General features: G+C 36.6%; 2 protein-coding genes across 2 annotated transcripts; both read left to right on the top strand.

Moving 5' to 3' along the window:
- The first annotated feature begins 1,464 nt into the window (after positions 1-1,464).
- Positions 1,465-2,302, top strand: LOC142628673 (MLP-like protein 43). Its single transcript, XM_075802720.1, has 3 exons — positions 1,465-1,645; positions 2,038-2,093; positions 2,159-2,302. Exons 1-3 carry the CDS (start codon positions 1,465-1,467, stop codon positions 2,300-2,302), a joined length of 381 nt encoding a protein of 126 aa, XP_075658835.1.
- A 31,469-nt stretch (positions 2,303-33,771) lies between these two features.
- On the top strand, positions 33,772-38,227 carry LOC142628298 (MLP-like protein 328). The gene is made up of 2 exons (XM_075802394.1): positions 33,772-34,016; positions 37,708-38,227. The coding sequence occupies exons 1-2, from the start codon at positions 33,833-33,835 to the stop codon at positions 37,971-37,973; spliced, it is 450 nt and encodes a 149-aa protein (XP_075658509.1). The 5' UTR covers positions 33,772-33,832; the 3' UTR covers positions 37,974-38,227.
- Positions 38,228-72,089: the final 33,862 nt, after the last annotated feature.

Raw genomic sequence — 72,089 nt, 5'->3', positions numbered from 1 at the left:
TCTCAACTAAACCATAGAGTTTTTCTCTCTAAAACAATAAAACGATTGCAATTGGAATTTGAGAATTTTCTTCTCCACGTGACACTCATGTGAGTAAGAAGTTAGTCCATTTAACGGTTGATTAAACAAAAGTAGCACTTTGGCACACGTGTAAAGTTTAAAAATTAAATTAGCTAAAATGAAAGTTTACTTAGTGTAAACGTCACCTTTTAATTGATCCACACACATATGGATGGAACTCCTACATCATTGACAATAACTTCTTGCCTTTTGAAGCAGAGAAAATAAAGTCCATTCCTCTAGGACTGATCAATCAACCTGTCATCCAATATTGGCCGGAGAGTAGAGATGGGTCCTATTCAGTAAGCACGGGGTATAAGTGGCTGTGTGCTGAAGATAATAAAGAAGTGGCTTCAACCTCAAACTCAAAAATGACTCACGCCTTGTTTAAATGCTCTGCCAACGAGAGAAAACTAAATGCAGCGACAAATTATAGCAGAAAGCTCATGTCAACAATGCAAAAGTCAGTCTGAATCTGTCCTCCATGCCCTCTGGGATTGTGCCTCTATCCAATAGGTATGGGAATCAGATTTTGGATGGGTTATCGCCAAAAAACTTCAACGAGATCCTTCCAAAACTTGGCAAAATTGATCACTCAAAAGCCACGCCAATTAGAGCTCTTCATCACCATTGCTTGGTTCCTATGGTCTAGGCGGAATAAACTCAGGCTAAAAGAGGAAGCTCTCCCTCTAAACCATGTGGTTTTGGAAGCAAAGAGATACTTGATTCTACCTCAGCAACCGGTCAACACACTCCCAAAGAAACAATCACAAGCAAATGAAACAAAGTGGAAGCCTCCAGATTTCAATAGTTTCAAAACAAATTTTGATGGAGCCATGTTCTCAGGCAGGGGAGAGGCAGGCTTGGGGGTGGTAATACGTAACCATGAAGGAGAAATCATCGCGGCTCTCTCTGAAAAAAATCCCACAACCCCCTTCAGTTATCTGTTTGGAGCTATTAGTAGCAAGACGTGCTGCCATTTTTGTCCACGAAGTAGGTCTCCATGAGTTCATTTTGGAAGGAGACTTGGAAATTGTCATCAAATCCCTCCAAAAAGGGGATATGTTTCAATCTGCTTATGGTCATCTCTTTAGAGATACTATGTTCTATGTCAATTCCTTGAGATCCTATAGTTTTTCCTATACCTATAGGAAAGGAAATTCTGTAGCTGATGCTTTAGCAAAAAAAGCTAGATTTAGTTCTGATTTAACTATCTAGATGGAGTCTGTTCCACCAGATATTAACAAATTTGTATTGACAGATATGCCTCTTTCTTGATTTAATAAGACATTTCAGACTGGATTCTCAAAAAAAAAAAAAAAAAAAAAGTTTCCTCCATCGACCACTAGGCACCAATACTGTATCTCCTAATTGAAAACTAGGTTTGATTCCGAGAGTTTAGACATGGCTGCTTTAATGGGTAAGCTGGAGGCTGAGGTAGATTACAATTCCTCAGCCGACAAGTTCTACAACATCAGCAGCCAATCTTACCACATTGCGAATGCCTCTGATACAGTGCGTGAAGCTGAAGTACATGACGATTGGGAAACTACAGGCTCAGTCAGGATATGGAAATTCACTGTTGGTAAGGCAATATCATTCTGGTGTTCTTAAACTAATTAAGTTCTGGCAAAATGTGTTCACTTAGTCTTTGCTCGAGGTTTTGATAATGCCCATTACTTGAACTTAATTATCTTATTATAAACATAGATTTTTTAAATAAAAATACAAATAATATTTTTTTGAATAATAATTCCATAGTTATAAAAAGTAAATCATTGACATCTCCGTTAAAAACGTCAAAAGATGTCTGTTAAACTATAAATCTCTTAACCTTATCATAAATAAATGTAAAATAAAAGAACAAGTTGGATACCATAAAACGCGATTTTTGTAGTTGATATATATATGTTTCCTAGTTTCATGAACATGGAACCCTGACTGATGGCTACCTCTTGTTTTCATTTGAACCTACAGATGGAAATGTCGAGAATTTCAAGGATAAGGTAGAAATAGATGACGAAAACAAGATGGTAACTCTTAGTGCTCTGGAAGGACATTGCCTGGTCTTTACAAAAGCTATAAGGCTAACTTTCAGGTTCTGCCAAAGAGTGAGGGTGGCTCCGTGAAAGTGACTCTGGAATATGAGAAACTCAACGAAAATGTCCCGCCTCCTACTAAGTACCTTGATTTGATTGTTAATATTATCAACGATATTGATGCCCACGACCTCAAGGCTTAAAGTGGACTACACTTCTTTCGCATAATAAGAGAGTTCGGTAGCGATAGTGTTGGTTGCCAAATATATGAATAGTTTCTAATTTCAATAAAAGAGTGATGCCCAAGCTTACTATATAATTTATGATGGTGTTTGTTGCCAAGTATCTAAATAGTAAAGAGGTATATCATGTATTTGATACATGGTGTTTTCTTGAATAGTATGTTACTTTAATAAATAAGTGAAGTTTGTACATTTTTAAACCCCTTAAAATACAAGTTGTTTAACCTAGTTATATAGCAAAGTGATTACTTAGATAAATTATTCAAATCTAGGTCAACACAAGTAAATCATATCAAGTAAACAATGCGGAAAATAAAGAACACAACAATATGATAATCTAGGAAAACCAAACCGGTAAAAAATCTAGGGAGGATTTAACTTAGTTATCCTGAAGATAAAACAAGATCCACTATAAAAGAATTAAAGTTTTACAATAGCAACTTAGACCGCTAACATCCTATTGCTACCTCAAGTAGAAAACTTACTACCACGACCACGTGACAGCTCCGAGTCCATGGACTACCATTTTTTTTTTCTAGATCCACAACATCCACAAGTATACCACTTGTTTTTCTTTAAACTCTTTATGCAACAACTGAAATAATTACCAAGCTCTTGACATCAATCTCGATCTTGGCAACCCTAAATATGTATGAAGGCAAACACCTCTAGATCTTACAAGAGATTCACACATACAGCATAAACAACAAACCTAAAACGTGACTAGGGTTTTTTTATTTATATGAGATATAAAACATAAAACCCTACACGTCAGACGAGATTGGGCTAAGTTGGAAAATTCTGCAAAAAAACATTCTGCACGAGTTTCGATCGATCGAGTCTAATTTTTGATCGATTGAGCCTTGCAAAAATTGAACTGTAATTCCCTACAATCACTCAATTCCAATTTTACATAAACACACACTTTGAGCAGCCTAAATCTAGACTATAAGTTTTGATAATGGTTTTCCAACATATAAATATTTGTTAAGGACATATTTTATGTAGTTGGCTAATTCTTTGACAAAACGCACTTTACTTGTATTTGGATAGATCTAGGATGTGTTTAATACTCAAAGAACATGTTGTTCAAGTTTAGTATTAAATCCATGAAGATTGAACCAAGAAACAAGTGAAGAAAATGTGTTTACTAAAGCTGGACACCTGTTGGACAGCTGCTCGACAGCTGCTCGACCGATAGCTATCTATCGAGGTTTAATGAGGCTCGACAGATACTATCTATCGAGGTTACGGAAATCAGAATTTTTAGATCTGATTTTTGGGCCAGGCTTTTGTATTTGTGTAAGGTTTCTTTTCTCACAACCCTAGGCATATATAGGGCATATTTTAGAGGCCGTCACATAAGAGAATACAAGGAGAACATATGCAAAAGGTGACCTAAGCCTTATTCACTAAAAAAGAAGCTATTGTGTCTTTGCGCCTTAGGATTTTGTAATCAAGTGCTTCTTGATCTTCATTGTTGATGAAGTGAATAACTTTGCAACCAACATCTTCTTTTCTAGTTGGTGATTGAAGTCGCATACTGGGATCCGCGCAATTAATTAGTCACGTACTAGGATTCGTGCATCAAATGGTGAAGTTCATATATTGAAGAGTTCAGAGGTTCTGAAGCGGTAGAAGGTTTTTGCTGTGAGTTCATCTACGGGGATTGTAGAGTCTAGGGACAAAGGTTTTGTACTAGATTTGAAATTTCTCTTTACTATAATGGATTGCTTTTCGGGAAGGTTTCCCCCTAGGTTTTTTACTGTGAAACTGGTTGATTTCATTGGTTTTCCTAGGTCATTATATCTTGTTTTATTTATTTTTCCGTTGCACTTAGTTTTGACATGATGTTGATGTTTATTTGTTTTAACAAGTTTTATGCATAATAAATCTAATTAACAACTTGGGTTTAAAACTTGTTAATTCTATTAATCGGGGTCTAAATTTCCCAACAATATTGAAGTTTTAATACATTAGTTCCTAATTTCATAAAACTTAACAATGTTAAACTCACTATATAATTTATGATATAACTATTTTATAACATGATATGTTACCCATTATAAAGAATAATTCCCTTTTTTCTAATCTTTTGAATAATGATAAAAAATAATTCAAATACTCATTTATTATTTTATTGAGGTGACACCTAATTAGTTTGTAAAATTTATTTATTAAAATTGGTAGCAGTTCTAAGATTTTTTTATATATAGTAAGTGTATGTTTGTTTAGACCCCTTAAAATAGGTTGCTTAACCTAATATATTAATCAAGTGATTACTTAGACTAATTAATCAGATCTAGGTTAAACACAGATAAATCATATCATGCAAAGATGTGCAAAAGTAAATAACACCGCCATATGATGACCCAGGAAAACCAAAGAAACTAATCATTTCAAGGTAAAAATCTAGAGAAGATTTGACCTAACTATCCTCAAGGTAAACCAAATCCACTATAAGAAAATTGAAGTTTTTACAAAAGATTTAACCCTAAATCTTACCTCCAGTAGTAATTTACTGATACGACCACGTGCAAGTTCCAAATCCACGGACTCCTTCTCTTCTTGGATTTAGAGCAACACAAACCACCTTGCTTGCGACTTTGAGATCCCACTCAAAGGTTTCAAATCACCTTCAGTTGTTGATCTTGATGCAGTAACTATGTTTTACCAATGCTTGATTGTAGTTTGGCTCCGGTAGATTCTTGTGTAGTTAGAAGGTACAAAACCTCTCAAATTTCACAAAGAGTAACACACAAGTCTTCTTCAGCATGCTCAAAATGTGGCTAGGGTTTTTCTTTTATATGTAGAGAAGTTTAAGTGAAACCTTAAAAGCTTTTGCGGGCTTTGGGCTTGTTTAAAAATTCTGCAGAAACTATGCCTATAATTTTCGATTAGTCGAGCCTAATTTTCGATCGGTCGAGAAAGGCAGAACTTCACTTTTCTTTTCTACAATTAGCTGGACTTCAAAACTTGAAATAACCTGATTATTGCCTAAACACCTAGACTAGACATGTTTTGTTCTCGGTTTGCCAACACAATACAATAATGATTCTAAATATTTAATTCTAAATCTTTAGTACCTAACAATCTCCCCCTTTAGCAATCCATGACAAAACGCACATACAACATGTAATGCTTAAATCAAAAACTAGCTCAAATACAAATTATTGCCCTAATACAATTCTTACACAACTACTAACTATTAGTTGCTAGTATAGACAGCAGTTGTAGAAAGAATTAACCTATAGTTTCCTGAAACACTGAAAACAAATCATAAATGCATGTGTAGAAAATACAGTATAACACTCTAAATCAAAATTTGAACTTTAAATTCACAAAGCATATAAATAGATAGTGAACACATCAATATGAATAACCTTATAATCATCAACTATCATAATCAATAACCATATCACATCAATGTTTGTGAAGCAAAGACATACACAACAACGATAAATATAGACAAATAAACATAAAACCAAAAAAAAAAAAAAATCCAAATACGTAAAAAAAAAATATACATCAAAAACATCAAAACTCCTCCTTAATACAATAAGCCTACTCCCCCTATGTACAAAAAGTCCTAAACTCTACTCTCCCTTTTTGTTAAGTATTGCCAAAGGCAAAATCAGTCCTCAAAGGGTGGAAGAGGTGGAAAAGAACTCCTGTAGTCTATAATCAACTCTCAATAAGGCAACCTCCATCAACAACTCATCAAGAGGCTGTCCATGAGCAGCCTAAGTAGTCATGATGGATTGAATCATAGCACAGAGTGAAAGCAGAGGAGCAACTGTAGAATCAACATCCTCAGCATCACCAGCAAGATCCGAAGCTGCAGTCAGATCCACGAAAGTCTCCTCAGTAGTAGGCATAGAACCAGAGGTAGTAGTAGCAGCATCTTCTCGTGGTCTCTTGGAAGTCCCAATGCTTTGCTCAGTACCCTTCATCTATGCTTGTCTCTGTCTAATATGCACTAACTCTAGGGGAGGAAAAACTGACAAATCTAAGAACCTCAAAATCCTAAAAATGAACATAGGAAAGAATAACTTATGACTCTTACTCTTACTCCTATAGATATCAATAATGGTTTGTATAAACATGGACAGAAAACACATAGAACCATAAGTAATAAAAGCATAAAGAAAAGCACATCGCTTAATGGGAACAGTATGAGTATGTGAAATGGAATAGATGTTATGACATGTGATCCTTAAGCTCAGTGAACTCAAAAGAATTGATTCTTGGTTCGGAACCCCAAGAAACAGGACGACCACAAAAAAGAGACATCATATCATCAACTGCAGGAAACTCGGTGTATGGATATGTGAGTTTACGAACTAAAGACACTCCTAAAGCCTCAAAAATAGTTTGTTTAGTGATGCTAAACTCCTGAACACGGTTCTAGAAAGTCAAATAATGACCATCTGTAACCTCAGAATAGATAGAGAGATTAGAATAAAACTCTCAAATCAAGGCTGCCGAAGGAGGATCAGACACCTCACACAAGGAAACTCAATTCCTAGACACGAAGTTCCTACAAATAGAAGGATCTAGCTCACTCAACACTATCTCCCTCTCACCCCAAATAGACCTATGCTTAGTCAAGGTCTCATATGTTTCCTCACACTTAGCTAACAGAAACTGATCTCTATCACCTAAGGCTAAACCTGAAGAGGAAGACCCAGGGTTCCTATTGGCTCTAGCTTTGAATTTCCTACCAACCTTAGGAGCCATGAATAAGAATCAGAAACAAGGAAAACAAGAAAAACCAAGGGCAAACTGCAAAAGAAAGATTAGAGACAAGATAACACGCAATTTGAAAAAAAAAAACTATATGATGCATGATCTAATGCTCTTAAACAGTTTAAATCCATCACAATTTATAAAATTGACAAAGGAAGTTTAAGAATTTTAGAAAATCCCCAATTTTGAAAAACCTAATTCTCAAAAATCCTTAGTTTGACCAATTGAACAACACAACAAGTACAAAACAAGTTATAATTATTCAATCTATAAATATAAAAAGCCAATTTTTCCCAATTTCACAAAATCCCCAATTTCTTAAGAATTAAGAACCCTAATTTTGAAATTTTCAATTAAATACAAATTTTTTGAAATTAAAGTATGTGAAACATGTTTAAATGATGCATGAACAAAAACCCATGGTTTAGAATTGATCAAAAACCCCAAAATTTGAAATATGCGAAAATCCCTAAAAATTTCATGAAAAATGCATGTAATCATTTAAAAAGATGAAAAAGAAAGGATAAAAGAGTCTTACCTTAAGTGTATGAAGAAAACCTTTGAATCCTTGACCACAAAAATAATAAAAAATTTGAGAAGAAGGATCGAGAGAGGAATCAAAGAGATAGACAAAAAGCTCTTTTGAAAAAGTCAGATCTGATTCCTATATGTTTTTAAAATTCAAAATCCGATTAGTCGAGAGGAATCAAGTAGGAATCAAAATACACATGAAAACAGGCTCAACTAATTGAAAGGAATCAAGTAGGAATCGAAGGAACCCAAGAATTTATAAATAAAAAGCTATTTTTCTCCTTCCCATTTCGATCGGTCGAATTTCAAAGAGAGAAATTTTGAAAAATTCTGGAAATAATTCCTGCAGAATAATTTGAAAATTTGTTTTCATGATATGGCATGAATGTTCATGACTTTAAATGATCTTTACAATCAAATTTTTCAAAGACAAAAAAAAAAAAAAAAAAGAACCTTAACTTTTTGAAATTTCCTATCTCTTTTCTTCTCTCACACCTAAAAAAAATGCATTAAACACTTAAAGAAGTTTAATTTTGGTAGGCCACGAAACATAACACACAATCACATGTACCAAATTTAACAAAGTTTTGCTTGTGTTGTGTGCAACTAGCAAGTGCATGAGATACTCACAAGGTGATATGTAAACAGGGAATAAACATACTTTCTATATTATTCATCACATAAGTTTGAAACTGACTATCATCTAAAGAGTTGCATTATATAACTTCTACATCTCCTAGAAAACACGATTGCAACCATGCAATTTAATTCTTCTTTTTTTTTTTTTTTTTTTTTTTTTTTTTTTTTTCTTTTAAAGCATATTTTTCTTAGTTTTTCATTTTTCTTTTTGCTTCTTTTAACTAATGTACAATAACACCTTTAAGAATTTTGCTATACAAGCGCTACACCTTATCGAGTACAGCTTTTATGATTTGCACACGGATGTTCATGATTGGCGAGTAACAGTGGTGAGATGGTTATTTATGTCTTTCTCCTAGGATTTTGTAGTCCTTACTATCAAAAGTATGTAACTTCAAAATCAAGAGCATGTGTTTAAAAACCATGAACAACTCACACAATATAAGCACTACATGGCACAAACTAGCAAAGTGCAGAAAAATAAAGCTTATCAAAGTTAAACAAGGTACACAGTCATGAAATGCAAATTTCATAGGCCAACCTCAATTACACATCTTGAAGATGTATAATACAAAAAACCCTTTTTTTCTGATTTTCTTTTTTTTTTTTAAAAAAAAAAACTAAAAAACATGAAACAAAAAAAAAAAAAAAAAAAAAATCCTAGAATGCAATGTATGAATGTTATGCAAATGCAATCCTAAAAAAACAGTTTTGGTCACAAGAAATAGAAAGAATTAGCACAGGGGCCATGTCATACAAACTCACTGAGATTGAGTCTTTCGCATCCAGCCCCTTTTAGATGCAAACTTGGAGTTGGGATTTGTCCTAATTTTAGCTCCAGTATTGGTATAAAGGTTAACAACCTTCACCAACTCATGAATAAATGCAACAGGATCTTGTGCTTTTGGCACAGTCACTTTTTTTTTGTTGGGGAGATTGCTTTAAAGCTTGCAACTTAAAGCAATTTGGTTTAGTATGCCCAGCTCTACCACAAAAGTGACAAAACCACTGAGGTTTGTGGTTTTTCTTGCTTCCAGAATGATTAGAATTTTTTGTTTCAGACTCACTTAGATCTACCCTAGTTCTTCTAGAAGCAGGAGCTACTTCCTTAGGAGCCTTAGCATCAGAAAGAGTATGACGAACAACAGAAGATGTTGTAGCATGTACAAACTTAGGAGGATTCACTACAGTAGTAGATCCATTCTCAACAAACCCTAGACCTGTCTTATCAGAAACAGACTTTTGAACAAGCAACATCTCATCTATTTTAGAGGTAAAAGTTCTATCTATTTGTTCTCTAGCAACAAATAATTCTAATTCTAAACTTTTAACATTTTCAAGCAAAGACATGTTCTCAATCTTAATAGAGTTTAAGAGTTCATTAGCATCAAACAACTTTAACAAAAAAAAATTTCCTTTATTGTTTAAGAGTGTTTATCTTTTTCAACCTTGATTCAACACTCATAGCATCTTTAGCTACTATCTTGCAAAGCTTGCTATAAGCTTCCTGCAAATCTGCATTCTTAGAAAGTTCCCCATCAAAAGGTTTCTCATCAGCAGTTTCAATTTCACTTACTACAGCAGTAGTAGTGAAAGCCATGAAGTTTTCTTCTTGATCATTTTCAGACTCATGATTAGAAACTTCATCATCACTCAAAGTAACAGTCATAACCTTAACTTTTGATCTTAAGAAAGTTGGACACTCAGATTTCATATGACCGTAACCCTGACACCCATAACACTGTTGTTCTAAAGAATTATTTGAAGATTGACCTACTTTTTATTTTTATTTTTCAGCATTATTGTTTTTGACAGAGTCATTCTTCTTCACATTTTTAGGGTATGTTTAGTAACTATTTTTTCCCCTTATTTTCCGTTTTTAAAATTAATTTTCTACTTTTGAGACTAAAAACTCAATTTGGCAACCCAAAATGGACAGAAAATAAAAACTATTCTCAAAACTTAATTTGTGAAGGAAACTGAAAACATGCAAAATGCTGTTTTCAGTTTATAATTTTCAAGAGTTTATGAAAACACATATTTAATTGAATGAATTTGTCCCTTTTAATGAGTTAGCATTAGAGTTTAAATCCTAGTAACAATATATTTTAGTATTTTCTACTTTTTTTCTTCAAAAAACTATCTTTTTAATTTTAACTAACCAAACATGTTTTTGATTTCGAAAATACAAGAAAAATGTTTTTTCTTTTTACTCCCAAAAACAAGTTTTTGAAAATATAAATTAAAGATTGTTACCAAACATAACCTTAGTATCAACATTGTTTCTATTTCTTGCCCTCCTATTATTATTTCTCAGAAAATTTCTAAAGTTCTTAGTAAGATAAGCAATCTCAGTAGATGAGAGTTTATCATCAAATCCACAATCATCAACAGATTTTAAAGCCATAGATTTGGATTTATTAGTCTTCAGTAAATCAGATTCATAGGACTAAAGAGATCCTACAAGTTCATCTACAGGGATAAAGTCAACATCTTTACTTTCAGTTATGGCAGTCACTTTAGATCTAAAATCTTCAGTCAAAGATCTAAAAATTTTCCTAGCAATTTTAGGTTGATCATAAACTTCACTTAAATTAAAAGTAGATTTGAAAATATCATTCAACTTAGCATAGAATTCATCAAAAGATTCATCATCAGGCATTCTAATACTTTCAAATCTAGATGTCAACTACTGCCTTAGTGCCCTCATGCACTGTTTGCAAGATATTCCATGCAGTGTGAGCAATCTCCACATTTAAGATTCTCTTAAATTCTTTGATAGAAACAACATTGAATATCGCATTCATAACCTTGCTATTGAAGCTTGCTTCTTCCTTTTGGGCAGTAGTCCATTCACCAATAGTAGTAGTTGGTCTTTTCCAACCATTCTCAACAAACAACCACACTCTCTCATCAATGGATTTCAAGAAGGCTTTCATCTTTACTTTCCAATAAGCATAATTATTTCCATCAAAGTGTGGGGGGATTACTAGAGAGTGACCGTATTCCATGACAGCAGGGGTCGAGGATCAACTCTAGGTTGAGAACCTATAATTAAGAGCTAACCTATTCTGATACCACTTGTATGTTTGTTTAAACCTCTTAAAACAGATTGTTTTACCTAATATATTAATCAAGTGATTACTTAGATTAATTATTCAGATATAGGTTAAACACAAATAAATCATATCATGCAAGATGCAAAAAAGTAAATAACACCACGACATGATGACCTAGGAAAATCAAAGAAACTAACCGTTTCAAGGTAAAAACTTGGAGAGGATTTGACCTAACTATCCTCAAGGTAAACCAAATCCACTATAAGAGAATTGAAGGTTTTACAAAATATTTAACCCAATATCTAATGCTACCTCCAGTAGTAACTTACTGACACGATCACGTGCAAACTTCGAATCCACGGACTCTTTTTCTTCTTGAATTTACGGTAACACAAGCCGCCTTGCTTGTGACTTTGAGACCCCACTCAAAGGTTTCAGATCACTTTCAGTTTTTGATCTTGATGCAACAATTATGTTCTACCAATACTTGATTGTAGTTTTGGCTCTAGTAGATTCTTGTATAGCTAAAAGGTATAAAACCTCTCTAATCTCACAAAGAGTAACACATAAGTCTTCTTCAGCACGCTCAAAACGTGGCTAGGGTTTTTCTTTTATATGTAGAGAAGTTTAAGTGAAAATCTAAATGTTTTCGTGGGCTTTGGGCCTGTTTAAAAATTCTGCAGAAACTGTGCCTGCGATTTTCAATCGGTCGAGCCTAATTTTCGATCAGTCAAGAAAGGTAGAACTTCACTTTTCTTTTCTGTAATTAGCTGGACTTCAAAACTTGAAACAACCTTATTTAAGCATTGTCTAAACACCTAGACTAGACATGTTTTATTCTCAATTTGCCAACACAATACAATAATGATTCTAAATATTTAATTCTAAATCTTTAAAACCTAACAATAAGATTTACTTATTTAGTCTATTTTACAACTTTAACCACTCATTTATCGAAGCTTTCTATCTTAATTAAAGATGATAAATGAGTGGTTAAATTCGTATCGAAATCATCATTATCATTTTGATACATCTGTTGCTGCCGTAGATTTTTAATTGCAAGTGCTTAAGACGTAAATTGGGTGGATGGACAATGGAACTCTACACGCTTAGTTCAACTTAAGTTTCAAATGATGTCTAACAATTAGGTATGACATATGCAGTGTTGTTAATAAATATTAGGCGAAAGTAATTTTTTTGTCCCTGCATTTTTGGGTCACTTTGGTCTTTACATTTTGATATTAGTAAATTTGGTTCTTACTATTTTCAACTTATAGTCAATTTGATCCATACATTCTAGTAACGAATATACTGGTACATGTTATTTTCAATTTGCAGTTAATTTGGTGTTTGTCATTTTCAATTTTGTAGTCATTTTGGGTCTAAATCTGGATTTGTTTTAGTTACTGAGTTGACATGTGCGTGTCTACCAGAGTTGGGCTTTGGTAAATTTGATTTGTGTTTTTGTGTCTGGTTGCCAAGAAAGTGCAAAAGAAGCTGTCAATTGATGGTAGAGACCAAATTGACTGCTACCAAAATATAAAAATTAAATTAATTATGACCCCAAAATATAATGACCAAAGTAGTATTCTCTTAATTTCATCAAGCAAGAGAAAAAATAATTGTGATTTTATTTGAAGCATTTTGAATGCATGATATTGGCAATCATCCAAAGTAATAAATTTTCTTAATTTCTAATCAATTTATGGTTAAGGTTAGTAGAAATGAAAAATTCATATGCACACCACTGTGCACCTTTAGCACAATGGTCACTTTATAAGTATAAGTGTTTATGGGGTATGGCGGGCAAAAACCGGGATTCAAGTTTTCAGAATGGAATATATACACTTAGATTAGACTAGCGTAGAATTTCTACTTTGTTTAAAAGAAAAAAAAAATCAACATATGCACACCATTGTAAGTGCACAATTGCACCTGAACCCAAGAACAGCTATGGGCTCAGGCCCAATGAGCCTTCAACAATATAAATTTCTAGAGTGTGGGCTTGAAACCCAGGTTAGAAGTATTGAGGATTTGATAACAATTCCAAAGCTAAAAACATTTATTAACAACAAACAATTATTGCAAATAAACCTCCTCGGACGTAAGCCGAGAACTCCTTTTCTATTATTTCTCTTTTCTTTCTTTTTTCCGTTCCAAAAAGAAAATCCCCCTCTATTGTTCTAAGTTCCCCTTTAAATACCTCTCTTTCTGATACTTTGTCCACGTGTTGTTCTCACCCCCTTCCCCCTAGATATTTTTCTCCTTAGTGCCTCTGGATAGTGACCAGAAGTTTCCTTTCCACTGTTCAGGGGTCACTTCCCCATTAATGCGGCCAGGGAGGTAGGTGAAGAGTCTTTAATGTGGAAGTGGCAGCCTTTATCTTTGGTATTTCTCAAATATCGGTGCTTCTAGGACATTCAAGGATTCACCCCTTTTAACCATTGGTCTTCACCGAGTCATCCCTTAACCTTTATAATGAAGTCCCTGGTTCTCCCATACCCGTCCGAGGAGCAAATCACCCTTCGGATGATCCTCGGATCCTCGGCGTATGGGCCGACCCGTAGTACTAACAAAATCTTAACCCAAGAGCAGGTCGGCCCTCCTTAGCATGGCCCAAAGGCCTATATACCCACCGGGGTTGTTTCACTCCCCACAATAGCCCCTCAAAACTCTAATTTTCAACATCCGAGGAGAAAAATAGGGTTTTGATCCGATGAGAACTAACTCTGCATACTTTGTGAATGATTGCACGTGTGGAAACCGTTTCGCGTTCCAAAAGACGCCACTTGGCGGTTTTATTTTCAAAAACGCGCGCATTTATTACTATAAGTTACACCTTGTCCCCCACGTTCAACGGTGAGATGGGCATCCAACGGTCCTCGTTATTTCACGAAAATTTGGGCGGGACAAATATAATTTCGAGGCCGCTTTCCGCAAACCGTGACGCTTCGGGAACCTGCGCCTTCATTTAATTCATCAGGGACTAATCCCATCAAAACATCAGTAAACATACTTTACCCGCAGAAAACCGTGGAAATTTGCACAACTTGAGATTCGTAAGTTTTTTATTTTTCTTTTCTTAACCTTTTCTCCTCGGATCTTGTCCTCGGCTATCCTTGTAGACATTTTCCCTTTTAGAGTTTAGTCTTTCGTCCCTCTCTGATGGGAAAATTTAAGTGTCTAGTTGATACCGCCGCTGGAATGGAAGGCTTCAGAGCCAAGTATCACATTCCCGACGATGTAGGTTTAAAATATTGCCCGGCGGAAGCCGTGGCCGGCTCTAGAAAGGCCAGAGAGGTTATCATCCCAATGGTAGCCTTTGTAGAGGGTGGGATGACCCTCCCAATGAAGCCTGTAACTAGGGAGTACCTCCGCAACCACCGGTTGTGTCCCGATCAGTGCACCTCAAACGTTTTTAGAGTTTTGGGTAGCGTCGATGCTCTAAACGAGCAAATGGGTCTAAACCTCACCTGGCACGATGTCGTCTTTTCCGTACGAGTGCCATAAACTCACCAATGTAGGTTACTACATTAAATCCCGCTCCGAGCGTCGTTAGGCTAATCTCCCGTACGCCCAAATCCAACAAAGGCATGAAGGATGACTACCCGATCATCTCACGGGAACCGGCACGACGGCCTCCAGCTTGCCCGATTGAGTGGGGAGATCCGGGGTGCGACACCTTCGGATTAACCTCCCCACCGCACAACTTCCTCTAACCCTCACACAAAAGCGGAGTCCCATGTATTCATGTTTATTTAAGTTTATTATATGTTGTGTGAATCTGACCATGTTCGTTTGCTTTGATGTTTTTCTTTGCAGATAAGCAACACGTGCGCCCACGCTTGAGCCACTGCAACGTTGCAGATCTAAACCGAGTACTGCGCTCCGAGGTGTTTGTCAGCGAGGACCTACAACTCAGGACTGCTCATCTGATTCTGGGGTACGATCCCATTTCTTCGGACTTCCAGGAGATAGAAAACGCCATAGTCGCGGGTGACCAAAGGCGAAAGAGGATAAACGTAGCCCGGCCCCACTTTTTGGACGATCACGATCTCCCTGACGCACCTCACACCGTTTTGTACACACAGCCCATAGCGGCGATCCCCCTCACCGTGCACTCTCAGGGCATTGCTGTCCTAGAGGAGCGAGTGTCCTCTTCAAACACTTTGGACAAGGAGATAAAACATTTCCAGCTCGAGGACTCTCCACGACCTCGCGGAAACCCATTTGTTATCCTCTCCGATGAGGAGGAAGAAGAAGCCGAGGCCTCTGGGATCGCGGGTCTAGTGATAGCGCGTCTAGAAGACAGTTCAATCGAAGAAGAAATGGACAAGCTTAAGGATCTCATGACCGATAGAGGTGCCCGAGTGGCAAAGAAAGGAGCAAAAGGGGCCCAAGCTCCCCCTGCTTTGCCATCACCCCCTCCGTCAGCCGAGACAAAACCTCCCACAGATGATTCTAAGAAGAAGAGAAAGGTGGACGCCGAGGGGGCTGGTGGGGAGAAAGCAAAGAAACTAAAACAGCAACCGCCGCTGGCCCAACAACAGAAGCCGGACAAAGGCAAAGGGCGCGCCCGCTCAGTTGAGAGTGGGGAGATCAGGGAAGTGGCCGAGGTACGACGAGCACCACCACCTGGTCTCCCGACTTGAGGCCGGACGACGCCCTATTCCCTGCCCTCCGGCATCGGGGCGGTCCAACAAGGCCACGCCCACCATCTAGCCGAGGTGTTGGAGCGTCCTCTTCGTTGCCCAAGGATATGGAATCCTTGGAGAAGATGGAGCCGGCCAACAGCTGTTCCTCTCAGCGAAAAGGGGTTTAGCTGCGGTAAGTTCCACCTCGCACTTATGTTACGTATTTATTTATAAACACTTTACCGCATTGACCCTCTAACATTTTTGCAGTCCATCCAAGAGGTTTTTGCGGCCGAGAAGTTCGTGGAGGATTCTCGAAAGAGCGCTGGGATGGAGCGGGGAGTTAAGACAAGAGGCGAAAGGTCTCCTCGGACCAGCCCCGGCGCAGAGAGAGCTCACTTTACTGCTGGCCGACCTGAAAAAAGAGAGAGACGGCGATAAGGCCAGCTTGAAGACGATGGGGAGTCAAGTAGAGGGGCAGCATAAGCTCCTCCGTCAAAAGGATGACGAGCTTGCCCAAGTCCAACAGGCACGCTCCGACTTGGAAAAGGAGCTTACACGGGCGAAAGAGGAAGCTCACGCCCACAAGCATGCCCTAGAGGCCGCGAAGAAGACCAGTTATCAGGAGGGGGTTATCAAAACGCAAGAGGAGCTGACAGAGGCTTTTGCGGCCTTGTGCCGTGAGTACTGTCAGCAGGTCTGGGGGGAGGCCATGAATGCAGCAGGGGTTCCTCAAGTTTCCGAACTGAGGAAGCCCGAGAACATTTGGCTTCCCCTAGACATACAGGAAATTGAAGACCCTCCTGTTCCTGACTCTCCTGCTCTTCCTCCTGTGGTGCAAGAGCTTGCTCCTACTCCTGAGAACTGAAGGTTCCCATAAAGAGAAGGACAAGTGTGACGGTGCCGAAAAGTAGGAAGTCCCCGGCGTGAGCCCCTCATTCCTTCAACGAGACAAAGGGAAATGTGCCTTGTCGACCTTTGAATTGGAATTGAAGAGTACCGAGGCCCAGACTGGCAGCAGCTCCCTTCAAGACCCCCTTCCCTAGTTTAGGGCCTAGTCTAGGAAGTTTTTTGTACTCCCCTTCCTTGTATATAATTAATGAAAAACATTTTTATTCGGCTTTCAATATTGTTGCCTTTGTTTTGCTTTATTCTTCTTGTGTTTGCCACGAAAGTTCACAATAACAAATAGTTGACAGGGAAAACAGAATAAATATGACTCCACCATGCAAACCATTAGGACTTCTAAATTGCCACATAACCTTAGATATTAAATAATGTCACAGTGTAGATAACTCACATAACCTTAGATGTTAAACCTTTGTAGCCTGACGTATTACTTTCAGTAGGGCGTAAGGTCCAAAGACCATTCCTCACAAGAATCGATTTGTCACTCAAAAATGAAGAACTTAAGATCCAAATTAACGAATGGAGAGATAATAATTTCCCTATAACATGTGATAAGAGTAAGAACAGTGATACAATTTGCGGTCCGAGGACTGTACTTAGACAAGTTCCTGTTTGATTCTTAACAGTTGTAACTTCAAACGTGAATTTTCCCAAAGTAGGAGGTCCGAGGACCCGGCATAACTAAGGTTCTGTTTAACAAATGAAAAGATATCAATTTCCACAAGGTTTGTGGTCAGAGAACTACACTTAACCAAGTTTCCGTTTGATTCTTAAGAGTAGTAACTTCAAATGTTAATTTTCCCAAAGTAGGAGGTCCGAGGACCCGGCATAACTAAGGTTCTGTTTAACAAATGAAAAGATATCAATTTCCACAAAGTTTGTGGTCTGAGGACTACACTTAACCAAGTTTCTGTTTGATTCTTAAGAGTAGTAACTTCAAATGTTAATTTTCCCAAAGTAGGAGGTCCGAGGACCCGGCATAACTAAGGTTCTGTTTAACAAATGAAAAGATATCAATTTCCACAAGGTTTGTGGTCCGAGGACTACACTTAACCAAGTTTCTGTTTGATTCTTAAGAGTAGTAACTTCAAATGTTAATTTTCCCAAAGTAGGAGGTCCGAGGACCCGGCATAACTAAGGTTCTGTTTAACAAATGAAAAGATATCAATTTCCACAAGGTTTGTGGTCCGAGGACTACACTTAACCAAGTTTCTGTTTGATTCTTATGGATAGTAGTTGGAAACTCTTGCGATATTTACAACTTTGAACTGATTACAAACAAAAACACACTTTATTAATAATAATACCTTCGCAGGTTATTTACATTCCATGGGCGTGGTACAATTCTTTCATCTAGATCAGCTAGCCGATACGACCCTATACCTGCTACTGAAACAATTCGATAGGGGCCTTCCCAGTTTGGTCCGAGCTTACCCCAAGCTGGGTTCCTTGAAGTGCCCACAACCTTTCTTAATACAAGATCCCCAGGCGCTAGTGGCCTTAGCTTCACGTGGACATCATATCCCCGTTTAAGTTTTTGTTGATAATAAGCCATCTGGACCATGGCTGCCTCGCGTCGTTCTTCAAGTAAGTCAAGATCTTTCTCCAGGAGTCCATCGTTGCTATGGGGGTTAAAAGAACTCGTCTTCAGGGTGGGAAAGCCAAATTCTAAGGGTATCACCGCCTCGGCTCCATAAGTCATAGAGAATGGTGTTTCTCTAGTGGACCTACGCGGTGTGGTCCGATACGTCCACAGGACATGTGGGAGTTCTTCCACCCATCTGCCTTTCGCGTCGTCTAACCTTTTCTTCAGCCCACTGACTATGACCTTGTTAACGGCCTCGGCTTGTCCATTTCCCTGAGGATAAGCTGGGGTGGAATATCTCGTTTATGATGCTCATATCACCGCAATACTTCCTAAAAGCTTTGCTGTCAAATTGAACACCATTGTCTGATATAAGTGTATGTGGTATTCCAAATCTAGTGACGATGTTCTTCCACACAAACTTCTTGGAATCAACGTCTCTAATGTTTGCCAGGGGCTCCGCCTCGACCCATTTAGTAAAGTAATCCGTTCCTACAAGCAGCCATCTTTTGTTACTGTTTGCCCTCGGAAATGGCCCAACTATGTCCAATCCCCACCGTGGGAAGGGCTGCGGATCGGAAAGGGGTTAAGAACTCCTCCAGTTGATGAATGTTAGGAGCGAACCTCCGGCATTGATCACATTTCCTAGTGTAGTCTTGAGCCTCCTTGCATATTGGGCCACCAATAACCCCGAGTCGAGCTAGCGTGGCGAAGGATCTTCCCCCAGTGTGGCTGCCACAAATCCCTTCATGCAGTTCTTCCAAAAGCCCTTCCGTTAAGTCAGGGTGCACACATAACAAGTACGGTCCTGAAAAGGAGCGTTTATACAATTTCTGATCCTCGGACAACCAGAAGCGTGGTGCCTTTCGACGTATCTTATCAGCTTCAGATTTGTCCTCGGGAAGGATGCCATTCTTAAGAAAAGACACGACCGGGTCTATCCAACTAGGCCCAGGCCTTATCAGATGAATGCGAGGCGCGTTGACAACGGTAAGAGTGGGTTCTAGCAAATCCTCGACGAGGATAACCCTGGGCACGCCTTGAGCTGAAGACGTTGCCAGCGTGGCTAAGGAGTCTGCATGGGTATTTTCGCTTCGAGAGATGTGAGCTAAGATGAAGGAATCAAATTCAGTTTGCTGACGCTTGACCTGGGCCAAATATTCCTGCATCCGCGGATCTCTAGCCTCCATGGTCCCCGTGACCTGGCCGACCACCAACTGAGAGTCCGAGAACACGTGGATTTCCTTGCCACCCATCCTGCGTACCATTTTCATGCCCAATAAGACTGCTTCATACTCGGCTTCATTATTAGTAGCTAAGAATGCCAATCTCAGAGATTTTTCGAAGACAATTCCCTCAGGGGACATCAAGACGAGCCCAACACCTGACCCTTTTTGATTAGCTGCCCCGTCCACATACACTTTCCAAGTCGGAGGAACTGTAGCTGTGATCACACCAACTGATTTCTCATCAGCACGCGCCTCTTTCAGAGTTTCTTCCAGCAATGGTTCGGTAAACTGAGAGTCCGAGAACACGTGGATTTCCTTGCCACCCATCCTGCGTACCATTTTCATGCCCAATAAGACTGCTTCATACTCGGCTTCATTATTAGTAGCCAAGAATGCCAATCTTAGAGATTTTTCGAAGACAATTCCCTCAGGGGACATCAAGACGAGCCCAACACCTGACCCTTTTTGATTAGCTGCCCCGTCCACATACACTTTCCAAGTCGGAGGAACTGTAGTTGTGATCACACCAACTGATTTCTCATCAGCACGCGCCTCTTTCAGAGTTTCTTCCAGCAATGGTTCGGTAAACTGAGAGTCCGAGAACACGTGGATTTCCTTGCCACCCATCACACGTACCATTTTCATGCCCAATAAGATGCTTCATACTCGGCTTCATTATTAGTAGCCAAGAATGCCAATCTTAGAGATTTTTCGAAGACAATTCCCTCAGGGGACATCAAGACGAGCCCAACACCTGACCCTTTTTGATTAGCTGCCCCGTCCACATACACTTTCCAAGTCGGAGGAACTGTAGCTGTGATCACACCAACTGATTTCTCATCAGCACGCGCCTCTTTCAGAGTTTCTTCCAGCAATGGTTCGGTAAACTCTGCCACTAAGTCAGCGAGAACCTGGCCCTTCACAGAGGTGCGAGGCTTGTATTTAACGTCAAAAGCCCCCAGGATGGTCCCCCACTTTGCTACCCTGCCCGAGTAATCAGCGCTACGTAGCACTGCCTTGAGAGGCAATTGGGTAAGAACCACCATAGTATGGGACTGAAAATAATGAGGAAGCTTTCGTGTAGCATGAACTACAGCTAGAAGCACTTTCTCCAAGGGTAGATAACGCATATCGGCATCATTTAAAGACTTACTAACGTAATATACCGGTCTTTGCACACCGTTATCATCCCTTATGAGGACAAGGTTGACCGCGTGGACGGCCACGGCCAAATAAGCGGACAAAATCTCATGTGCCTCCGGGCGAGAGAGAATGGGTGGCCGAGAGAGATATCGCTTAAGCTGTTGGAAAGCTAACTCGCAGTTCTCGGTCCATTGAAACCCTTTCCACTTGTTCAACAACTGAAAGAAAGGACGACATCGGTCAGCTGACCGAGATATAAATCTGTTCAAGGCGGCAATCATTCCGGTTAATTTCTGGATTTCTTTTGGGTTCCGAGGAGGCTGCAAGTCCTGAATAGCCTTAACCTGTGCTGGGTTTACCTCTATGCCTCTATGAGTGATCATGTACCCCAAAAAATTTCTAGACCCAACGCCGAAAGAGCATTTTGAGGCATTAAGGCGCAGCTTGTACTTTCTTAACACCTGAAAGGTGTCAGCCAAGTCTCTCACGTGTGAGGGTATTGTTTTGCTCTTAACCACCATATCATCCACATATACTTCAACGGTCTTTGCTGTTCGAACATTCTAGTCATCATCCTTTGGTAGGTAGCCCCAGCATTCTTCAAACCAAATGGCATGACCTTATAATGATAATTCCCCGTCGGAGTAATGAAGGCAATCTTCTCTTGATCCTCCAATGCCAAGGGAATCTGGTGGTAACCCTGGAAGGCGTCCAAAAAACTCATCCGAGGATGTCCGACAGTGGCATCCACCAGTTGATCAATACGCGGCATTGGGAACGAATCTTGGGACAGGCCTTGTTCGCATTAGTAAAGTCCACACATACCCTCCACGTTCCATTCTTCTTTTTAACAACAACTGTATGGGCCACGACCACTCGGGGTAGAAAACTTTTGATAGCCCCGGCCTTTCTTGAGTTTAAGCACCTCTTCCTTCACGGCCTCGAATGTTCTGCGGAAAGAACGCCGAGGTGGCTGCCTTCTCGGAACAATAGCTGGGTTGACATTTAAATGATGACAAATGAAGCTCGGATCGACGCTTGGAGCTTCGTAAGGATCCCACGCAAAAACATCAATATTGTCCTTCATAAATTCTAACAATTCGATCTTCTCTTGGTGTGGCAAAAGTATGCCGACTTGGAAGAACCTCTCTGGGTAATCGGCTACTGGAAACTTCTCTAACTCCTCACAATGTGTCTCCTCTCCTGTCACCATTCCAGATGCATTAGGAGCTGTTAACTGCTATAAGTCTTTGGTTATTAAAGCCGAAGACTCGGCTTCTGTCTGATGCAGTACTGCAGCCGATATGCACTGCCTGGCCACCGATTGGTTGCCGAGGATTTCCTCAACACATTACCCCGAGGGGAATTTAACTTTAACATGCAAGGTAGAGGAGACAGCCCCCAGAGCGTGCAGCCAAGGTTTGGCAAGGATGGCCGTGTATGGAGAGTACACATAAACGACAATGAAATTCACTTCCACCGTTTCTGATCCGGATTGAACGGGCAAACGGATCTATCCCCTCGGCACAACAGCTCTCCCTTCGAAGCTTATAAGTGGCGAGTCATAGGGAGTAAGATCTTCCAGCTTCAGTCTTAACCCTGTAAATAGATCAGGGTACATGATATCTGCACCGCTGCCCTGATCTATCATCACCCTCTTCACATCATAATTCCCTATCCTAAGAGTGACCACAAGAGCATCATCATGAGGCTGAATGGTACCAGCCTTATCCTCCTCGGAGAATCCCAAGATGGGCAAAATGGCCTTCAATCTCTTTGGCCTGCAGCCTGCCTCCTCGGCCTGAGAATGGGAAACTGCCATCACCCTGGTGGGAGCCGAACCGGTCCTGCCAGGTGCAGCAAAAATAACATTAATTGTTCCTAAAGCCGGCCGAGATGAATTATTCCTCTGATTGTTTGAGCCAGATTGACTGCCCGGCCCGCTAGGTTGGCACAAGTGTTGCTTCAGTTTTCCTTCACTGACAAGCTGCTCGAAGTGGCTCCAAAGGGTCCGACAATTCTCGGTAGTGTGGCCCACATCCTGATGGTATTGGCAGAAAAGGTTCTGATTCCTCTTCGCAGGGTCTCTTGCCATCTTACCAGGCCATTTGAAGAAGGGTTCCTTATGAACTTTCTCCAGCAGCTGATGTACTGGTTCTCGGAACACAGTGTTCACGGCCGGAGGTGCTGCCGAGCCGGACTGCCCAACGTAATCTCTCCTCGGCCTGTTATTGTGGTACTTGTCCGACCTGAAATCCCTTTTCTCCTGCGGGATAACCTTCTCCTTACCCTTTCGTTGCTGTTGATCTTCCTCCACTCTCTTGTACTCGTCAATACGGTCCATAAGGCGACGTACACTGCGGACGGGCTTTTTAGTCAAAGACTTTCTCAGGTCGTGATCAGTAGGAAGGCCTACCTTAAAGGTATTAAGCGCCACCTCATCAAAGTCGCCATCTATGTCATTAAACATCTCCCAGTAACGGTCGGAGTATGCTTTCAACGTCTCCCCTTCCCTTATGGTCATGGATAACAGAGAGTCCAATGGCCGAGGTACTCTGCTACACGTAATGAACCGCGAAATGAATGCTCTAGTAAGCTCCCCAAACGAACCTATAGACCCCGATTTAAGGCCGTTGAATCACCTCATAGCAACAGGTCCCAGGCTAGAGGGGAAAACTTTACACATCAGGGTCTCGTTGTGAGAGTGCACCGCCATCCTCTGGTTAAAGTGACTCACGTGCTCCATCGGATCAGTCCGGCCATTGTAAATGGTAAAAGTGGGCTGGATAAACCTCCTAGGAAGCCTTCCTTTCTCAATCCTTCGTGTAAACAGAGATTTGGAGAGTTGGTGCAACGCCCTACTCATAGCATCGTTGCCTAAGCCCCTAGAATGAAGCTTCTTACGTCCGCGAGTTGGCTGGTCGTCCTCCTCACCGGAGGACGTTGCACTGGTGGGGGAGCGCGACCTTGAGCTGTAGCCACCTCCCCTATCCTCCTCTGAGGAATGATTAGATGAGGACGGTGAAAACCTACGTTTAGCACGGCGTAACTTTCTCTTCAAACGATTGATTTCCTTCTGCATGGATTTAGAACCCTCCTCGTGGGTGGTGCCACCCCCACCATGAGTATGGCTAGCGCCTGGGTATTCTGTATGGACACTTCCCTCACGATCCCTTCGACGTTCAAGACGTTCGAAATGATCTTCCAGTCGTGATCCCTGTGATTCTGCATGGTGAGAACCTAAGCCTGCCATCCTATCCCCACTTCTTCTAGACTAGGTTTCCCACAGACGGCGCCAATTGTAAGTGCACAATTGCACCTGAACCCAAGAACAGCTATGGGCTCAGGCCCAATGAGCCTTCAACAATATAAATTTCTAGAGTGTGGGCTTGAAACCCAGGTTAGAAGTATTGAGGATTTGATAACAATTCCAAAGCTAAAAACATTTATTAACAACAAACAATTATTGCAAATAAACCTCCTCGGACGTAAGCCGAGAACTCCTTTTCTATTATTTCTCTTTTCTTTCTTTTTTCCGTTCCAAAAAGAAGATCCCCCTCTATTGTTCTAAGTTCCCCTTTAAATATCTCTCTTTCTGATACTTTGTCCACGTGTTGTTTTCACCCCCTTCCCCCTAGATATTTTTCTCCTTAGTGCCTATGGATAGTGACTAGAAGTTTCCTTTCCACTGTTCAGGGGTCACTTCCCCATTAATGCGGCTAGGGAGGTAGGTGCAGAGTCTTTAATGTGGAAGTGGCAGCCTTTATCTTTGGTATTTCTCAAATATTGGTGCTTCTAGGACATTCAAGGATTCACCCCTTTTAACCATTGGTCTTCACCGAGTCGTCCCTTAACCTTTATAATGAAGTCCCTGGTTCTCCCATACCCGTCCGAGGAGCAAATCACCCTTCGGATGATCCTCGGATCCTCGGCGTATGGGCCGACCCGTAGTACTAACAAAATCTTAACCCAGGAGCAGGTCGGCCCTCCTTAGCATGGCCCAAAGGCCCATATACCCACCGGGGTCATTTCACTCCCCACAACCATCTTATTGATATATTAATTTGTCTTGTTTTGACTCTTCTAGTGTCCACAACAACTAGTGACTATTCTACTGTCCACATGATCAATTTATGATCAATTAGTTAGCAGACAGACGAGTTTATCACAAATAATTTTGGTTGTCTATATTGAAATGGAAATTGCTAAAAATTTCAACTTTAATTTGATACTTGATGAATATAGTTTTCTTAAAGAGCATTAGTCATAGTTAGCACCGGCTTGATATAGTTGGGGGTCTAAGGCAATAATTTTAAGTGGGGCTTTCATTTTTAAATATCAATTACATAAATTAGTTTAATGCTAACAAAACCAACGATAGTTTGATGAATTAAAAAAACTAATTTCGTGAATTAATACTAACAAAACTAAATTTAGGCTAAAATGCAGAATTGACCCTCTAACTTTCTTCAAATTTCATTTCAATCATCTAAGTTTGGTTTCATTCATTTCAATCCTCTAAGTTTCAGATTTATTCAATTATGGCATTTCTGTTAACTTTTATTAAAAGTTTTTGGAAAAAAAAATCTGGAAAATATTTTTCAATCATTAATTGAATTTTTTTAATTTCAAAATTTTGAAGAAAAATTTATAAAATTGAAAAATTAACCACAACATATGGCAAAAGTTTATATAAAAGCCTTAATTGAATAAACTTAAAAGTTAGAGGACTGAAATGAACAAAAACAAAGTTAGAGAACTAAAATGAAATTTGAAAAAACTTAGAGGGTCAATTTTGCATTTTACCCCTAAATTTAATTCCATATAGAGAACCAAATATCATGGTTCAAGAATAAAAGTTAAGAAAAACAATTATTATTTGTTTTAGAAAGGAGGTTTACTTTAACTTAGATTAGGTGGTGAATCATAATAAATTGTGATATTGGTGATAAGAAAGAGATAGAGATTATTTGGTGTGTGGTTATGTGAAAGAATAGGTGGGTAATGTTGACAATCTATTATGTAGAATAGTAGCTAATAAAAATTAAAGCATAGAAACAATTTTTTTCTCCAAAAAGTTTATGATTTTCCATTGAGTTTATTTTTTGTTGATATAATATTTTGAAGACCTTCATGGAAGTACCCAACCTATTCATTTTTATTTTTTAAACAAGTTCCTATTATACAATCTTGAAAAATGCTAGGAGTAATGATATGGACACAACAAAAGGCTACAATAATTGCATAACATTCCTAAATAATTAGCATGCCATGTCATTAAAAAAATGTTAATTTGGACCTATATGTGAGCAGGCATGCTAATTTGGGAATGTTGTGAGATTGTTGTTGTTTTTAGCTATGTCCCTAACAAAATCATTATTCAAATGTTGTGAGATTTTTTTTAAAATAAATACTTGTAATAACAATACTCTACAAATTTGGGTCTTTTTATAATGAGATTGGGCCTCTATTTTTTTATATTTTTTATAAAGGGTAAAATCATTTAAAAATTAGAGGTCCTAGGCCTAGGCTTTGAATGGCAACTAACTATAGTTTTAAATAAAGATATTTAGCTTTTATAATATTATTTTTTTAATAAATATCTAGAACCTAAATGGTACTTTATTAGAGATAAGTTAAAAACATCAATTTTTTTTTTGGTCAATTTTGTCATAATTTTTTTTTTTTGCACTGAACCAAATTTCTTATTTCAAAATGGTTTTTTGAACTCCATTTAAAAAACCATTTTGAAAGTGATGGCTCATTAACGTTGAGATTTGAGCAATTTATGTATGATTTTGTTTTGAGAAAAAAAAATTAAATATATAAATAATGATGTCAAGAAACCTATAACTTAACTAGTTGATACTTTTTAATATTCTCATAAAATTTAAGATTCAAATTATCATTCTCTTGTTGTAATAAAATTTTTGGGGAGAAAAAAAACTATACAAATAATAAAGGATCTTACACATTGTCACATCGGATTACTTTTGGATCATGTTAAGTAGCCAAAATGAATTCCCTCAAACTAATTAACGCTAATTTTTAGAACACCTCCCAATTCTTATTTGAGGTAGGAGTCCTTCCCTTCCAATATCATCAAGGGTAATAATTAGAGTCACGGGGTAGTGCAAAAAATTGAGTGTGTATAATTTGTGTGTGCAAAATAGAGGATAAAAAAGTGGTTGGGAGATGGATTAATGGGACCTATGGGCATGAAAGTTGAAAAGTTCCATTGTCGGAATTTTCTTATGTCACTTGACTTTAATCTTGCATTTATAGTAATAATTGTTTTTCAATTGTCTTGAAGGTTGATTCATGTGCATCCATGAATCGCTCTTTGTTTTGCAAGTTGCTTCTTGAAAGTTGTATCATAACCTAAACGTTGTCGCTCTGTCCGATGTAATCATTTGGTAGGCCATGAAAGGTTTTTTCTTGATTATTTTGCTCCCACACCAATATATCTACCCGCTTTATTTTGTAGGAGATTTCAGATGAAGTGTTCTCTTTTTCTCTGTATTCAATCTAAGGTAGAAGTTCATGACTCTTACTTTGTTCAAAAAAGAAATAGTGCCAACAAACCTAATTTATCTTCATTACAAAAGATAACTACTGCACTTAGAATGCTTGCGTATGGAGTATTTGGTGATTTGATAGATGAATATGTGCGAATTGGAGAAACTATTGCATTAGAAAGTTTGAAAAAATTTGTTACTGCGGTAATTAATGTTTTCTCTGAGGAATACTTGAGAAAGTCAAACAATGAAGACATTGCTAAACTGTTAGCTCATGGCGAACGCTGAGGTTTTCTAAGTATGTTAGGTTCAATTGATTGCATACATTGGAAGTGGAATAATTGTCCATCTACATGCAAAGGTCAATATTGTGGTCATATTTGTGAGCCTACTATTATTTTAGAGGCAGTAGCATCATATGATCTTTGGATATGGCATGCATTTTTTGGGTTACTTGGGTCAAATAATGATATTAATGTGTTAGAGCGGTCTCATATATTTAATGAACTTGCTAAACGACGTGCTTCTGCAGTACATTACTCAATCAATGGTCATGACTACACAATAAGATATTACCTTGCTGATGGCATATATCCAAAGTGGGCAACATTTGTGAAAACAATCCCAGCTCCACAAGGACCTAAGTGAAAATTATTTGCAGCTGCCCAAGAGGCGCATAGGAAGGATGTTGAGCGTGCAATTGTCCGTGGACTTGCACGATTTTTCCATCTTGAAACACTCCAAAAGATCATGAAAGTGTGCATGATTTTCCATAACATGATTGTTGAAGATGAGTGGGATGATAATGAAGTGGTAGACTTGGATTATGAACAAATTGATGGAGTGGATAATCCTCCCATGCAAGTGTTACGTGAACAAAGTGATGGATTTATGTCATAAATTGAGAGGTATGGATGCATTAGAGATAGAGAAATTCATTTTCAACTCCAGGCGGACCTCATTGAACATTTATGGCAATTGCAAGGCGAGTCATAGGAGCTTCCTTTTTTATATGTTGAGAAGTATAAGTCATAGGAACTTGTGTGAGTGTGTAAGTTTTATTGTAATTTGGTTTGAGTTATGTATGTGAGTGATCTATGGACTACATTGTTTCAGCTATAATATGTGTTCTATTTTATATGTTTTCTTATAAAGTTCCTCAATTTCATAATTTGGTTTGAGCTTTGTATATATATAATTTGGGGTTAAAACAAACTATTATTGTTACTCTAGTTTCTTATTTGCTATCATGATGATTGAGAAATTGTTTTAGAAAAAAAAATGTATAAGTATAATTTGGGGTTAAAAAAATCATTTGTTAATTATTTGCTATCATGTGGCGGCCGCGGTGGAAGAGTCGGTGGCGGCGGCGGCGGCGGCGGCGGCAGCAGTGATGGTGTTGACTGTGGAAGAGTTGGTGGCAGCCGCGATGGTGGTAGCAGTAGTGGCGGCAGTAGCGATTGCGTTGGCGGTGGAAGAGTCGGTGGTTGCAGCAGTAGTGGCAGCAGTAGCGGTTACAGGTGGTTGTGATTGTTGTTTATTGTAGTGGATATATTATTTTATTGTAGTAAATATATTATTTTATTGTGATGTTTATATTATTTTATTATGTTAAAAGCTAAAATAGATCCACTGTTGTAGCATGTGGGTAAATAAAATAGATAAAATAATTTTTGTGGTGCTAAATAGCTAAATTTTTAACTCCTCTACTGTGAATACTCTAACCAATAAGAGAATACACAAAACATAAAAAGATTGCTAATTATTGTGCATGGCAGTGGACGAGAGCCAAAAAGAGAGAATCTGTATCACGTAGGGAACTGTGTCACTTTTTTTTTATTCAATAGTTTTTAAAAATGGATGATAATGTATGCTTATTCATTAACAAATTCATTTAAAAAACTTAAAGTGTGGTTAATGAAAATCTTTTTCATTATTAAGCTTGGTTGGTTAATATTGAGTTAGGTTTAAGTATTAATGGGCTTGTTTAAATAAAGCTGACAAGGCTGAGTATTACGAACTTAGAATGGTAAGCTATTTTTTTTTTTTTTTGGTTCTAGTTGTACCATGACTTCTGTAGCATTCGTCATAATGTCTCACATGCTTGTTTTTTAGAGTGTTCATAGGGAGCTGAAATTATGGTCTCTCTCAACAATCCCCTCTCACGATGGCAGTTCTGCAATTCAAACTAATGACATTATCTCTGATACCACTTATTGAACCATGAGTTATGCCACTTTACTTGAAAATCAATTGAAAATAAAGAAGACATTTATTTATTTATTTATTTATTTTTTTTCATTTATGGCAATGTCGCAGGCATAGGCAGAGCTAGGGGGAGCCAAGGGGAGCCATGGCCCCCCTAGCTTTTTTGAAATTTTCCATTAATTTCTTTTACATTTGGTAATAATCTAAAAATTACATAAAAAATGTATTCACCAGCTCCTCTTAAGAAATTTTCCTGGTTTCACCACTGGTTGTGGGCCTGATTTTAGAAGCGTCATGGGAAGTTAAATTGTAGTCTCTGGACAATTTTATTAGGATGTAATGTTTTTGACAAGAGATTTAGGTTTCAGCTGGCCAAAGCATGACTATAAATTTTGAGCTTAAGCTCGGACTGAATAATGTAGCTTGCTGAACCGAGCGAAGCTCAAGCTAATTGAATTTTAGCAAGCTCGTGTCAATTGTCAAGCTCAAGCCTATCTTTGAGCATTCCCCCAAATCGCAACATTCAATACTTATTAGGTCAGCATGGCTCCATTACAGTCCTACGTACTGACAATGATTGAGCTACGCAAGATTATGTTTTATCGTGTTTCAGCTTTGCTTGTTGGCATCCTTCCGTCAATAATCGTCGGCTGGCGATTAACAGCCACAAATTCTAGCTTTAATTATTTTATTGGGGGCATACATTCTTTTTTCTTTTTCTTTCACCCCAACCACCTGTTTTTTTGGGTTTACATTCAAGCTGAAATGATGTGCATGTTGAGTTTGTACTGCGTGGCTAGCAATAATTTCACAGAATTTGCCCGCTCTCCATGTGCTTGTTCATGACATTCTACAATATTGTTATCACGTACCAGGAATGGGGAGTAATATACTGAACGTATTCTTCCATTTTAAGGTAAAATAGAAAACTGAAACCCCCCTACCTTTTGATACTCAAGCTTAACACAAGATATATATTGTTATAAAATGAAAGTATTATATAGTAATAAATACATAAAGCATAGAAAGAGGAAAATATATATATACACTCTATTAAGGTGATCATTCACATTGCCGAAATACAAGTAGTTTTGCTATTGAATAGTTATGTATATCTTTACAATAAAGCTTTCATAAATACATATAGCCTTAGTAGGTCGGTTGGGTTTAAGAGATGTGCTGAAGCAATTAAGGGTCCGTTTGGATAGAACTTATTGCTGAAAATTGAAAACTGAAAACTGAAAACACTGTAGCAAAATAATTTTAAAATGTGTGAATAGTACCGCGGGACCCATTTTTAATGAAAAAGTTGCTGAAAAGTGAAATTTGTGGGTCCGTGAACAGTGCACGAATGCACTGTTCACAGAAGATTTAGTCAACACTTGCGGCTGGAGGAAAAAAAAAAAAAAAAAAAAAAAAACTTAAAACGCAGACGCAGGAATAAGTTTATCCAAACGCCCTCTAAATGTAATGGAGGATTGATGTGACATTAAGGGCTGAATTAATAGGCTGCCAAAGGCTGCATAACAAAAGGCCAAAATAACGATTGCAAATGTCAATCGGTGGATTTTGGCTAGCACATGCCCAAGTCCACTTTATTTCTAACACAAATATCAGTTATAGTGGCAATGCATGAATTTTTGTTTGGGGATTGAATTCCAGTAATATCCAAAATTTATTATATTTTTAAACTTTAATAAGCACAAAAGAATTGTCTAGCTTGCCATAATAAACATGTACAAATGAAATCCGAAAAAACTTAAATTTTGTCATCAAAATAATGCTCGATCGCTCTTTTTAAGAATTAGATTTATCTTCATATTCTACATCGGTAAGGTGTGATATCGAGAAAGGGTTTATCACTTGTTCCGTGATACTAACTGCCACATGCAGTTTTGGTATTGGCATATGAGTGTATTCCCTTATCTCATCTCTTTTCCTATATATGTGTGTATGTGTTTCTAAAAAAAAAAAGATTTATCTCCATATTGAAATTCTTTGTGCTCTATTTGTTATATGGCTAACAGAGACATTGGATAAACCTGTAAAAAAGGAAACTGAAAAGATGCTAGTGTGGTGCCAAGCAAGAGGTTTTTGGTGCTTAATTAATTTAGTATTTTTGTCTCTTTTAGAAATGAAACCTAAGAATTCTCTAATAATTAGTGTGGTACTTGTACATAGCATTCAATTGGGTTTATATTAAGGCTTGTGGAAAGTTGTAGGCAACCAACCATTACCATGATATTCTTGCTATCGTAGTGATTGACGGAGTAACTATTTTAATGGCTGGCTATCTATATAATAGTTGAGCACTTTTGAGTTGTAATTACTTCTAAACTACTATGAATTTTTCTTAGTTGATACATGTCAAGCTCATCATTGGGATTGATGAGGGTAAAACTAACATGACGGTCTTGCTGGTATGATTAAATTAAGGTGACGGGCAATATGGTCTAAAGAAGACGGATCGGTGGTAGTCGGACGGAAAGAATTTATGCATCGCTCTCCAGGCTACCTCAAACCACGCCATGAAATTAGGGCTGACATAGCCTTGAGTGTGATTCACGCAAACGTAAGTACGAAGAATTCTTGCGCTACACATTAGCCTTAATCAAAGGAATTTTATAAGGAAATGAATTCTTGAAGGTACGAGAATGGAAAGAGTTTCATCATGAAAGGAAAGAGCTTGGTAATCAAGGAAGAGAAGGCCGACTCTACGCCCCTATAAATACATCCAAAACCCCCATGACTAAAGGTAGGCACATTTGACCCAACTCTAACACTTTAGGGTTGAGAAGAAATTCTAACTTGACCTTCGGAGGGTTTTTGGCCGGCACCACACCGGTGCTCTCTTTTAGGTCTCTTTGTTTTCTTTTGCAGGTTTGATTCGAGTTGGAGAGTGCTTGCAACTTACTGGTGATATTCTCCACATCATCAGGGATCGGGGACCAAAATTTATTAATAGAGTACAAAATGAGATGTTTACAAAGACCATGATCTTCTCCTTCAACTTGCTTTCCTTTTGGTTTCCCTTTTTCAATTCCAAGAGCATTTTGTTGATCAACTCTCTTGAGTGGATGAAACTTAAAGCAATTTGATCTAGTGTGATCACGGATACTACAATGATAATAAAAATGCTTTACTTAAGGTCCTCTTTGATTTTTAGGCAATGATTTTTCTTTTGCCTTGGATTTTGCCACAACGGTCTTCTTCTCATCAACCGGACCCTCAATCTTGGGCTTCTCCACAGCCTTAGCTAACACAAATTTCCTTCTTGTGTTCAGCACTTGAACTTCCTTCACTAGTGTATCTTAATCCAATCTTGTTCGAGAAGTTCTTTCGAGATGTTAGAACATTGTCAAGCTTTTTATTCCTCCCCCCCACCCCCCAAAAAAAATCCTTACTTCACCACTAAATCTTGACACATAACTAAACAGCTTGATGATCAATCCAGGCCCCTTGACACCTAGATTGATAGCTAGTCAATTGATCAAGAATCATGAGCTAGGCCCATGAAGTTAACTTATGCTTAGAATTTCATGCCCTACTACCCAGGATATAGAAGAAAAAGAAAACATCCACTTAAGACGTAATTAAGAGATAGAGCTACCTTTATTATTATTATTATTAATATTCTGAGAAACAAACACACACACACACAAAAGAGAGGGAAATGAGTTCTAACACAAAGGTATACTATAACTTCACTCAAAAGTCATAATTACCTTTATTATTTCTATTTATTTATTAAGGTAATTGTTAGTATACACTGCTTGTTGCACATATAATACACACAATTCTTTTTTTTTTTTTTAACTGAAAACTTGACTTCAAGTTATGATTTCAATTCAAACCTTTTGAATTGAATCATTACTTGAAGTTAGGTTTCAATTATTAAAATAAAAAGTGTGTATACTTTGTGCGCAATAGGGCAGTATGTAATAGTTCATAAAAAAAATAGGGCAGTATGAAATAAACACGGCCCTATTTATTATATTTAATAATGAATTGTAATTTGTTTTCCTCTTTAGAGACATGCCTTTAAGGGCTGGGGTCTACTGCGTCAGAAGCATCATTTCTGCGTGCTGAATAAATATTGTAAATCAGATAAGTTATAAAATTTAGCAGATTTAATCTTGGCAACAACCATACATAGGGATGAGATGTATCCACGTACTACCCCTATCTCTCTATAAATATACCACCCAAATTTCCTTCTTCAACCTGTGCCATCCTTATTATTATATCTGCTAATTGAAAAAAAGGTTTAATTCTGAGCTTTTAGACATGGCCTTAACGAGTAAGCTGGAGACTGAGTTAGAGTTCAAGTCCTCGGCTGACAAGGTCTACAGTATCATTAGCAGCCAAAATTACCATGTTGCGAATGCCTCTGATACTGTGCACGAAGTTGAAATACATGAAGGCGACTGGCAAACTACGGGCTCTGTCAAGCTTTGGAAATACACCGTGGGTAAGACAACATCATCCCCGTGTTCTTAACCTCAATTTTGGCCTAGGAATCATGAACATTTTTTTTTGGTGGTGTGTAACTGTGTGTTTTATGTTTTTAAATTAGGACAGAAGAGGTTCATATCTTTCTCTCCGTCCCAATTTGTTTGTCCTATTTAAAAAGTCAAATTTTTAAGGAAATTTTATTTATTGTATTGTTTACGTTATAAAAATGTATAAGTTTACAAAACTACCCTTAAATAAATTAATCAGTTTTTTTTTTAATTATTTTTAATGAGCACTACAAAACACGCGAGTCTTAGGCCGTATTTTTTTAGCTGTGTTTGCAAAAACAAGGCCATAGATCCGCCTAAAGTTGCATTTTAAGAAAATGCGGCTTAAACTGTCAGTCAATAGCTGCGTGTCTAAAACGCGGCTTTAGAATACATCTAAAGCCGCGTTTTTACGTATTATAGCCGCGTTTTTTTGTCTTAGCCTATTGCCGCGTTTTAAACACGCGGCTATAAGACTTTTTTTAATAAAAAAAAAAGTATAAAAGAAAGGTCTGTAGCCGCGTGTTATAAACGCGGCCATTGTCTTGGCCTATGGTTGCGTTTGAAAAAATGTGGCCATAGACCTCTCAAGCCTATAGTTACGTGTTTTAGGCCATGGGTAAAAACATGGCCTAAAAAAATGCGGTTATAGACCAAATTGTCCTATAGCCACGTTTTTCTGACCTATAGCAACGTTTTAAAAACGCGGCCTAAGAACGTTTTTTTTTGTAGTGGAGGCAACTAAAAAGGTGTTCCAATTAGATTGATTTTTTAAATATTTGTCAGTTTTCTTTTCAAATTGTTTTGAAAATAAAGTAAGAGTATAATAAGAGCATTAGTAAATTAATGACTTTTATTTTTAGAAACAGGACAATATTTTGGGACATTCCAAAATGGAATAGAGGACAAATAAACTGGGATGAAGGGAGGGAGTATTTTGTTTTAATTTCATTCTTGAATGTTTTCAAAAAAAAAAAAATCATTCTTGAACATTTATGTAGTTATCTTTTAGGCTAAATTGCAAAACTAACCCTCTAACTTTTTTCAAATTTCATTTCAGTCCTCTAAGTTTCAAATTTATTCAATTAAGGCCTTAACTTTTGTTAAAAATTTTTGAAAAAAAAAATTGGAAAATTTTTTTCAATCATTAATTGATTTTTTTTAATTTAAAAAATTTGAAGAAAAATTTATAAAATTGAAAAATTAACCATAACATATAACAAAAGTTGATGGAAAAGCCTTAATTGAATAAACTTAAAAGTTAGAGGACTGAAATGAACAAAAGTAAAGTTAGAAGACTGAAATGAAATCTGAAGAAACTTAGATGGTCAGTTTTGTATTTTACCCTATCTTTTATTATTCTCTTAGATCTTATTTTTTATTTGTATTTTTTTTTTAGAATACTAACTATGATTTGTATTATTTTTTATTGGTCATGATTTCATTTTATTTATTTACTATTACTCTTAAATTGATATATGTTTCACATTATATGCAAAAATAAATTCTTAAAATATTTAAATATAAAATGAAAAATATATGTAATAATTCATTAATGAGTAATGTTAACGAATGTCTTTGGGGCAATGGTTAACAATTTGTGGGAGAAAACTTAGTCTCGTCCCCAATCAAGTATTGTTCGCTTTGGAAATGGGCCGGGGAGCCGATGCCATCCTCACGAATTTGTTCAATCCCATATCGGGGAAAGACGCTTCTCACCCTTGCCTTATAAGCACTTGGCCAAAGGAAGGGTGTACCATAGTGTGTGTGATCCGCCCATTCCCAAAGCGAACAATACCTGATTGGGGACGAGACTAAGTTCCTTCCCACACAATCTATTTTAGAATAGTTTTTACACCACTTTTATGAGAAATGAAAAAAGTCGTCGTAACATTAATTGTTTTTTTTTTCTTTTCCCATAAAAATTTTCTTTAAATGAATTATTAATCAATATTCTAAGAGTATCTATTAGTGTTTTCCTTCATTAATGTGCATGGTCGTCGTGTCGTACTTATGTCTGTGTCCATCTCCATGCTTCCTAGGGTTTGGTTGCTAATTAAGAGAATTACTTGACCCAATACATTTTGGGAGAAGAAAATAAGATTTTGTGGAAATTTTTTAATATTTAAATAATAAATATTATTACTTGAACTTTTTTTTTAAATTGTTCTTTTTGCCTTGTAAGATACAAAATTGCTAATATACTTTTAGTATTTAGGTATTAATATTATCCCTTTTCTAAGTTGTTAGGAAAATTGATTTTTAAGTATTATTCGCACATTCATAACAAATTTTTTGTTTCTAAACAATCTAGGGGTATCAATTTTTTGTTAGATTTTTATTACCTTAATATTTTATGAACTTTCTTGAAAATGCGAAAATGATACAAAAACCACAATTTTTTTTTTTTTGTTCAAAAAAAAAAATTATCATTCTACAATTTATAGGATTTTTTCTAAAAAAATTAGGATTCTTTTTTTTTTTCTTTTTTTTTTTTGGGGTTCAAATGGGGGCCTTAACAAAATTTAGAGAGAAATTGGGACCTAAAGCCTAGGCCATTAGGCCTAGAACTTGAGCTTACACTGCTTATGGCTTACTGACATATCTGGGTCTTTCTTACAGGGGAAAACTAAAGTTCCAATATCTTAACCCCATTTTCTTATAACATTTGGATTTTAAAAAGAAAAAGAGAAATAGAAGAAGAAGTTAATTATACTCCTCTTTTTTGATGGTTGGACAGATCATGCTCCACCCCGAAATCTGAAGAGAAGAAATAGTCAACTCTAATGACATATTTTGACCAAACATAATTAACTTAAGGTTAAGGTCCATTACAGTCTCTAGGAATATCTTTGCCAAATTATCGTTCAGGATTTTTTTTTTTACCACAACTTCCAAATAATGCTATGAGATTGTAAACTAAAAATTGGAAACTAAGATTTAGTAAAGCGATAACCATCTGTCCCAACACTTCAAAGACAAAATTATTAAAAACTAAAGAAGAATCATGAAAATAAATGTGCGAAAAAAGGCGAAATATGGAAGAAGCATTTCTTAATTGTCTCTGCTTGAACAGAAATTTTGCAAGTCTTTTGGGGCTTGAGAAACTTTTTCATTGTATTCTAAATTCTATTAATATTAGTTAGGTTTTCACTGACCATAATTAATGTTTGGTTAAAAAAATTATTTTTAAAATTTATAATATTTCAATACTGATATTAACGGAAGGAAGTAGAATGTTTTTTCTTCAAATCTCAATGAAGGTAAGTGTTTTTCTCCTTTTTGGATGAAGTATCATTCCTTCAAACCTTAAGTGAGGTGAGTATAATTACCAACAAAATAATAAAAGAAAATAAAAAGCTCAGTTTTGGCAACTTATGTTCACTAATATATGTTGTTATAAGAAAAATTACAATTGTTTTATAATACTATAATAACAAAATGGAATACTTGAACCATTAACTTCTCTTTTTTGGAAATACCAGTAGAACTAAATAACTCTTGGTCTTGTTAAAAATATATATAAAATAAAAGAAAAATTAGCGTGCCATAAAAACATGAGTTTTGTGGTTGATATATGCTTTCTCTTATTCCTGAACATATTAATTTGCCATGAACATGGAGCATTGACTGATAGCTACCCTTCTTTTGAAACTACAGAGGGAAATGTCGAGACTTTAAAGGAGAAGGTAGAAATTGATGAAGCAAACAAGAAGGTAACTCTTACTGCTCTGGAAGGACATTGCCTGGATCTTTACAAAACCTATAAAGTTATCTTTCAGGTTGTGCCAAAGAGTGAGGGTGGCTCTGTGAAAGTCACCATAGAATATGAGAAACTCAACGAGAATGTCCCACCTCCCACTAAGTACATTGATTTTATTGTTAATCTCTTCAAGGATATTGATGCCCACGCCCTCAAGGCTTAAAGCGGACTAAAATTCTTTGGCATAATAAGAGTCCGGTAGCAACGGTCTCGGTTGCCAATTATCTGAATAGTTTGTAACTACAATAAAACAGTGATGCTAAGGTTACTGTATAATCTACTATATACTTATATTATAAACTGATGTACCACTAATCATATAAAAGAGTAATTCAAATTACTCTTTTATTATCTTGTTAAGGTGGTAATATGTTAATTTTTAAGGATTTTTAAATTAAATCAGTAGTAGTTTTAATATTTTTCTTAGTGAAATGAACTTAATAAATTCATTTTCACTTGTCTCTCTTTTTTATCATTAAATAATATGGCGTGAGTTATAGTTAGCTCAATTAGTAAAAATATTTTGTTATTGAGCAAAAAGTTTGGAGTTAGATCCCGTTTATACCAATAACCAATTGATATTTTGCTCGATAATAAAGAGAAATTGTCATAGACCAAGCACCATAAGTTGAATTCCATCGGATCTTTAAAAAAATATTAAATAATTAATGTGGCGAAAACTTTAACAACTCATATATCAAAGCTTTCTAGCTTTTCCAATGACTAACTATAACTACCTTGACTTTTCCATTGAAATTGAAAATCAAAAGGACTGTAATATGATCTTGAGATGCAGGTTTAAAGAGTTCATATTCCCGTAAAGCATCATTATCATTTTGAGATATTTAATACTACCGTCGATTTTTAGTTACAAGAGCTTAATAGATAAACTTGGTGGATGGACAATGAAACTGTTCACACTTAATTCAAGATTCATTTCCTCAAAAAAAAAAAAAAAAATTCAAGATTCAAATCATGCCTAACTATCCTTTGATGAGTATGATATATGTATTTTTTTTGAGAAATATTATTTTTTTTATTTCACTCTTAGAAATTAAAAAATAATAGTTTGTGATTTTATTTGAAGCATTTTGAACGCATGATATTCACAATCATCCGAAGTAATAATGTTAGGCCAAAATGGGCTTCTGTCCTTTTCCCAAAAAAAAAAAAATTCAACATGTTGCCCCCTTTCCCAGACTAATTAGGGAAATGCCCCTCTTTTGAAACTCGATTTTCTCAAAATCGAGTTAAGCCCTATAGCGACGTTTTAAGGAGCCTATAGTGATGTTTTTAAGGACCTATAGCGGCATTTTATAACTCGAGCAGGTAAAAAAAACTCGATTTCATGGAGGTCAAGTTACAAAACGCCGCTATAGGTCCTTAAAACGTCACTATAGGCTCCTTAAAACGTCACTATAGGGCTCCAGAATTTTTTTTTTTTTGAAACTCGATTTTGAGAAAATCAAGTTTCAAAAGAAATGCATTTTTCTAATTAGTTTGAGAAATGGGGCATTTGCCCATTTTCGCCAATAATATTATGTTGAAGGTTAGTATATATAGACGGAAAAGACATAGGCATACTATCTTATTGACTGAATAAATTATCTTGTTTTGCCACTTCTACATAATTTCTTATAGATAAAATATTTTGTTATCTTCATTGAAATGAAAACTGCTAAAAACTTCACTTTTAATTCAATATTTGATGAGTATATCTTTCTTAAGGAGAGTTGATTATAGTTCTTATTAGATTCTAAAAGTTTAGAACAATTTACAAACCATGAACACAAACTTGTCTAAATATAAATCTTAGACTCTATAGGATTTATTAGAAAATGCTTAAGGTGATGCAAGTCAGAATACAAAAATAAGGAAGTTATAAGTTCAAGAAATTCGAAACATGCCAAGTTTGACCAATCGAGACCATGGTTCAACCAATCAATACATGGATTTGCAGAAATTAATTAAAGCCCAACAACTCATTAAGCCCATTAAGTGATTAGGGTTTCAGATCTAATTCTCCTTGTATATAAAGGAAACCTTAAGGTACGTTTTAGAGGGGTTTTTAAAGAGAGAAGAGTGCATCTTATGCCTTCAATTGTAGATCCAGTGTTGTAGAAGTTGCTGCATACAAGATCAACTACTACTGATGATTTATCTCAAGTAGTAACTTACTAACATGACCACGTGCAAGTTCCAAATCCACGGACTCCTTCTCTTCTTGGATTTATTGCAACACAAGCACCTACACTTGTGACTTTGAGATTCCATTCAAAGGTTTTAGATCATCATCAGTAGTTGATCTCGTTGCAACAACTAGGTTCTACCACCGCTCGATTGTTGATTTTGCTTCGGTAGATTCTTGTGTAGTTAGAAGATACAAAACCTCTCAGATCTTACAAAGAGTAACTCACAAGTTTTCCTAAAGTTTGAAAAACGTAGCTAGGATTTCCCTTTTATATGAGGACAAGTTAGAACGAAACCCCAAACGTTTTTACGAGCTTGGGCCTTGTTTAAACATTCTGTAAAATCTGATTTCTACAATTCTCGATCGGTCGAGTCTAATTCTCCATCGGTCAACTCGAACTTGAAGCTTGAAATCTATAACTTTAAACATTGTCTAACATATAGACTAGACATGTTTTGTTCTCGGTTTGCCAACTCAAATAAATTATTATTCTAAATATTTAATCCTAAATCTTCAAAACCTAACAGGGGTATTTGTGTGCAACAAATTTAGATAAAAGGGTCCGTGGATTCAAAGCTGCGTATGGTCACATGAGTAAGTACTATAAGAGGTAGCTTTAGATTTAGGGAAAAATCTGTTGTAACACTTCCATTCTATATAGTGAATTTTGTTGCTTTGAAGATTGTTTAGGTAAAATCCTCCCTAAGTTTTTTAACTTGAAACTAGACAGTTTTATTGGTTTTCCTAGGGCATCATATCGCTTGCCTTCTTTACTTTTCCTCACTTAGTGATATAATTATTTTTGTTTAACCTATATCTGAATAATAAACCTAAGTAACAACTTGGTTAATTAATTAGGTTAAACAAATTGAGTATACAGAGTCTAAACGAACAATTTTTTTGAATATATATATATAGCCAATTGTACGCTCAATTGCTGCCCCTATAGATTTCACCTACATCATGAACAGAATTCATACAATAAACACAATTGCTCTCATAATTGTCAAGTTGTTTATCATTTGCATTGACTAAGGCGTTCATGAATTCTAAGTTTATAACTACCACTAGAAACAAAGTTAAAATTTATTTTCAACATTCAATGTGATTTAGAAGCATAATATCAGCTTATGTGATAGACGAAGAAAGTAGCACTTCTAATGCATTTTTTACCATCACATCAGAAATTTGTGCAAAACTTGTGGGCCCAAACCTTACTATCTCCTTTTGTTTACCACGACTCTCTTTGTTCTTGTCACTTAATGCCTGCGACCACATTACTATAAAAAAAAAATAACAAAACATCTCTTGAATAAAGGCTGCTAAGGGCTAAATTACCACAAAGATGAGATAAATGAAGAAAGTAGCAGTACCTATAGTTTTCAGACCAAAACCGTTCAAAGAACTGATAAAGGGAGAGGTTCAAGGTTTTTAAGGTCGGATCAAAGTTCGACCGAGGTCAAACTACGATGATGTCATAATTACTTTAATAATTAATTAAAGCCTAAATATAGATATTAACTTAATAAAACTAGCAAAATTGACTAATATATATATATATATATATATGTGTGAGGGAAATTTAATGATTTTCAAGCATATATTTAATAATTAAATAAGAAAGTTAATAAAATAAAATAATAACCATGAAAACATTAAAATTTATGATTAATTTTTGAAGTAAAATTGAATATCTTTGAAGGATTTTAATTATAATTTTTTTAATATTGCTTGTAAGATATGGATAATTTAATTAAGTAGAATAGAATTGGGTTAAGTTGCTTTTATGAAAAAAAAAAATTGCGTTAAGTTTACTTCAAGTATTTTTTTTTTGTTGTTATTGTTGAGTATCAGCTTGCAAGCTTAGCTAAGTGGTTAGGCTCTAGCTTCAACTCTAACCGTGCCTAGGTTCTAAACCTGGTAAGCGCATTTTCTGATTTTTTTTAGGCATGCCCCGTTCTTTATGCTTAAAAAACCGACTTTTAATCCAGTTCCCAATTAACCCGGTCAGACCACTCGGTCCGGTTTGGGTCTGATAACCTTGGCAGTACCTATGTTTTAGGCAAAAACCAATAGTCAACCAACTCCGTCCACTGCTCTCCATCAACCGACAACTGTTTCTTGGCTTGTACCTCCATTTTTCATCCCATCTTTATAGCATTCATCCTTTAACTTTGTCCTTTGACCTCCCCTAGGTTCCCTTAGTTGTTTCATTTTCTGATTTTTTTTTTCTTATTTAAGAGGCATGCTTGAACTGGGGTTGGATTGCACAGTTCATGCCACCGGTTCTAAATGAACCATGCCGTCCAAACCCGGTCTAAGGGGTTCACGAAATTAACAAGCATGCCCGGTTCTTTATGCTTAAAAAATTGAATTTCAATCCGATTCCCGATTAACCCGATTGGACCGCTCGATCCGGTCCAGGTTTGATAACCTTGGTAGTACCTATGTTTTAGGCAAAAACCAATAGTCAACCAACTCTGTCCACTGCTCTCCGTCAACCGACAACGGTTTCTTGGCTTGTACCTCATTATTTGTCATCCCATCTTTATAGCATTCATCCTTTAACTTTGTCCTTTGACCTCCCCTGGTTCCCTTAGTTGTTTCATTTTTTGATTTTTTTTCTTATTTAAGAGGCATGCTTGAACCGGGGTTGGACCGCATAGTTCATGCCATCGGTTCTACATGAACCATGTGGTCTAAACCCGGTTTAAAGGGTTCACGGAATTAACAGGCATGCCCGATTCTTTATGCTTAAAAAACCGGATTTCAATCTGGTTCCCGATTAACCCGGTCGGACCACTGGGTCCGGTCCGGGTCTGATAACCTTGGCAGTACCTATGTTTTAGGCAAAACCCAATAGTTAACCAACTCCGTCCACTGCTCTCTGTCAACCGACAACAGTTTCTTGGCTTGTACCTCTTCATTTGTCATCCCATCTATATAGCATTCATCCTTTAACTTTGTCCTTTGACCTCCCCTAGGTTCTCCTAGTTGTTTCATTGCCCATTTCATTTGATCGGGTGGTGCGATAATGGCAGGGTCAATTATCCACCATTTTTGAAATGCAAAGGTGGAGTTAGCAAAACACAATCGTGGATCCTACTCATAATGATATTTAATTAGGAAATCGGCTGTAAATGATAGTTACTTATATTTTATTTTTCATACTACCTTAATCTCTTTCCAAAAATCCTCTATATATGCTTTTAGGATGGTCAGCCATGTAATAGGCCTTAAGCGGGCATAAAAAGGAATTGTTGCAAAAAGTGCCCAACCAGTGAATAACGTTGTCCCGATGTCCCTAATCGGTTTGCCTTCACCATTTAACTCCAACTAGATCTTTTCGTCACCATTCAGTTCCCTTATATCTTTTAGCTTCGTGTTTACACATTTGTTACGCCTATTTTCCAGTGTTGGGGTTTCTTGATAATCTTCTATATATAGAAAACCACCAATATTAGGACTGAATTATCAAAGTTCACAACTAGTGAAAAATATCACACCCCGAAAAAATATATGCATCTAGTAATAAACATCAAACTTTACATTCGAAGATATGTTAACTACTTGGGGGTTGTGTCTCAGCGTTAATTGCAATTGGTCTTTCCTCCTCAAAAATATGGGTTTCCTTGACTTTTGCCTCCACCCTTTGTCGAGAATGTGACGATCCTTGGCCAACTGCAACAAGTGGCAATGGATGTTTCCTCCTCCCCATTCCCACATCCAACAACTTTACAACACAAAAATAATGATAATTACACTAGACTATTACACTACTCATGCTCGTTGTACTCCTCTTCGTTGTCATCTTCATCATTGGACTTATCATCAATGAACTCACAATCAACATTCAGTGTGATTCAGAAGCATAATATCAACTTTTGTGATAGACAAAGAAAGTAGAACTTCTAATATATTTTTTACCATTACATCAGAAATTTGTGCAAAACTTAAGGCCAGACCTTGCTATCTCCTTTTGTTTACCACGACTCTCCTTGTTCTTGTCACTTAATGCCTGTGAACACATTACCGTAAAAAAAAAAAAAAAACAAAACAAAACATCTCTTGAATAAAGGCTATTGAGGGCTAAATTACCATGATGATAAGATAGACAAAGAAAGTAGCAGTACCTATGTTTTAGGAAAAAACCAATAGTCAACCAACTTCGTTCACTACTCTCTATCAATCAACAACGGTTTCTTGGCCTGTACCTTTTCATTTTTCATCCCATCTTTATAGCATTCATCCTTCAACTTTGTCCTTTGACCTCTCCTCGGTTCCCTAGTTGTTTCATTGCCCATTTCATTTGATCGGGTAGTGCAACAATGGCAGGGTCAATTATCCACCATTTTTGAAATGCAAAGGTGGAGTTAGCAAAACAAAATCGTGGATCCTACTCATAATGACATTTAATTAGGAAATCGGCTGTAAATGATAGTTACTTATATTTTATTTTTCATACTACCTTGATCTCTTTCCAAAAATCCTCTATATATGCTTTTAGGACGCTCAGCCATGTAGCAGGCCTTAAGCGGGCATAAAAAGGGATTGTCATAAAAAGTGCCCAACCATTGAATAACGTTGTCCCGATGTCCCTAATCGGTTTGCCTTCACCATTTAACTCCAACTAGATCTTTTCGTCACCATTCAGTTCCCTTATATCTTTTAGCTTCGTGTTCCCACATTTGTTACGCCTATTTTCCAGTGTAGTGGTTTCTTGATAATCTTCTGTATATAGAAAACCACCAATATTAGGACTGAATTATCAAAGTTCACAACTAGTGAAAAATATCACACCACGAAAAAATATATGCATCTAGTAATAAATATCAAACTTTACATTCGAAGATATGTTAACTACTTGGTGGTTGTGTCTCATCGTCAATTGCAATCGGTCTTGCCTCCTCAAAAATATGGGTTTCCTTGACTTTTGCCTCCACCCTTTGTTGGGAATGTGACGATCCTTGGCCAACTGCAACAAGCGGCAATGGATGTTTCCTCCTCCCCATTCCTACATCCAACAATTTTACAACACAAAAATAATGATAATTACACTAGACTATTACACTACTCATCCTCGTTGTACTCCTCTTTGTTGTCATCTTCATCATTGGACTCATCATCAATGAACTCACAATCAACATTCAATGTGATTCAGAAGCATATTATCAACTTATGTGATAGACGAAGAAAGTAGAACTTCTAATATATTTTTTACCATTACATCAGAAATTTATGCAAAACTTGAGGGCCCAAACCTTGCTATCTCTTTTTGTTTACCACGACTCTCCTTGTTCTTGTCACTTAATGCCTGTGAACACATTACTGTAAAAAACAAAAAAAAAAAAACAAAAAAAAAAAACAAAACAAAACATCTCTTGAATAAAGGCTATTGAGGGCTAAATTACCATGATGATAAGATAGATGAAGAAAGTAGCAGTACCTATGTTTTAGGCAAAAACCAATAGTCAACCAACTTCGTCCACTACTCTCTATCAACCGACAACGGTTTCTTGGCCTGTACCTTTTCATTTTTCATCCCATCTTTATAGCATTCATCCTTCGACTTTGTCCTTTGACCTCTCCTTGGTTCCCTAGTTGTTTCATTGCCCATTTCATTTGATCAGGTGGTGTGACAATAGCAAGGTCAATTATCTACCGTTTCTGAAATGCAAAAGTGGAGTTAGCAAAACACAAGCATGGACCTTGCTCATAATGACATTTAATTATGACAGCAACTGTAAATGACAGTTCTTATATTTTATTTTCATACTACCTCAATCTCTTTCCAACAATCCTCTTTATATGCTTTTGGGATGCTTGGACACGCAGTAGGCATAAGCAGGCATAAAAATGGATTGTCGCAAAAAGTTCCTAACCACCGAATGAACGTTGTCCTGATGTCCCCAATTGGTTGGCCTTCACTGTTTAAGTCCATCTAGATTTTTTCGTCACCATTCAATTCCCATATATCTTTTGGCTTCATTCTCCCATGTGTGTTATGCCTATTTTCCGGTGCTGGGGTTTCTTGATAATCTTCTGTATATAGAAAACCACCAATATTAGGATTGAATTATCAAAGTTCACAACTAGTGAAAATATCACACCACGAAAAAAAAATATGCATCTAGTTATAAACATCAAACTTTACATTCAAAGACATGTTAACTACCTGGGGGCTGTGTCTCATTATCACTTGCAACCGGTCTTGCCTCCTCAGAAATATGGGCTTCCTCGACTTCTGCCTCCACCCTTTGTCGGGAATGTGACGATCCTTGACCAACTACAACCAGTGGCAATGGACGTTTCCTCCTCCCCATTCCTGCGTCCAACAACTTTACAACACAAACATAATGATAATTATACCCAACAATCAATCACATACAATGTAAGTTATTAACTACAAATCTTAATATAAAGTTGTAATTCACAACTGTGTTTTATGTTAGCTTTATTCCATTACAAAAAGTGTTGTAATTGCATTAATTTTATTCCTTCTATTTTGTGGGATTTTATTGTATTGGGTTTAGTATTAAGTTGGTGAAGAATGAAGCATGCAATGAAGATCAATGCAATTTCGCATCTAAATCGCAAGAAGCTCACGAGTAAAGCAACCTGCGAAAAGGCCATGTGAGAAGCACATACTAGAAGCTGAAAAATCAAGTGTTAGGCTTCATTTCGCTAGTGCTTTGCGAGACAGGCCATCTTGCGAGGTACCCGCAAAACTTTCTGCTTGGAAGATTTTAAGTGTGACTTTCTTATCCTTCACCCATATTATATATGACCTCATCATCCACAAAAGTATGAGAGACTATTCAGAGAGAAAAACCCTAGATAAGTTTTCTACAACACAACACACCAGAGAGAGTTACTCATCCTTAGTGAGAAATCATTCTAGTCTCTTCTCCTTCCCTTTCCCATTATCATACCTTGAGAGGAGATTTTTACTCAAACACAACCCACATCTTTTTAGAGTGTAGTAAGTGTTTCGGAGCTTAGGATGTGTTAAGGACATATTTTATGTAGTTGGCTAATCCTTTGACAAAACGCACTTTACTTGTATTTGGGTAGATCTAGGATGTGTTTAATACTTCAAAGAACATGTTGTTCAAGTCTGATATTAAAGCCATGAAGATTGGACCAAGAAACAAGTGAAGAAAAGGTGTTTACTAAAGTTGGACACCTATTGGACAGCTGCTCGACAGCTAGCTATCTATCGAGGTTTAATGAGGCTCGACAGATACTATCTATCGAGGTATCTATCGAGGTTACGGAAATCAAAATTTTCAAATTTGATTTTTGGGCCAGACTTTTGTATTTGTGTAGGGTTTCTTTTCTCACAATCCTAGACATATATAAGGCTTATTTTAGAGGCCGTCACATAAGAGAATACAAGGAGAACATATGTAAAAAGTGACCGAAGCCTTATTCTCTCAAAAAAGAAGCTATTGTGTCTTTGCGCCTTAGGGTTTTGTAATCAAGTGCTTCTTGATCTTTATTATTGATGAAGTGAAGAACTTTGCAGCCAACATTCTTCTTCGTCAAGTTGATGAGTGAGTCACGTATTGGGATTCATGCAAAGGAGTGAGTCATGTACTGAGATCTGTGCATCAAAGAGTGGCATTCATATATTGAAGAGTTCAGAGGTTTTGAAGTGGTAGAAGGTTTCTGCTGTTAGTTCATCTACGGGGATTGTAGAGTCTAGGGACAAAGGTTTTGTACTAGATCTGAAACTTCTCTTTACTATAGTGAATTTCTTTTCAGGAAGGTTTTACCCCAGGTTTTTTACTGTGAAACTGGTTGGTTTCATTGGTTTTCCTGGGTCATCATATATTGTCTTATTTATTTTTGCGCTGTACTTAATTTTGACATAATATTGATGTTTGTTTGTTTTAACAAGTTTTATGCATAATAAATCTAATTAACAACTTGAGTTTAAAACTTGTTAATTCTATCAACCGGGGTCTAAATTTCCCAATAGGATGCTTTGGGAATTTTCCAAAAGAAGCCAGAAAGGCTTGGCGAATGCAATCAGGTGTATTGCAGGATCCCGAAAGTTAGTGAAGATAAGACTCCGAGAAGTTCGTTGGTAGCAGGAGCTTGGAAGGCTCAAGTATATTGGGTAGACTAGGCTAGGAGGGTCTTTTGTTATTCGTGTACTCCAACTTATTCACTAGTGGATCATTTTGAACTTAGAGGTCGCGAAGAGGTTTTTCGCCGAGTTCTTCGGTTTCCTCTTCAATAACACGTCTTGGTGTTGTCTTGTGTTTGCATCTCTCTTCCCTTACGCTTGTGCTTTACATTTATTATTTGTTATTCATGTTTATGCACTAGAGTAGTATCGGTTCATTGCACACATTTACTCTTGTTCCGCACTTTGATAAAGTAAGAGTAAAAGCAATCTAGCCATATTTTAAAATTGGGGGTCTAAACATGTGTTTTTAGCACAAATCAGAGCTTTCACTTAACAACATGAAGAAATAACAGTTTTAACATATATATGCAAGATTTTCAAACTTTGCATGCAATAGACCTTTACAAATTCTACTTATAATTTCCAAGTTCATTAATAACTATAACATAATTACACATAAAAAATCAATAGACTATTACACTACTCATCCTTGCTATACTTGTCTTCGTTGTCATCTTCATCGTTGGACTCATCATCAATGAACTCACAATCATCTAAGTTGTCTATTTCATAACTATAAATGTATTGCAATGATGTTGTTTGTATGTTCATCAATATGTTCCAAATAACCACGGTGGATTCAGTAGTGGTGATTCAATCTAAAATTCTTAATTATTATAATACTACATTCACTTGTATCTTTAAATACCATAGAGACAAGAACTAAAAATAGTAGATGCATAACCATAAACTTTATATGCTAAGGTTTTGTTTGTTTTAGATTAAAATGTATATTGAATTTCACCAACAACTGGTGTAAAGTTTTTAAAGCCTCACTTTTTTTAACTAGAGTTGTATTTTTAAACGAATAAAAAACATGGCTATAGCGCAGCTATAGCCACATTTTTTGTAAACACAACTAAAAGAAATGCAACTATAGCTAGCTTTGGGAATAATCTTTTTCTTTTCTATAATCATATATTAGACATAGGTGCGTTTCCCACAAAATGAGTAATGAAAAGAAAGCTACCTTATCTTCAGCAAGCAATGGAAGATGAAAAAGAATCGCTACTAATAGCTACTAATAGACTCTTGAGAATATTTGACCCATTTAAAAACATACTAGAATACAAGCACCAATAATAGAGTAAACTTTAAATCAAAACCCTAGATCCAAGAAATAGCTAATGAAAAACTAAACACAAACAAAAACAAAAAAACAAAAAAAAAGAGGAATTTTTGTACAGAAAAACAGTCTTAAAAACTAACAAATCAACCAAATCTTAGAATTTCAATAACACACACTTAAAGCACAAACTTTATCAACAGAAACATCAGTACAACATGGAAAACAACCCCAAATGCAGAAAAATGCAAACAAAACAAACACCACAAAATACTATAACATACCCATTTGAAACATGAAAATAAAAGCCCAAAATAACACTTTCAAAAACAAAATGCGAAATCGAAAACTCTAGGACCCAAAAACAAAGCCACGAGCATTCAAAGCCCTAAAGGACCGAAACTCAGAAATAAAAAACGAACAAACAACATAACAAAATCGATTTACTTGCATAAAGACGTACATTTTATCAGATAATGATAATGACAAAAGGGGAAAAAATAATGCCACCAAGAGGGGATTATGAGGATCAAATCATTGCAACACAATTACTTGAATCAAAAACCCGAATCAAACCCCAACCAAATACCTTGAAGAGTGAGACGATCGGCGGGCTGGAGGGTTGGCTAAGTTGTCGGTAGCGGCATTGCAATGCATGGAGCGGCACAGTGAGGATGAGGTTGTGGAGGTTGGCGGTGGGACATTGAGGAGGTCGGCGGTGGCAGGTCGACGATGAGAGACAGGAGCTAGTGAGAGAGTGAGAGTGATTTTAAGTAAAATACGCATGAGCTAGGTTTTAGGTAAAACACGAGTGAGAGAGAGTGATTTTGTTTCTTATTGTGTAGAGCCTATGGCCACATTTCAGAAACGCGGCTATAGGCCCTTTGTAAAAAAATAAAAAATAAATAAAATTGTTCAATTTATAGCCGTGATCTAAACATGCAGCTACAGACAACATTATAGCCTCAGAAACGCAGCTTTAGGTGTGCTTTGGCCACGTTTTACAAACGTGGCTATAGGACATCTTTAAAAGAAAATAATAATAATAATAATAATAATAATAATAATAATAATAATAATAATAATAATAATAATAATTCAGCTGGACCTATAACCATGTTTTTCAAATGTGGCCATAGGCCTTGCCCAATTAAACGCCATTGCAAACACTAAAAACGCAGCTACAGAGTTGCCCTATAGCCGTGTTTTATAGAATGCGGCTATACTTATATTGTTTTAGCCGCATTTATAAGAAACATGGCTATAGGGCAGCTATAGCCACATTTTTTTGTAAATGCAGATAAAAGAAACACATCTATAGCTAGCATATTTTATAGTGAAGGAATGACAATAGAGAGAGATGGAAGGAAGACAACCTATATTGCATTACCAGAAGGAGAGCTATGAATGCTACTAGCTAGAGGAATTAGAACTGAAGAACTAGACTCAAGCAATTGTGCCTACCAATCAAGACCAAAAGGCGAGACATTGGCCAACCCCTTGTCTAATGCAATATTGAAACTGAGCTTGCTTGCATCTGACATTAGCCTATGGCACCTCCTTATTGCCTGCCCTCAACTGCCTTTCTATTGCACTTGCTATCAACTCATGTTTTTCTTCCTTTTAAAGAGTGCCTTACTTAAATGTAATATACTAGTTAGGTTAAAGGGAGGAGATATCTTTCACAAAATTCAATTGAAATTATTTATTGAATTAAAAGAAGATTGCCCCAGTGAAAGAAATAGAGGAGCGGAATGATAGAGCTCAACAAAGGAAGGAACTTGCATAACTAAGCAATGGATGCTATTGAGCAATAAGTGAAAAATCACTTAGTGTATAAAACACTTATGAATATTTAGACCCCTAAATACAAATTTTCAAATACAAGCTTATATACAAACAATATATGTGCGGAATATGAAATATAAGCAATACCCAAATTAGCAAACTACTCTAAGCCATTAATTACTCACAACCAGCAAAAATTAAAAGCTAAGAGTAAGGAAAAGAGAGATGCAAATACAAGATAACACCGGCACGTGTTCTCAAAGAGGAAATTGAAGAACTCGGCAAAAAACTTTTCCGCCGCCCTCCAAGTGGTAAATGATCCACTAGAAAATCAGTTGGGATACATGAATAGCAATAGACCCTCCAAGCCTAATCTACCCAATGCACCTAAGCCCTCCAAGATTTTTGCTCCAACAAAGTTACGCCGAACCGTGTCTTCTCTAGCTTTCCAGATCCCGCAATTAACTCATTGCATCAACCAATATGAATTGGTTCTCTCTTGAATTGCTTCCCAAACACCAAGAACCTTCTCACTACTTTGAATTTGGTGAGGTAAGGATTTGTTTTATAATCCTCTCATGGGTATGACAATGGAGAGGGTGGAGTAAAGGAATTCAAAGAATCAAGTGTATAAGATTGTGGATGAATCATTCTTATTTTTCTCTAGGGTTTCTCTCTCAAAATTCTCTCTAGAAGCTCTCTACATTTCATGGGTATAAGGGTATTTATAGTAGGGTATGAGATGGAATGTGAAAAGTTACTTTTCAGCAAAACAAGGTGCACTAGTGAGTCACTTTACGACCGAGATGAGTCACGAGTTCCAGTCGCCAGTTACCAAACTAGATTAAACTGTACTTTTTGTCCTGTAGTGATCCAGCTGGCCTGACTCTTCGTCTTCCTGCACACTTCACATGTGTGCTTCATTTTGGCGACTCACCACTCGCGAGTCAGTCGCGAGTCACCTTTTTGTTGCACACCTTTGATCAAATCTTCACACTCTCTCACACACAACCCATACATTATTCCCACCTAAATACAGGGTTTATAAATGCTGAATTACAAGCAAATTTGACACGGAATAAAGCCAACACATAGTTAAATAAATTCAACTTTACAATCTCCCCCTTTGGCTATTCCGTGACAAAACCCTAAAATTGACTCTAGACTTAAAAATGTGAGTTGGGAATAGTTACCAAAACTCACTCACACCTAATTCTAGATCTGTGAAGCTCTTCAACCATACAAACAAGTCTCTTGAAAACAATATCACAAAATGCACTCATTAAGTTCATTGTAAGCTGAAAACTTAGAATGCATATGGAGCAAGCACAATCCAATCAAGCAAGTATGAAAATGATAATGAAGCATAACTTGACCATACAAGAACAATCACTATAAATAGTAACTACAATGAACATTCACACGGTGAATGAACATCCAGACATGCAAGCAAATAAGCTCAATGCAAAGTATCATTTGCATGTCCAACACTCAACTGATATAAGAACACTAAAGCAAGAAGCATTTTGTTTGAATTGCATCAAGGATTCAAGATCCAACAAGGGCACAAGAGTACTAAAGTAAATGTAAGACATGAACTAAAAGTACTAAGCTACATAAGCAAGGGTATGTAAAAGTATCATAACATAGTCAAGTGCACAACATAAGCTTAAAATATGAAATATGAACATAGACTAGTAATAGCAACAAAGAAAAACTAGAAGAATTTGTTGTGTGATTGCTTACTCTTGCATTGCTTGCTCCCTTTTTGATTTAGCTCTCTCTCCCCCTATCATGAACACCATCTCCCCCTTTTTGTCATGGAATAGCTAGTCATCATCTTCTTCTAGCTTCCTTTGGATTTGATCCAATTGAGTTTGGAGAGAGGTAAACCTTGTCTCAAATCAGGTGTGCTGAGAGTGCATGACAGTTGTGAGGCAGAACAATTTTGTGCTAATGTCTTGCATGGAAGCCATGACGTTGTCCAACTTCTCATCATAGGAGTGTGAGCTAGAACTTGTATCACCTTGAGGAGCATTGCTCTCTTACTTGATATTCTTTCAGACATGGCCTCTTATAGCGTTGAGTGTGCTAATGTTGATTGGTCTTTGCTTTGATTGAGGAAACTTATCTTCCATTATGGGTACTCCTTTTAGCTTTAATATCTTTGTGATAAGGCAATAAAATGGAAGCCAGTTCCTAGAGGCCATCCTCACAGTAGTTTTGACCAAAATGTGAAAGATATGAGAGCATGCATCAATTTCTTCATCGGTAATCAAGTCATGAAGAAATAGAGTCCAACCAAGATTCATATATCCGGTGCTCGAGAGAGGATAGAGATTATGAAACATTATTTTTGTGAGCAACTTCAACTTGGGAGATAAAGATGACAGACCAATTGATTTCCCATTTGAAGACACATTTAAATTTTCTCTGAAAGCATCATGAAAAATTTCAAGATCCGGTATTATCTCATCATACACCAGTGGTTTTGCAAACATTGGTAGGTTAATGTTCAGAATGAGAGCAAGATCTGAAGGCATTATAGTAAAGTCCTTTCCTCTCACCCAACATTGTCGCTCTTCCCCATCAAAGAGGGCATTCGCATAAAACTCTTTCACAAGCTCTTCATAAGGATCATCAAGATTCAATAGAAGGTAGTTCAAATCCTTAGAAGCGAGCCATTTAGGAATGTTTGTATCAAGAAGAGTAGCTTGCTCAACAACCCGTTCAATTACCATGGGGGCACCTTTGAAGTAGTTTGAATACACTTGAAATGCGGTATAGGATTTGAACCGGGTGTCATCGAAAACTCCAACAGAAGATCAAGTTTTCTTTGACTTAAGGGAGAAACTAGTGAGGTTAATGACTGGTTCCTTCCTTTTGTTGCTGCTTCCTTTCAGTGTTGAATTTTTTAAAGGAGACATCTTCAAGTAGAGATCATGAAATAGCAAAGAGCAAGATGAAAACAAACGGCAACAAACTTGATTAGCAATAAGTTAGTACCAAAAGCAAAAACTACAAATTAAACCCTAAAACTGAAATTCAAAGAGCAATTAAAAAAAAATGACATGTGAAGATGCTGAACATCAAGGCATGATATAATCATGGCATTAGACACACAACATGTCAAAGATTTTGTGTGTGTGCATCATATGGAAAAGTGCATATAAGAAGCATGAAATCATGCAAGGGGCAAAGTGCTAAACACATAACCATTAGTTGTTCCAAACATGGAAACATGATTATCTCCAAATTTTGTACTCGACGAAGTCCAAAATTACACACAAAAACATGTAAATAGACATTTTATCAACAAAATGGTATGCACGCCACAACACACAACATTGTATAATGCATGAGCATGTAATAATCTTGACGGAAACATGAAAAAGAAGCATTATAACATCATTCTCAACAAAACCTATATATCAATTTCATCAAAAACTACATAAACCCATATTCTTCAACAATATTTCAATATCTCAAAAAAAAAAAAAACCAACAAATCCATGAAATAGAATGCTTTAAACCTGAAATAAAGTAAAAAGGAGTGAAAATGGTATTTTTGAGAGAGGAAGAGGCGGAGAAGACAAAGGGACAAACAAGTGATGCGAGTGAAAGTGAAAAGTTTTGAAAAACTGTCTGATTTTTAACCCTATTTTCGCAAAACATGCGTTTTTCGTGACTCAACTAACTCGCGAATGAGTTGCCGAAAACCCTTAAACCTAGATTTTGAAAAAAAAATTCTAAGTCTTTTTCACGACTGAGACTTACACTCGCCAAACAGTCGTGAGTGAGTTGCATATGCCTAGGGTGGAACTCGTGACTTGAGCATAACTCGCGAGTGATTGAGCACAATTTTTGCGACTTGAGCATGACTCACAAGTGAGTCGCGAAAATGCAGAGTTGCAAATTTTTGGATTTTTGTAAAATTCTTCAAATCAAAATACTTTCCAAAAACAACTAAAACACTTTAAAATCTTTTTGAGTTTGATCAACAGATGCTTGAGTATGTACATCACATTTAATTAAGTATAATCAAACAAATGAATAAGACATTCATTGAACATAGACATGTGTGATATGGGTGGGTATCAATTATGAGATAGTCCTTAGTCTAATGTGAAGCTTCAATGATCAATTCAACCAAGTCAAACACAACTAGCACTAAGTAGAGTGACCTATCTCAGTTGTAGAAATGAACATATATGACCTCCCACATCAACTTGATTACATTGAGTTAGAAGCTTTTCAATTGGCTTCTTTTCTTTTGATAACATTTGATCATTTTGATCTTTACATCTCTTTTTGAGATCGATGCCTGAAATTTTTGATATTTCAATTTGATGAGTAAGCCTTTATTTTTGGCACCATACATTATAAATACATGTCGCTTTCCCTTTTTCCTAGTCAAATACTAGTTTGTGCGACAACTTTTTTAGCTCATTATCCCTTTTCAAGATTTGACATTGGTTGAGCTTTTAAGCATAAAAAAAAATATAAAAAAATAAAAAAAGAATGGGAAGAGATATAGGCACAAGTCTACACATGTCTCAAGATCAACAAAACTATTGACTGATCATTCATGACAAGTTTGAAGATCTATTTACAACAGTCACATAAATGCCAAGATGTTTCCACAAAGATACAAGTGCATAGAGAACAAGATAAGCTCATTAATGCATAAAGCCATTAGTACAGAGGTACAAGGCTAAACATGCATGTGACAATGCACAACACTGCCAATCAAACTTTTTGGATTTTATACTTTTTATGTGTTTTTGGATTTTTGACACAAACTAAAGTAAAGAATGATCAAAATCAACAAAGAACCAAAGCTTTTAAACAACAACAAAAAATTAAAAACATGCTAGAATGTAAAATAAACAAGCAAACAACAATGTCACATTATATAGAAAGAATTAATGCATGGAAATGTTATAATGCTTATGCATGAGTACCTTTCTTCATCAACACAGCACGTGCGTTTAGGGTGATATCCTTTGAGGATTGGGTACTTAAGACATGATTCTCAAACCTTAAGGTGAAGTTGGCCAAACATGAGGTGATGGTGTCAACCATCTTCATCACATTACTCAAAATGGGTTCTCCTTCTTGCCCTTTTGGTTGCTTGGGTTTCCCATTGCTTTTTCCTTGTCTTCTTGGCTTTTGAAAATCCACATTCTTCAATGCTTGGAGCTTGTAGCAATTTGGTCTAGTGTGCCCTAGGATTCCACAATGATGGCAATAGTGTTACGTTTATGGACCTCTTTGTCTCTTAGGAAGAGACTTTCTTCTTGCCTTGGGCTTAGCCACAATTGGCTTGGGAAACTTTGCCAAAGCCATTTGATTCCCCACATTTGGCTTCTTTTCAGATTTTACATTGTTAACAAGAGGAGTTGGTGCTTCTTTAGCCTCGCAAACTTCATTTCCTTTGACACTTTCAAGTTTGAGCTACCTTCTTCGGTATACCCTAATCCACTTCTATCTGAAGAGGGCTTTTGATAGGCAAGTACTTTTCCAAGTTTCTTGGAAGCAACATGCTCCACTTTGGCATTTGCTTCAACAACCTCAAGCTCAAGAAACTTTATCTTGGAATAGGCATTGTTTAGCTCTTCATTTAACCCTTCAACTTCACACTTGGTCTCTTTGTACCACGCGAGGATGCTTTTATAGTCCTCTTCGGCTTTCTTCATCTTTCTAATGGTTGCCTTTCACTTTTGCATATTCTCCATTCTTTTCAAGAAGTGCATTGTAGGATTCTTGTAATCTATTTGTTCCTTCATAAAAGCACTCTTCTTCATCATCATCGGATTCATCTCCAACACCAATAAATTCCACTTTGGTATGCTCACCAAGCTCTTCCTTTATGATAGGCCGAGAATGTATTGACCCCTATGGTAAATTAATCAATTAATTAGCCAAGTTAATTAATTACATTCGATTACATGCAATAAGTGTGGTAGCACAAACAAATCACCAACTAAGTTAAATGCAGTGGAAAATAAATTTGACATAAGTGATTTATTTACGAATAGAAAAAACCATCGAGGCAAAATCCTACTAGGTGAATTTAAGGTCACCACTCCCGAGAATCCACGATAATCAAAATAAGCTGTTACAAGTAAAAGGAATCTTAGTACCTAATACAAACCTATAGTTGAACGTTATCCCAATACCCAATTGGACTTGTGATGTAGTGACAATCTCTCCTTTCAATGCATGGCTCCCAGTACGTGACTAACCAATTGATGCATGGATCCAAGTATATGACTAACACATCAACTTGAGGAAGATGTTAGTTACAAAGTTCTTTAGCTCATCCAACGATGAAGATTAAGAAACTCCTTGGTTACAAAACCCTTGCCGCAAAGACGCAATAGCTTCTAGAGCAAATATGATGAACTAGAGCAAATTGTCTCTAGTCATAATATGCATGTAACAACAACTGTAATAACTCCTAGACAACCCTTAAAATAATCCTTATATATGTCTAGGGTTATGAGAAAAAAACCCTACACAAATACACTTGGATATGCATGAAATCAGATATGGAAATCTAAATTTCGTAATTCTCGGTAGATACAGCTTCTGTCGAGCTGCTGTTGAGATCCATCATTAAACCTCGATAGATATGTTTCTGTCGAGCTTTAATGAACATCACTTCTTCACTTGTTTCCTGAATAGACTTGTGTGGTTTTAACACTTGACTTGAACAATATGTTCCTTGAAGTTTTAAACCATCCTAGATCTACCCAATTACAAGTAAAGTGCGTTTTGTCAAAGGATTAACCAATTTACATAACATATGTCTCTAACAATATCCACATATGTCCTAACAATCTCCCTCTTTGGCAATCCATGACAAAACCACAACAAACAAATGAATTATGAGAGAAGTCTTAAATCACTAAACTCATAACTACTTGTTGAATACAATAAAATTTAACCTTAACACAAAATCTTGAAAAACTTTGCAAGAAAAGAGTTCATGATATGATAGATTTTCACAACCTGTCTTTCTGAAACACTTTAAATAAAACTCATCAAGGCATCTTAGTGTGAAATAGAGATAAAGGATTGCATACATAGAGAAACACGTGTATAAAGAGAGATAAAAAACAGCACATGGAGAGATACGTGAAAAACAACATACATCATCATATATATATATATATATAAATGAAAATAAATACAATGTATGTCATAAACAAATGGTCACAAGATCGGTGTACAAGAGGATAATGTAACTAAAGATAAAGAAAAGAAAAGTACATAAAACCTCACTACATCCCTCAAAATATATAGACAATCTCCTTAACAAAAATTTCTTACACTAACTCTCCCCCTAAGTACAAGACTACTCTCATCCAAAACTACTCCCTCTTTTTGTCACAAATGACAAAGGACAAGTCATTGAGAGGGCATCATCTTGACATCACTGGAAGAGCTAGCATCCTTATCATGATCATTACTATCCTCATCTGTCGATGCGTGTGGAGAAGGAGATGGAGAAGCGGCGAAACCACCAAGGCGAGCCTGTTGTCATGTGATATGACTGACACGATTTTTCACCTGACACAACTCATTAGAGAGAGTGTCAAGGCGAGCATCCATGCGTTGAAGCTGCACCATGATGGCCTCTAGGGTCATATCACCAGTCGATGAAGAAGGAGCATAAGTGGAAGGACCAATAGAAGCGGTAGGATTGGAAGTTTCCACACGTGGCTGCTTTGGTCGAAGCTGTGCCTCGCTCCGTCGAACAGTACTGGTGTCGATGGCACCCATAATGAGGAAGAGAGAAGGAGAATCAATAATCTCGATGGAGAAGTGTCAAAGGATACGCGTGATAGCAAAAGGAAAAATGAGCTTATCATGTGTAGCCGTATCCTGATAAACATCGAGGACCAATGTGATGAAGTGAGAAGGGAAGTTTATGGTAATGTCCTCTAAAAGGGACAAAATAAAGTGAGCACGAGGCTTTGTGATGGAGTTATAGTGAGGCAGTGGAGTGAGAGCGAATGTCATCACCATGTTACGGATCCTCGGGCCTTTGGCAAACCCCGAGCATGGAGTGTTTAGCTTACCACCCCATGTGAAAGGTGTCTCACAAAAGTGAGAAAGAAGCTTGTCTCTGGACACAGTCCTAAGATGCTCACAATCGGGGTAGTCAGGATGCGCTACCCGAAGGACATGTAGCACCTCAAAAACAAGCTCCGGGGTAACTACAATACATGTACCTCAGAATGTTGTGGCAAAATGAGGTACAGAGGTATTGACACCATGTATGTTAGAGTAAAACTCCTGAATAAACACTGTAGGACACCTCAAGGGTTTCTCTAATAGAGAAGCCTAGCCCCGAGTCCGAAAAATGGCAGGAGAGGAGTGTAGAAAAAATTCGACAAAATGACTTGGCGTTCCAAATGAATGCCGCGTCGCTGGAAGTTCTCCGAGAAGTCCTTTCGGGCCTTCTCATCACAGAACCGGACTTGAAGAAGGGGAAGAGGATCAGAAGAAGATGATGACCTAAAACCATGAAGAGGGTTCTGAGCCAGAGTGGATTTGCGTTATTTGGGTGCCATACGCAATCTATCCGAGAGAGAGAGAGAGAGAGAGAGAGAGAGAAGAGAGAGAGAGAGAGAGAGAGAGAGAAAGAGAGAGAAGATAGAACAGAATCACAATAGAGTACACAGAAAGAAAAAGAAATGGTACATATGCATAGAATATGCATGAACATGTGACGTGCTAAACATAAATTGCATCATGGGTTGAAACCCAATCCAAACCTACCAGCACACAATTTTAAACAATCAAGCACACAACTAAATGCATGAAACATTGTGAAATGCTAATGGAATGCAATGCATGATCATATAGCATCAAATCAACATTACCCAACCCAAAAATTTCACAAAAACTTCAAAAACCCCAAAAATTTTCAAAAACCCCAAAATCTAGGTCACAAATGCATGAATGCATGAAAATAAAGAGATATAGATCACTTACCAAGGAATGGAGACTTGATCTAGGCCGAAATGAAGAAATGTTGAAGGATTTTGAGTGAGGGAGAGAGTGTTTAGGAGAGAAAAGAAGTTTTTTGTCGAGAGAGAGAGTGAAAAATGAAATCTAATTCGCGCCTCAGCTATTTAAAGAAATCGTAGCTTGATGGATCGAAGCATCTATCGAAATCTGTTGAGCACTAAATCTCGACAAATGTAATCTATCGAGGTGCTGTTGAGAATCTGTTGTCGATAAAAATGCTTTGATGGATCAAGATGCTGTCGAGGATCTATCGGTTAGACAAAGAGCTAAGGAAAATTTTCTCGATGAATCGTGAAGCTATCAAGAAGTTATTGAGACAAATTCCAGAAATCTCAATAAATCAAGTGCTAACTTCTATCGAGAAAGGAAGTCCAAGGGGCTTGATAGATAAGAATCTATCGAGGATCTATCGAGCTTGAAGAAAATGAGTTTTTCAAAGAGGAAAAACACATAAAGATGAATGCAACAAACAAGCTACTCAAACATAGATCCAATCAACAAATTAAGCTTTCAAAAACATCTCTCAACATATATGCAAAGCATTCAAGATCCAATACACATACACACGCACACACACTAAACAAGTCTAACCAATTTTATATTTCAAAAACAAGTTAAAACAGTTTAGTGAGTAGACATTAACACGTGTATTGCTTGTGATGGCCAAATCACATTGTACCTACACATGTATCAAAAGTAGCAAAGAATTTGCGTGTTGTGTGTGAAAATATAGCAAGAGTTCATAAGCGTCTCGTATTATGAAGATTTGAGATATGAGAAAATCAAATACACTCACACACAATCATAACTGCTTGATGGGGACTATCACATTCGAGGAACATCTTATAACTCCCACATCTCCTAGAAACACGCTTGTAACCATATTTAAAAACATTTTGATTCTTTTTGCTTTTATTTTTCTTTACATATTTTTTCTGTTGGAACATATCGTGCATGTGCATATATAGAGAGAGAAGAAATACCCAATTATGTAAGCCAAAAACATCACAATTTTGCTATGTAAAAGCACTTAAATGTTATACATGATTGGTGGGTTTTAGTGGTGAGATGGTTATTTATGCCTTTCTCTTAGGATTTTTTAGTAATTCCTGTCAAAAAGAGTGATATGAGTGTTAAGTATAAGAGATTGCTTAATTGTACTCATCACAACCACGAACCACAAAGCTCACTTACTTAGTTATACATTGAAATGCTCATCTATGCTACAAGAGATACAAAGTTTAGAAAACTTTGTTTCAATGGCCATCTAGGGTACACAAGTACCAATGTACACAAATACACACTGTTTTTGTATTTTTCTGATTTTTCAATTTTTTTTTATTTTTATGAAAAAAAAAAATAAAGCAAAACTAAACACAAACAAGAAAAAAAATGTTAAACAAACAAATCATAAAACTAGACTGACTCAAAACAAGTAAGCAAAACACATAAGTAATGCGTAACCATAAGGGGAGAGAGAGAAAAAAGTGACCAAATCACTTTGAGCTTTTTTCCTTCCACACCTTAGAAGAACCTTTCCTTTGTTCGAACCTTTGATCCGGTAATGAGGGGGAAGAATTAAAACCGTTCAAGTTCAAAAGGAACATAAGGGCTTTGAGAAGATCTCCAAGAGGGGCCAAAGAGGATGGAAACTGATTTTGGTTTCCAGACAAGAGCATACTATTGCTTTATTGAGTGGCTAATTACTTGTAGCAATTTGGATGAGTATGCCCTGAAGCTCCACAATGATGACAAAGATGCGGCTTCTTTGGTTAAGACTTTTTATTATTAATCTTCTTAGTCCTAGGGTTTCCAGTCTCTTTATTTTCAAGCCTATGGGGTGCTTCTAGAATAGATTTGTCTTCGTCTACGTTCTCACTAGCTATGTTAGTTTTACATTCATTGTTCTTAGAATTAATATTATTAGCAGGTGAGACAAATACAATAGTACTAGCGAAGGAAATATTAGGAGAAGATAAATCATACCCCAATCCGGTTCTATCAGAAGCAGATTTTTGAGAGCTTAGCATCTCATCGAGCTTTTCAATGGAAGTCCTCTCCAATTGAGATCTAACCTGGAACAGTTCTACTTCAAGCTTCTTTGTCTTTTCTGCAAAGAAGTTGTTCTTGAACCACAAAGCTCCAATGGTTTGATTTGCTTCATCAACCTTTGTAGAGAGCTCCTCTTGATCTAGCTCCACATCACTCAGCTTCTTAGTGGCCAGCCTATAAAGTTTCTGATGCTTCTCAGAAACCTTGTACAACTTAGCATAGGCTGTATGGATGTCATCTTATTCATCCATTTTCTCAAACTTAGACTCCACCAAGTCCTCTTCTTCATCCACCTCTTCGACAATCCCCTCAATAGGATTCACTATGGCAGTAAAGACATTCAAGATTTCCTCGTCATCATTGTCATCTGACTCATCCTCAGGCTCGGTGTCATTAAAGGTAGCAGCAAGAGCCTTGCTTTTCCCAATTGTCTTGAGATATGTTGGGCATTCTTGTTTCATGTGTCCAAAACCTTGACATCAGAAGCACTTTGGTCAGGAGGGAACAATATACTGACCGTCATCCTTAGCATCCTTCTTTCTTCTATCTTAGCTCTTGAAATGTGAAGAACTGAATTGCTTTCAGTCCTTGTCGAATCCTTTCGTGGCATTCTTCATAAACTTCTTAAATTGCCTAGTGATGTAGGATTTCATCTTGGCCTTCAGTGCCATGCTCTTGCCTTTTCTTTCTTTCCTGATTCTAGTCAAACCTAATTCATAGGTTTGCAAGTTGTCAACCAGCTTCGTCAAGGGAATTTCATCAATGTCCTTGGACTCTTCAATGGCGATGATCTTGGCACGGAATCTCTCAGGCAGAGATCTGAGCACCTTTATTACAACCTTAGGTTTGGGAATAGTTTCCCCAAGATTAAAGGCAGAATTGATTATGTCCTTCAGCTTGGCATAGAACTCCTTGACAGCCTTAGTCCCTTCATAGGTTGTCTGGAAGATAGTCCATGCTTCCTTAGCAGCTTCAGTAGAAGATATCTTCTTAAACTCCTCATTGGTGACCACACTGAATAAAGCATCCAATGCTCTGCTGTTTAAGTTTGTCGCTTTGATCTTGGCATCATTCCAATCAGCGGGCGCTTCCTTTGGTTTAGTCTAGCCAATCTCCACAGCTTGCCACACCTTCTCATCTAAGGACTGCAAGAAAACTCCCATGCATACTTTCCAGTATGCATAGTTAGTGCCATCAAATAAAGAGGTATAATTAAAAATTGTCCTTTATCCATGACAAATAGGGGTCAATGGATCACACAGCAAAGATTAACCTTAATTAGAGCGTGTCTACTCTGATACCACTTGATAGGCCAAGAATGTATTGACCCCTTTGGTAAATTAATTAATTAATTAGTCAAGTTAATTAATTAGATTCGATTACATGCAATAAGGGTGGTAGCACAAACAAATCACCAACTAAGTTAAATGCAGCGAAAAATAAATTTGACAAAGTGATTTGTTTACGAATGGGGAAAACCACCGAGGTAAAACCCCACCAAGTGAATTTAAGGTCACCACTCCTGAGAATCCACTATTATCAAAACAAGCGGTTACCAAGTAAAATTAATCCCAGTACCTAATACCAACCTATAATTGAACCCTTACCCCAATACTCAATTAGACTTGTGATGTAGTGACAATCTCTCCTTTCAATGCACAACTCCTAGTTCGTGACAAACCAATTGATGCACTTAACTAATATACCAACATGAGGAAGATGTTGGCTGCAAAGTTCTTCAGTTCATCCAACGATGAAGATCAAGAAGCTCATTGGTTTCAAAACCCTTGGCGCAAAGATGCAATAGCTTCTAGAGAGAATATGATGAACTAGGGCAAATTGTCTCTGGTCACAATATGCATGAATAATCACATTGCATCACCTGAGACGGCCCTTAAAATAATCCTTATATATATCTAGGGTTGTGAGAAAAGAAACCCTACACAAATACACTTGGATATACGTGAAATCAAATCTGGAAATCTAAATTTCGTAATTCTCGATAAATACAGCTTTTGTCGAGCTTCTGTCGAGATCCATCATTAAACCTCGATAGATATGTTTTTGTCGAGCTTTAGTGAACAACACTTCTTCACTTGTTTTTTGAACAGGTTTGCCTGGTTTTAACACTTGACTTAAACAACATGTTCCTTAAAGTCTTAAACCATCCTAGATCTACCCAATTACATAACATATGTCTCTAACAATATCCATATATGTCCTAACACTTTAGAGTACTTAAATCTTTCGAAAAATCTATGGGTGCAATGGCCATGAAAGTGGAGTAGTTTCCTTCCCCATCACAGCTTTCTTCAGAATTGGAGTTTGAGCTATTTAAATCACTAAGGGTTGTAACAAGAGATCTACCCTTTCCCTTCAAATAAGTAAGGCATTCGTTCTTCAAATGACCATGCTCGTTGCACTCATAACAAGTGATTCCTTGAGAATGAGAAGAGTCTTTGGAATCCTTCCTTTTGAAGTCCTTCTTATCTTTCTTGAAACTAGAGAATTTTCCTTTTTCAAAGGACTTCCCATCCTTTTTAAACTTCAAGAACTTGCGAAAGTTCTTTGCAAGGAATGCCAACTCTTTTTCAACATCGTCCTTTTCCGAAGAATCTTGAACTTCAATTCTTTTAATGATCATCTTAAGAGCAAGGGATTTGCTCTTCCTTTGCAATGGTAGAGTGAGCTCATATGTTTGAATATAGCCAATAAGTTCTTGGACCTTTATCTCATCAAGATCCTTGCTCTCCTCAATGGCGGTCATCTTGGCTCAGAAGTTCTCCGGCAATGATCTAAGGATCATTCTTACTACTTTGGAGCCTTTTGTCTTCTCACCCAAGTTCAATTTCCCGATTACCACTTCATTCAACTTTCCATAGAATGAGTCGAATGATTCATCTTTGCTCATCTTCAATTTTTCAAACCGAGTGGTAAGCATTTGAAGCTTGGTATCCTTCACCTTCTTGGTGCCTTTGTAGGTAGTCTCCAAAATTTTCCATGCCTCCTTGGCAATTGACACATGAGAGATCCTATGAAATTCATCTGATGAGACACCACAGAATATAGCATTAAGTACTTTGCTATTAGCATTAGCCACCGCGAGAGCTGCCTTATCACAAGTGAATTTGGCAGCCTCCGGCCTTGTCCAACCACTTTCTACAGCATCCCACACACTCTTGTCAATGAAGCACAAAAATGCATGCATACTCACTTTCCAAAATGCGTAATTACTTCCATCAAAGAAGGGAGTTGCATTGAAGGATTGAGACCTATCCATCCTAGGGGTCAAAAAATCACACTAAAGATATAGAAATCTATCAAAGTGTACCCGCTCTGATACCAAATGAAAACTCACTTAGTGTATAAAACACTTGTGAATGTTTAGACCCCCAAATACAAATTTTCAAATACAAGCTTATATTCAAACAATATATGTGCGGAATATGAAATATAAGCAATACCAAAATTAGCAAACTACTCTAAGCCATTAATTACTCACAACTAGCAGAAATTAAAAGCTAAGAGTAATGGAAAGAGAGATGCAAACATAAGATAACACCAACACGTGTTATTGAAGAAGAAACCGAATAATTCGGTGAAAAACCTCTCTGCCGCCCTCCAAGCGGTAAATGATCCACTAGATACATGAATAGCAATAGACTTTCCAAGCCTAATCTACCCAATGCACCTAAGCCCTCTAAGCTTCTTGCTCCAACAAGGTTACACCGAACCGTGTCTTTTCTAGCTCTCCGGATCCCAAAATTAGCCCATAGGTATGACAATGGAGAAGGTGAGAGTAGAGGAATTTGAAGAATCAAGTGTATAAGATTATGGATGAATCAATCTTGTTTTTCTCTACGGTTTCTTTTTCAAAATTCTCTTTGGAAGCTCTCTACATTTTGTGGGTATAAGGGTATTTATAGTAGGGTATGAGATGGAATGTGAAAAGTTACTTCTCAGCAAAACAGAGTGTACTGGCGAGTCATTTCACGACTGGGATGAGTTGCAAGTTCTAGTCGTTAGTTACTAGACTAGGTCATACTGTACTTTTTGTCCTGTAGTGATCCAGCTGGCCTGACTCTTCATCTTCCTGCATACTTCACATGCATGTTTCATTTTGGCGAGTCACCACTCGCGAGTCACCTTCTTGTTGCACACTTTTGATCAAATCTTCACACACTCTCACGCACAACCCTTATATTATTCCCACCTAAATACAGGGTTTCGAAATGCTGAATTAAAAGAAAATTTGGCACAGAATAAAGCCAATACAAAGTTGAATAAATTCAACTTTACAATAAGGAAAGCGACAGGGCCAACAAGTAAGAATTCTACTAAGACCTTCGAGATTAAGAGCCCTAGGTGGAATATTTCCATCCATTTGCTGTCTTATTTGCCACCTCAGGTCAACTACCTCAATTGTAGTTTTCTCAAGATACGTTAAAAACATCAAATCTTTTTATCAATCCTGTAACGGGTTTGTGTAAATTTAATAAATATCTTTTACATAGCACACATCGATTTCTAAAGTAGTTAACTTGTAGTTAATAAAGTATTTAACTTGTATATTAAATTGTGTTTATAAAATTATTTTACCTTATTGTACATATATATGGTATGAATATATTCTATAAAGAAAATATATATATATATATATATATAATTGTCTCTTATTTTTTAAATAAATTCTTAACTCCACCACCAATGTCAATATTTTCACCTTATACAAATCTTTGTTCAATTCTTTCCAAGTCTTTGGATAGAGTATGACATATGAGCTTGGTCCCTTATGTTAGCTTACTTGTGCTAACCGTCTCAACTGAACCAATGTCTGCCGTACTAAAACATACTAATACCCCCTCCATTCGAAATAGATCAAGTTTATAATTCAGATTAAACATTACAGATGATATGATATAATGTGTAAATGTGTATATTGTTATTTACAATAAATTAAATCTTGACCATAAAATGGACTCACTCCATTTGAAATGAAATGTGGAGGATCATTTTCCCAATTAATATTGTGCGTATGGAGTGAGAGAAAGACAAATTTACTTTGGCAATCCAAACTTCATTACATATAGACTATATAGTATAGATATCAAGTCCTTACAATTTAAAACACACTTATGATGTCATATCCATCAGGACCTTCACATCGTTTGCACACATTGATATAGTTTTACTAACAATAACTTAAAAATACGACTAATCCATCAAAGGAAGCAGTAAGCATAAGATTCACCAAACGTTTATTATCCCACTAGATATAGTAGCGAAGGATTTTTCATTTGGTTATGGCTTAATTATGTGTGCATCGACATCCTTAAGTATATTGAGCACAAAATCCAGGTACTTATCAGGAGCTGGAACATCCTCATTTTGTTTCTCATAATCCACTGTAACTTTCGCCAAGGCACCCTCAGCCGTTGTTGTAATCTTAACAGTCGCCTTATAGCTCTTGTAACTCTTAAAGAGATCTCCTTCAATAGCACTAAAAGTCACTGACTTGTTTTCATCATCTATTTCTCCCTTGTCCTTGATGGTTTTAGTCTTCCCATCTGTAGTTTCATCACAAAACTTACTGGTCAAATTAACTCATCTTTGATTATTATTAATAATTCTAAATAGTCATGATTATTTGTAACTAGGTTAATAAACAGAGTTAGCTTGTGTTCAGTGCTGCTTTGCTTTGGACCCAACAAGGACAATATGTCTTAACATGATCACGTGTCAATCTCATATTATGTTCAATTTTGAATACTGTACAAAAGTCTTACCCTAATAAACTAAGTTAAGAAGCCAAAGAAGAACATAATAAGCTCATTAAAGTATTTGTGGACATCAATATAAACTAAGGGTCCGTTTGGTTGGGGTGAAACAAGAGAATAGAAAATATAGGAGAAATAAGTGGAGTGAAAACTGATTTTATAGATGTTTGGTTGAAGATAAGGGGAGGATAGAAAATTGATGGGGCCGTGTTTCTCTCCTAGCCCACCAAAATTGTATCTTCCCAATTTGAAGAAGAAAATAGAGGAGAGAGGAATAGCTGCAGTCAATGACTGAACTATCCCATCATTTTACATATTGGACATTTTTTTTTTTCTTTTCTATTCTTCTTTCTTTTTTCTTTTCTATTATTCTTTTTTTTTTTTAACTAGACATGAAATTAAAAAAAAAAAAAAAAAAAAAACTCTTTTTGGGCATGATTTTCTTTTTTATAATAAATTTAGGTTATTGCCTTTTTTTTTTTTTTTTGCTACTTTTTTGTTTTAATTGGACACCATTTTTTAACAAGGGTATATGAGTAAATTTATGCAAACTCATTTTTTTACCCTTCCACTTTTTCATTGTCAACTAAATACAAATAAAGGAAATTAAAATCATTTTTATCCTCTCACGAGCTGCCTTGCAATTCAATTGTTGGCTCCTACACGAACTGCCTTGCAAATTAACAATATGTTAAAATGGCCATACCAAATGTGAATTTCCAAAGCTTGACAGAACCTGAAGTTTCCCAATCACCCTCGTGTACCTCAACTCCATGCACTTTGTCAGACGAGAGATATTAGGAATGTGATGAATTTCGCTCCTTAGGATGTTGAAAAACTTATCAGCAGGAGCCTTGATTTCTACATCGGCCTCTTGCTTACCAACTAGAGCCATATTTTCAACCAAAATACTTAATTGGAAAACCACTATACCATTCAATTTACGAAATAGAGTTGAAAGAATATTAGATAGCCTACCCCTTATATAGATAGCTATCAGCTATGGATTAGGCAACAGTTTCTTATTGGTGACTATGAGCACATCCAAAATCTCCCAAGACCATTGATTACATGCCACATCGAAAGCAAAGTTCACTTTCGATTATGCCTTATCTATACGCAAATTTTTCTTCAATTTTTAAAAAACTAAAATTTCGCAAAACTGTGTAAACGTGGTTCACGTTAAGTTAGGCAGTTTGTGGCAGAAGCGAATATCCCTGATATATATGATTGAAATCTCTTCGGTTAGGACAGGGTTGGAGGAGTTTTTACACTGAACCGAACCAGTAGGTATATATGGGCCCTCATTGCCAAGATTAATTACAATATTTAAAAGGTTTTCTCCCTCCCGGCTTGAATATCCATGTGGAGTGCCTATTTGATATTTGACTGACGAAAAAAAATGTAAATTTTAGAATAGCGTTATGCTTTTATCTAAGTGCACTTAAACCTTTCGTATTCAGTATACACAATGACCCTACCAGTAAGATGTTTTATTTGCGAAGAGTCTTGTGGTTCAACTTGTTAATAATTTTTGTTGTTTTCAATTGAGAGATGTAGACTTAAAATCTCTCATCTCCCAAATATATAAATAAGTGGTAAAGATTGTGATCTTAATGAAAAATTAAGTAGGATCATTTGAGTGTGCTACCTCGTGAAATGTGAAGTATATAACAATAATTGAGATTCACACGAGTAAGTAGGAGCTACAATGTGAAATCCTCATGACAAGCTGAAATACATAACAGAAAAAAATCTACAAAAAATTACGTTTTTTGTGGCATTTTTGAAATGCCAACAAAATCTATAAAAGCGCCACTAAAGGCTGTAATGGTCTATTGCTACAATTTCTAATGCCGCGGTCAAAAACGTCACACTTAAAGTGTCGTAGTAAGTTATTGCAGCGGCAATCATGAAAACTGCCACTACAGCAATACACTATAGCGGCAGTTTCTTATTTATTGCCGTGGTGTGTCAAACTCCGCTATAAATTGTAGGGTTTCCCTAATTTAATGCTAAATTAGAAACAAATTGATTGAAACTTGTGTGGTGGTGGTTTGATTTTGTTATATCCATTAATCTAATTAGTGTATAACTCATGTATATGCATGGTACAATTAAAAAAAATTACAATTACATACATATATGGATTTAAATTACTCTCTCCCTCTTTTATTTTTTTTATTTTAATTTCTTTTGGATATACACATGAGTTTACTTTTTCTTTCTTTTTTATTGAGTTTTTTATGATTTAAAAAACTTAAATAAGGCACGACGCAAAATTAGATAATAATTGAAATCCAATTTAAAACCTAATTGGATTTTCTCTCAGCTTTACCTATTAATATATATATATATATATATATATATATATATATGTATATGTAATATGGATTCAACTACTTAAATGAGAACTAATGAAGTAGAAAATGGCCTATAGTTAATGAGGAAGTTTTCTCTTGAAAAATCTTAGGGGGAAAAAAATTTTGTTAGGAGAATTTTCAAAACAATGAGAAAATTCATTTGAAAAATCAATTTGGAATTGAAAGTGATGGCCCATTAACTGCGAGAATAGAGCCATTTATATACGGTTTGAGTTGAGAGCAACAAATAGCTATAAAAATAGTGGTCACACAACATTACTTTTGTAAAGTTGTAATTTACAACTATTTTGTATTAGCTTTAATTCCGTGTCAAATTTTATTGTAATTTTCTGAATCATATTTTCTTGTATTTATGTGGTTTTTAATTGTAAGAGATGAGTATAAGAGAGTGTGAAGACTCAAGCTTAAAACGATGAAGGAGTGGATTTCGCGAGTGCCTCGCGAGAAGCTATCCTGCGAAAGAGCCACGTGTAGAGCACATGATTGGAAGGCGAATAGTCATGCCAGCCTGGAGGATTTCATGAGTGTCTCGAGGGTAAGGCTTTCCCGTGAAATACACATGAAACATTCTGTTTGGCAAAATGTCATGTTTGTTTTACCAAATCTTTACCCACACTATATATACCCTCATTACTCACATATTGTAAGGAGTGTTTTTTAGAGAGAAAACCCTAGAAAATATACTTGAAAGTTAGAGATTGTTATACCCACAATTATCTACACATTCCTCTACTCCTATCTCTCCATCTCTAAATCCATAAGAGGTTGATAGCCCAAAAACTTACCACACCCAATTTGAGTGTCAAGTGAGATTTTGGTGCTGTTGGGAAGTATTGGAAGGAGTCATTCATTGGCGGATGCAATCAGGCTGAATTGCAAGATTTAGGAAAGCTAGAGAAGACAAGGTTCCGAGAAGCTAGTTGGTAGCAGGAGCTTGAAGGGCTTAAGTACGTTGGGTAGACTAGGCTTGGAGGGTCTTTTGTTATTCGTGTACTCCAACTTATTCTCTAGTGGATCGATTTATCGCTTGGAAGGCGGCGGTGAGGTTTTTCGCCGAGTTCTTCGGTTTTCTCTTCGATAACACTCGGTGTTATCTTGTGTTTGCATATTTCTTCCCTACTCTTTAAGCTTATCTTTTATTATTGATATTGGATGAATATGGCTTAGGGTAGTTTTATCGGTTGTTTGTGCTCATTTACTCATATTCCGCATTTAGTTTAAGTTAAAGTAAAAACAATGTAGCTGTAGTTTTTTTTATTAGGGGGTCTGAACAAGCTCTTGTTTTCACACAAATCTGAGCTTTCAACTTTGGTATCTTTTTAAATTGAAAAAGAATATATTTACAACATTGTGATGATAAATTCATATCAAATTCTTAGTGACTTAAGCTATTAATAGAATGTAAAAAGTAATGTTAATGGTGAGGACTGAAATTTAAAACTAATAACAACTTGTCATTTAAAATTTATTATGAAAATATTGTAAACTTTGGCCAAAAATAAATTCCCTTAAACTAATGCTCCTTTGTGTCCGCTAGATATGTTGAAGCTAAGGCTATGGAAGTAGTTGTATTTTTTGCGAGGGATATTGGAATGCATGATCTTGTCTTTGAAGGGGATTCACTCCAAGTCTACAATGTTCTACAGGGACTTACTATTCCCCCTCCTGCTGTTGCTAATGTCATAGATGGCATTCTTTCTAATGTACAGTTTTTTTGTACTATTTTTTTTCTTCTCACATTAAGAGAGATAGCAATAAGAGCATTGCATCCCATTATTC

This window comes from Castanea sativa, chromosome 3 (genome assembly GCF_040712315.1).
Source record: "Castanea sativa cultivar Marrone di Chiusa Pesio chromosome 3, ASM4071231v1".
In the NCBI taxonomy this organism is placed as follows: domain Eukaryota; kingdom Viridiplantae; phylum Streptophyta; class Magnoliopsida; order Fagales; family Fagaceae; genus Castanea; species Castanea sativa.
The sequence above is the reverse complement of the archived record's forward strand: the minus strand, read 5'-3'. Positions and strand labels throughout refer to the sequence as shown.

Coding starts and splice junctions, on each gene's coding strand:
- LOC142628673 (XM_075802720.1), top strand. CDS start 1,465: ATGGCTGCTTTAATGGGTAAGCTGGAGGCTGAGGTAGATTACAATTCC. Junction 1,646..2,037: donor GATATGGAAATTCACTGTTG/GTAAGGCAATAT, acceptor TTGAACCTACAG/ATGGAAATGTCGAGAATTTC. Junction 2,094..2,158: donor TAGATGACGAAAACAAGATG/GTAACTCTTAGT, acceptor GCTAACTTTCAG/GTTCTGCCAAAGAGTGAGGG.
- LOC142628298 (XM_075802394.1), top strand. CDS start 33,833: ATGGCCTTAACGAGTAAGCTGGAGACTGAGTTAGAGTTCAAGTCCTCG. Junction 34,017..37,707: donor GCTTTGGAAATACACCGTGG/GTAAGACAACAT, acceptor TTGAAACTACAG/AGGGAAATGTCGAGACTTTA.